The 67,350-nt window shown below is 47.2% G+C and overlaps 1 protein-coding gene across 1 annotated transcript; it reads right to left on the reverse strand.

Annotated features, from left to right (window-relative positions):
* Window positions 1-4,930: 4,930 nt before the first annotated feature.
* Window positions 4,931-23,930, reverse strand: LOC142312438 (uncharacterized). Its single transcript, XM_075351380.1, has 5 exons — window positions 23,756-23,930; window positions 23,551-23,674; window positions 23,370-23,467; window positions 23,082-23,172; window positions 4,931-7,274 (listed from the first exon to the last, which is right to left on the reverse strand). Exons 1-5 carry the CDS (start codon window positions 23,873-23,875, stop codon window positions 6,388-6,390), a joined length of 1,320 nt encoding a protein of 439 aa, XP_075207495.1. The 5' UTR covers window positions 23,876-23,930; the 3' UTR covers window positions 4,931-6,387.
* Window positions 23,931-67,350: the final 43,420 nt, after the last annotated feature.

Consider the following 67,350-nt stretch of genomic DNA (forward strand, 5'->3'; position numbering starts at 1 on the left):
ATGTGGTCGCTAAAAAAGCACCTTCACTGGGCAACATTCTTTCACCTAGTTTTTTTGTAAAAAATAAACCTGTTTCCACCTGGCTTGAACACAAGGGATTTTTTAGGTGCGGCACCTCACGCTGCCGCACATGTGAATTTGCCTTACCTTGTAGCTCATTTTCAAATACTGGTGAGACTGTCACATATTTCATTTCGAGGTACATTAATTGTAATACCACCAATGTGGTTTATTGCATTAAGTGCACCAGCTGCAACCTACTTTATATTGGTTGTACAGTGAGAAAACTCAAGGTGCGTTTTAATGAACATATCCGGGATATTTATAATTCTAAGGGCACCGTTATTCCAGCCAGAAATCTCTCATCGGCATCCAGACATTTTATTTCACATCACAATTGCAATACTGACTCCCTGCGTGTTTTTGGCTTAGAAAAAGTTAAAATCTCTCCTCGTGGTGGTGATATCCAACATCAGGTTCTCACACGTGAGGCTTTTTGGATATTTCATTTGGGAACTAGAATACCCAATGGTCTTAATCTGAGACGAGATGTCATTTTTCATTATTAAATCTTGGTAGATAATGTTCGCATGTACATTTCGGATGATAGAGGGTTTTTTTATGTGGAATTTTAATATCAAAAATCTTTTCTGTATATATGAAAAAAAAAAAAAAATCTGTTCACTTATTGTTGAATTTTTGTATTGTTGCTTTGTATGTTATCTACCCCATGCTGGCACATGTGCTTTCTGATTAAACACACTCCTCCCATTGGTAGGAGTGAGTTTAAATGCTTGTGAGCAAGACATGTTCACTCAGGCTTGACAAAGAACGCAGGCAGCGTTCGAAACGCGTAGCCTTACGCCGCATATGGGCTCCCTATTTTTGTCATCACATTAATTTTTACGTCCTTTAATAAAATTTTGCATCAGTTTTACTACTACTCCGGAAGCTGGATTTTTCCCCTCCAAATTGGATCACCAGCCAAGGTAAAGCGGACAGCTGTGGTCTGGTATTCTCAGGGTGGGAAGGTCCATAGTTATTGGGCCTTCACAGCCTAAAAATAGCAGGCCGCAGGCACCCCAGACGTGGCGCATCCACTAGATGCGCCAATCCTGGCGCTTCACCCCAGCTCATCCCGTGCCCTGGTGCAGTGGCAAACGGGGTAATAAATCGGGTTGATACTAGCTGTAAAGTCACCTGAGATCAAGCCCAGCAGTTTGTGATGTCATCGCGTCTATTAGATACCCAACATCATAAACTGTCAGTACTAACAAAAAAAAAAAAAAAATCGACAAAAGAAATTTATTTGAAAAAACAGTCCCCAAAACATTTCCTCTTTCACCAATTTATTGTAAGAAAAAAAATAAAGGGGTCCCACGACGACTCTGGACCGTCTAGAATATGGGGGGGGAGACACTCAGGGAACGTATCCCCCATTTTCTAGGAGTGCGGACCCTTCATGTGAGGAGTGTGGGTGCAATGAATCTGCACTCACTCTCCCCGGGTCCACAGCAGCAGAGTCCAGGTCGTAATGGTTGCTACCAAAGCTGCAATGCCCTGCTCATGAGGTAAGGGCATGCCTAATCAGGAGAACTACTGTAGAGGAAGCTCTGCTCACTGGTATATAGGTGCTCAGAGGTAATAATAGATAAAATTAGTGAGTAACCTCGGCACTCTAAATCTCCCAGACTAAGTCAGTAAGTCACAACGGATAGTAATGCAAAATCACTCTTTATTGGTCCATATTAAGAAAAAAAAATTTTTCATAAGCATATATGTTTTTTTCCAAAACAAGTTACAAATGACGTTTCGGCCTGAGCCTTCGTCAGATTGGATTTATCTGCATGTAATCATGAAAAATGACAATAATCAGTATCACATAAGAGTGAGAGAACAATAACATAAACTCGAACAATGTAGAGGTACAATTGGGATGTAGCAAAAAAATTGCAACACAGCAAGAAATGAAACACATGATACAAATGTCATAATACAGTACAAGGACAATATAGTAATGACAAATATGGGGTCAGAGTAGGCTTAGACAGCTCTGGTACGAAAGAGATGTCAATCATAAAGTAACATGTGCAGTAGGTGTAGAGCTACACTATGCATGGCAGAGCTAATGGGTAGACAGACCATAGAAAAAGAACGGAGAAAAAGTGGAGAAAAGGTGGAGAAAAGGTGGAGAAAAGGTGGAGAAGAAGTGTTTGTTCATGCCAGATGGGAGATAAATAATTTTTTACCGGCGCTGTCATTTACTGTAACGTGATCATCGGTATACGGTGTATACCTGTGATCACGTGAGCGGGGACCGGAAAAACCGTCCTGAATCATGATCTCCAGGGTCTCAGCTAGCCCTGAAACCCCGGAGATTTTCTGACGCTGGGGGGCGTTATTCACTTATTTCTGCCTGCTGTTTATAAACGGCAGATCAGAATAAGTTTACATTAACACGACCGATCCATTTTTGCGGTCTGCAAAAAACAGTCCGTTTTTTTTCACGGGTGCATCCGTGTGGCATCCATTACCGTTCCGTAGACGGTCCGTATGTCATCTGTTTGTCATCCGTGTGCCTTCCGTTTTTTTTGTGTACTGCAAAAAAACTGAAGGAGGGTAAATGCATAAATTTACCCAGGATCCATAGCTTCATCCTACATGAGGCGGTCACATGTTCACTCCAGTGCCATTTTCTACTGCTTTTCACAGCGTAGAGCGTTCTGGTGATTTTCTTGTGCTTGTGCACTTCATATCAGTCTTTTCTGTCATTATAATGGCAGAAAGACACATAATGTCCCACTCTCCTGCATTTTATAATTTTGCACCCTTTGGTGCCTTTCATATGGCACTAAGGGGTGCTTAGCTTTGTATTTAGCCAAAAAAAATGAAAAAAAAAATGACGTAGGGTTCCCCCTAGTTTTGTAGCCAGCTAGGGTAAAGCAGACGGCTGCAGCCTGCAGACCACAGCTGGCAACCTCACCTTGGCTGGTAATCCAAAACTGAGGGCACCCCACGCTGTTATTTTAAATTAAATAAATAATTTAAAAAAAAACCACGTAGGGGTCCCCCCAAAATTGGATCACCAGCCAAGGTAAAGCAGACAGCTGGGGTCTGATATTCTCAGACTAGGGAGGTCCATGGTTATTGGACTCTCCCCAGCCTAAAAATAGCAGGCCGCAGCCGCCCCAGAAGTGGCGCATCCATTAGATGCGCCAATCCTGGTGCTTCGCCCCAGCTCATCCCGCTCCCTGGTGCGGTGGCAAACGGGGTAATATATGGGGTTAATACCAGATGTGTAATGTCACCTGGCATCAAGCCCTGGGGTTGGTGAGGTCAGGCGTCTATCAGATACCCGACATCACCAACCCAGTCAGTAATAAAAAAAAATAGACGACAAACACATTTTTATTTGAAAAAACACTCCCCAATACATTCCCTCTTCAACCAATTTATTAGAAAGAAAAACAAATCCAGGTCTGGTGTAATCCAAGGGGTTGCCATGACGATCCACACTGTCCCAGTCAATGAAGAGCAGAATGTTCCCCATTGGCTGGGAGAGCAATGCAGTGTCCTTAGCTAACATCAATGGGTCAGCCCAGGTCACTGCAGGGGATGACAAGTGCTGCTGTCATTACCTGCGCTGATCTCCAGCACACTGACAGCACCTGTCACTGAGTTCAATGACCGCCGCCTTCACAGCCAAGTATCGCGAGAGGCACGTGACGTCACCGCTAGTCAGTCTCGGGTCGGAAGCGAGAGAAGGTGATGTGACAAGCGGCGGCCATGGAGGACAGTGACAGCGCTGAGGTCGGGATGGCGGGACTTCATCACCGCAGGTAAGCCGAGCGGGACCATGTGTGCAGAGTGTGTGTGTGTGTGTGTGTACATGTGTACATGCCGCGGGCAGGAGGGGGCGGAGTGAACTGAGTGGGGAAGTGTCGGCTTCCTGCACGTAACTAGGATAAACATCGGGTTACTAACCAAAGCGCTTTGGTTGGATACCCGATGTTTATCTTGGTTACCAGCTTGTGGCAGGCTGCCAGCGATGGCTCCTGCACACTGTAGCTGTAAAAAGCCCTGCTTTTTGCTGCTAGAACCGTTCTCGAACGTAGCTAGAACTATCGAGCTTTAGCAAAAAGCTCGAGTTCTAGTTCGATCTAGAACAGCCCCCAAAATCACTCGAGCCTCGAACTGGAGAACCACGAACCGCGCTCAACTCTAGTCGTGGGACCTGTAAGTATAATGACAATGTTTATTATTAACTATATTCTTTATTTTACAGCCCCCCCATCACATGACTGTAGTCCAAGATCAGTGATCGGACGCAAGACCATGTTATCTCGATCCCGATCTTTACAATATGATCGGGCGAGGCTCCCTGATCATCGGGGGGATCACCCATCACTATTTACAATATACAGTGCTGCTCACCATTATTGGCACCTTTTCATTTTTTTTATAGACTGTACAATATCTTCAGAAATAAATGGAAATGCACCAAAATTATATCCTCAGTATTTTTAATTAGTGGTCTAAAATACAACAATAAAACATTGTTTGTCAACTTACATGTTGCAATTTCAAAGACGAAACAGAATAAACAGCATGTGCAGCAATAAAGGCGCCTAATTAATACTTGGTTACACCCCTAATAAATACATGGTTGTACACCCTTTGGCATTGATGAGCCTCCAAACATTTCTTGTAGCCATCTACAGTGCCTTGCGAAAGTATTTGACCCCCTTGAATTTTTCAACCTTTTCCAAATTGTCACTCCAGGAAAGGAGACAAACTCTAGCGCCACCTATTGGAAATAGCAATCCTAAAAATCAAAAGTGGCCTTTTAACAAGCCTTTTCATATGACCTAGGATATATACCAGATCAGAATCCCAATTTGCAGATACGGTGTTTCGGGGTGATTGCCCCTCGTCTGTGCAAAGTGTGGGTAACTCACATTTCAGGCTTCAAACATAAAAGATAAACATTTTAATGTTATGGTGAAGAATCTTCAACAAGTAGGACACAATTGTGAAGTTGAACGAAAATTATTGCATATTTTAAACTTTTTAAAAAAATAAATAACGGAAAATTGGGGCGTGCAATATTATTCGTCCCGTTTAAGTTAATACTTTGTAGCGCCACCTTTTGCAGTGATTACAGCACAAGTCACTTGGGGTATGTGTCTATCAGTTTTGCACATCGAGAGACTGAAATTCTTGCCCATTCTTCCTTTGTAAACAGCTGGAGCTGAGTGAGGTTGGATGGAGAGCGTTTGTGAACAGCAGTTTTCAGCTCTTTCCACAGATTCTCGATTGGATTCAGGTCTGGACTGTGACTTGGCCATTCTAACACCTGGATACGTTTATTTGTGAACCATTCCATTGTAGATTTTGCTTTATGTTTGGGATCATTGTCTTGTTGGAAGACAAATCTCTGTCCCAGTCTCAGGTCTTTTGCAGACTCCAGGAGTTTTCTTCAAGAATATTCCTGTATTTGGCTCCATCCATCTTCCCATCAATTTTAACCATCTTCCCTGTCCCTGCTGAAGAAAAGCAGGCCCAAACCATGATGCTGCCACCACCATGTTTGACAGTGGCGATAGGGTGTTCAGGGTGATGAGTTGTGTTACTTTTACGCCAAACATATCGTTGGCATTGTGCCCAAATAGTTCGACTTTGGTTTTATCTGACCAGAGCACCTTCTTCCACATGTTTGATTTGTCTCCCAGGTACCTTGTGGCAAATTTTAAATTACACTTTTTATGGATATCTTTGAGAAATGACTTTGCCACTCTTCCATAAAGGCCAGATTTGTGCAGTGTACGACTGATTGTTGTCCTATGGACAGACTCTCCCACTTTAGCTCTAGATCTCTGCAGTTCATCCAGAGTGATCCTCTTGGGCCTCTTGGCTGCATCTCTGATCAGTCTTCTCCTTGTTTGAGATGAAAGCTTGAATGGACGGCCAGGTCTTGGTAGACTTGCAGTGGTATGATATTCCTTCCATTTCAATATGATCGCTTGCATAGTGCTCCTTGGTATGTTTAAAGTTTTGGAAATCTTTTTGTAACCAAATCCGGCTTTAAACTTCTTCACAACAGTATCACGGACCTACCTGTTGTGTTCTTTGGTCTTCATGATGCTCTCTGCGCTTTAAACAGAACACTGAGGCTATCACAGAGCAGGTGCATTTATACGGAGACTTGATTACACACACATTATATTTATCATCATCAGTCATTTAGGACAACATTGGATAATTAGTTGGCAATAAACTATAATTTTCAAGTAAAACATTTCTCACCTTCTAGGTATGATAATGGCTTCAACCCTTGTGAATTTTGTGATGTTTAAAATGATGCTATTTGTGTGTAAAACATTACCCTCATTCTGAGCACAAGGGTTTCTCCTCTGTGTGAATTCTCTGGTGAGTAACAAGATGTGATTTTTGGTTAAAATATTTTCCACATTCAGAACATGAATATGGCTTCTCCCCTGTGTGATTTCTCTGGAACATAGACTCTGAAGAAAATATTTTCTCCCCTGTGTGACTTCTTTTGTGTTTAGCAAAATTTGATTCATCTGCAAAACATTTCCCACTTTCTGAACATGTAAAAGGCTTCTCCCCTGTGTGAATTCTCTGGTGAGTAACAAGATGTGATTTTTTGTTAAAACATTTTCCACATTCAGAACATGAATATGGCTTCTCCCCTGTGTGAATTATCTGATGTGTAACACAAGCTAATTTACGTGCAAAACATATCCCACATTCTGAACATTTAAAAGGCTTCTCGCCTGTGTGAGTTCTCTGATGTGTAACAAGATATGATTTTTGGTTATAACATTTTCCACATTCAGAGCATGAATATGGCTTCTCCCCTGTGTGAATTCTCTGATGTGAAACAAGATGTGATTTACATGCAAAAGATATCCCACATTCTGAACATGTAAAAGGCTTCTCCCCTGTGTGAATTCTCTGGTGTCTAACAAGATTTGATTTTTGGTTAAAACATTTTCCACATTCAGAACATGAATATGGCTTCTCCCCTATGTCAGTTCTCTGGAACATAACAGACTCTGAAGAAAGTCTTTTTTCCCCTGTGTGAATTTTATGGATTTTTCCATATGCTGAAGTTGAGAACGGCTTCTCTGCTGTGAGAGCACTTTGATTTGATGAGGCATTCACTTCAGTTATATCTTGTGTGATATCAAAGTCATCTGATTTAAAAATTGAAGATGTCAGTTGTGCTTCTAATCTCCTGGTAGATTCATCTGCCAAGAATAAAAAATATTTTTAATAATATATACAAATTTAAGGATATCATTTATAAGATAGCTTGAAACGTTACAGACATCACTGCATACTTACCTTCCAGGCCGCCCTACAATGTCTTCCATGGCCTCTATCCCTGCTGCTGTCTCCCAGGACCTGCGCATGCCATGCAAATCTCCTTTGAGTGTGCTTAAGGCATCCGTGCACCTATTCTTAAAGGTCCAGCATACCCTAACCAGGAAGTGCCTCTCAACTTATGGCTAAGAGGCACTAGGTACTTAATGTATCCTCCCCCTATGGGAAGTGCCTAGGCAACATGGTCAATCCTTAGAGAAGTGTTGCTAGCTCTCAGTTCCTGTTCCATTTGCTGAGTCTTATGTTCTGTGTGTGCGAACATGTGTCTGTATCCTGGTATCCACAATGCCCGGGAAACCTGCTGCATTTATCTATCTATATCAGCTGTGTCTACCATATTTGCTTCACCTGTCGTATCAGCTATATCCACTGCACCTGCTTACGCACCCAACCGCATCAGTGACTGTTAGTAACCAATCCAGGATCCCAGGGGTCAGCTGTTGCAGTGACAGGGCACCCTGGAATAGCCCTTGGCATCTACCTTCCAGCACAAGCCTATCCTCACCATCAAAACCTCTAATGAAGCCGAGATATCTGCTTAGTTATGCTCCTCCTGGTTGAGATGGTGCTGCAGCCCAGTGGGCCCACTCCCGTTCGCGCCCACAAGCATAACAGTTTGCCCAGGCCATGGATCCCACTGGCTCCAGAACGTTTCATCTCGCAGCAAGATTGTCCGTCAATGGGAACAAGACTGGATCCTGAACTATTTGCAGTCAGTGGACACCTGCTTGAAAGCCTTCACCCCAATGCCTCCACTCGATCTTGTCCCAGTTGTAGTCTCCACCCCGACACCATATCCAGCTCCAATCTTTGGTCCTCATCTATGCTCCTCTGTGCTCTAACGGTGACCCCAAGCAATGAAGAAAGATTCATAAAATCAGTGCTCCATGCACTTTGAACTTTTATTAATTTTGGACAGGTCCAAAGTAGCCTTTATGATGTCAGATATGAACGGTGAGCCCCTTGCTTAGATCAATTAATTATAGTAGAGAATTCAGCCTGTCGTATTGGATGTACAAATCTTTCAGGGGGCATTCTGCAAGATAATTGAAGAACTGGGTAGAATCTGCACTCCATAGACTGCCACGAAATTCTCACCATAGGCCACTATGCCATTCATTTCCCCACTTCCAAACTAGGCTGGAATAATGAGGCACTGGTGGCTTCATTCTGAGAGGTTCTGTCCTGCAGAAACAAAGACGAACTGGCGGGCCATAATATACCATATTCCCTGGACGACTTGGTATCTCTGGCTGTCCGCATTTATCTCAGGTTCTAAGAACTGCAGTTCCTGCTGCTTTCTCTAACTGCATGAAGGTAGATAACGTGAACCTGGCAAAGCCTCGTCCAGTGAACCATCGCAACACAGTCACATACGTTTATGTCCTTTGAAGCCGGGAAACTTCCAAGCCTAGGGTCCGTAGGAGAGGCTATCCTAGATGAAAGCAAGTCCTCTCTGTATTTATCCATATCACGGGCGGCACGGTGGCTCAGTGGTTAGCACTGCAGTCTTGCAGCGCTGAGGTCCTGGGTTCAACTCTTACCAAGGACGCCATCTGCAAGGAGTTTGTATGTTCTCCCCGTGTTTGCGTGGGTTTCCTCCGGGTACTCTGGTTTCCTCCCACACTCCAAAGACATACAGATAGGGAATTTAGATTGTGAGCCCCAATGGGGACAGTGTCATCTGCAAGGAGTTTGTATGTTCTCGCCGTGTTTGCGTGGGTTTCCTCCGGGTACTCTGGTTTCCTCCCACACTCCAAAGACATACAGATAGGGAATTTAGATTGTGAGCCCCAATGGGGACAGTGTTCCCAATGTATGTAAAGCGCTATGGAATTAATAGCGCTATATAAATGAATAAATTATTATTATTATTATTAATTATTATCTGTGTCCGTATCCTGTGGCAGCACAGATTCACTGAGTTGGCCTATCTGGACTCTAGTTCTGCCGGAAACTTCATAAAACAGCCCATTGTGGATCAGTAACAGATTCCAATTCAATGACTTCAAGCTCCTATAGCAGTTTCATCCGTGGATGTAAAACTTGTGTAGGAGACTAACCTGTTCATCACTGAACAAGTTGAACTCTGGGTGGAAATGCTGCACTCAAGGAAGATCGCCTTCTATATTGGGTGCGACAACCCTGCAAATTTATAGAAGGCGATCTTCCTTGAGTGCAGCATTTCCACCCAGAGTTCAACTTGTTCAGTGATGAACAGGTTAGTCTCCTACACAAGTTTTACATCCACGGATGAAACTGCTATAGACAGACAAGACAGACTCGTTAATCTGAAGCCATGTCAGAGTCTGTCTTGGACTGGCGATCCGGAGATGTGCTCAGATGGAGTCAGCCCTGTTAAGAAAAATGTCTCATTTCAGTCCGTCATGCCCGATGACCAGTGATGCCCTCAAATCTTCTGGGTCTGCCATCCGCATGCTGCGTTTATGCTGATGTCTTTGACAAGAGGAGGATGAGACTCTTCCTCCACGCAGGCCATATGATTGCCTTATCAACATACTTTCTGGTTTCTCACCTCCCCTCGGCCAGGTCTACCCTCTGTCCCAGGCAAAAAGCCAAGCCTTTCCAGAGCAAATCAAGGAGAATCTGGCAAGGGCATTTTTCCAGAAGTCCTTATCAGATGGAACCGGGTTCTTCTTCTTTCAAAAAAAAAAAAAAAAAGATGGTTCCCTGCCCCCCCTGTGTAGATTATAAAGGTCTCAACCATATCAAGGTAAAGAATAAGTATCCTCTGCTGTTTATACTGGAGGTGTTCAACCATATCCAAGGTTCCAGAATCTTCTCCGAGCTCGACCTCCGTGGTGCATACAACCTTGTCCATATATGGTCGAGAGACAAAGGGAAGCCTGCCTTTAATAGCCATGGTGGCCACTGTGAGTTTTAGGTAATGCCATTCAGACTCCGCAATGCTGTGGCGGTTTTCCAGGAATTAGTGAACCATATCTTCTGAAATCTGCTCTACTCAAGCGCAGTGGTGTATCTGGATGACATTCTGGTATTCTCACCCAATCTGACAACGCACAGGAGTAATATTGGCCAGGTTCTACATAGATTGTAGGAGAATTGTTTATATGCCAAATTCGAGAAGTACCTTTTTAAATGCACTTCATTTCTTTTCCTGGGTTACATATTCTCAGACACCAGTTTTAATATGGATCTGGAGAAGGTGTCAGCAGTTCTGAAGTATGGCTTCGTCCTGACGGAGTGAACGTGATTCAGCATTTCCTGGGTTTCACAAATTATTACTGCCAATTCATTCCTCAATTCTTGCCCCAGATTCTCCCTATCACGGCCCTGACTCACAGGGGGAATCCTAAGATGTGTATTTCTGAAGGAGAGAGTGCATTTATCACCCTCAAGTAGACATTCTCATCAGCTCCGCCACTGCATAGAACAGAGATTAACAGACAGTTCTTCTTGGAAAAGGATACTTAGTCCTCCAGGGCCGGTGTGATCCCCACGCAGAAGTCGGCTTCTGGTAAGTGGGTAACCTGTCGTTTCTTCTTCAAGGGCTTCTCTGCTCCTGAGCGCAACTAGTCAATTGATAACCGAGAATTGTTGGTGATCAAGATAGCTCTAGAGGTGTGCCGATACTGTCATGGTGACACACCGGCTGCAGAAGGTTGTTGCATTTTCCTGCGCTAATTGCTCCTTGATATTTCATTCTTTCTTCCCTGATGTGAATTGAGTTTCAGGTATGTTCTCTGTCAGGGTTAAAGCTTTCCCCTCTAGGAACCTGCGAACACCTTGGCAATTCAGCTGCTAATCCTTATCCCGACGCCCTGTGTCCATATATACCTGCATTACACCTTGGTTTGTTGCCAGAGATAGAGTTCAAGCCGCTTTACACGCTACGACATCGCTAAAGCGATCTCGTTGAGGTCACAAATTTTGTGACCACATGCGGCAGCGTTAGCGATGTCGTTGCGTGTGACACCTATTAGTGATTTTGAATCGTTGCAAAAACGTTCAAAATCGCTAATCGGTGACATGCCCCCCCTAAGCTCAATTATCGTTGCTGCTGCAGTAACGATGTTGTTCGTCGTTCCTGCGGCAGCACACATCCCTATGTGTGACACCGCAGGAACGAGGAACCTCTCCTTACCTGCGTCCCGCCCGCAATGAGGAATGAAAGAGGTGGGAAGTATGTTACGTCCCGCTCATCTCCGCCCCTCCTCTACTATTGGACGGCTGATGTCGCAGCGTGTAAAGCACCCTTTAATCTCCACATTGTGTCTGATAGAGGTGTCCAAGTCACATCTCAGTTCTGACAAATTTCCTGTGGTACTTTGTTAATGAACACCACAGCGATTGGGTCAAGCTTCTACCATGGGCGGAGTGCTCCTATAATCATGTGAGTCATCCAGTAACTCTCCATTCCTCATTGTATATGGACAGCAGCCCAAGAACACTCTCCCTGTGGTTATCACCTCCAGCAATCCTGCCTCCGATGTTCTTGTCAAGGGGTTCTCCAAAGTCTAGGTGAAGACCAAGGCCTCCCTGGAGCAGTCCTCCAATAGAATGAAAAGTCATGCAGAAAAGAGATGCCTGGATCCTCCTTCGTTCTGTCCTAGAGTCAAGGTGTGGCTCTTTTCTAGATATGTCGGTTTCAAAATGCCTTCTTTCAAGTTGTCCCTTCTAGGTGCTTCAAAAGATCAACACTGTGTTCTATAAGCTGAAGATTTTAGCCTCCTTGCGGAATACCAACTCCTTTCATGTGTTCTTCCTCAAGCCTGTCGTCCTGAGCCTCTACTTCAGAAATCCTGGTACCCTGCCTTCACCGGTAAGTGTGAAAGGTGTCTTTGAGGCAAAAGGCATCCTTGCCATGAAAAAAGTGAAAGGTAAAACTTTCTTTTTGGTTGACTGAGTGGGGTTTGGTGGAGAACAGTAATGCCCATCTTCTGCTGAAAAAGATTCCTTTCAGGCCTGGAAAAGGAAGGGGGGACACAAGGCGGTGCACTGTAAGGCTGTTACCGGCGTCCCTGCATGGTTCTGTCCGCTTTCCCCGGCGGAGACGCTAGCACACTTACTTTCCTTGTTGCCCAGCGTTGGCTTCAATTTCCCCGGTCCCTGCCACCATTTCCCAGGGCCTGCACATGCCATGCAGGTCTCCTGGGAGCACGCTTAGGGCATTGGCACACCTATTATTAAAGGGCAAGTGTGCCCCAACCCGGAAGTGCCTCCTAGCCTATAGCTGAGAGGCACTAGGTATGTAAGGAATCCTCCCCTTAGCGGAGGTGTGGCGCCCCTGAGGCTTCAGCCACCACAGAGGTACTGCACCTCAGCCAGAGGTGTGGTATCCCATCCTGGGTAAGGAGGAGGTCAATGCAGGTTCATGCAAAAGCACAGCACACTCACTTAGCAACACATCACCAAACATGGTGAGGGCGTGATTATACCTGAACCAGACCGGGGGGTAAAGTCAGCTGAGTGGGAACAGAGGTGTCGTGTGGAGGAAGTTAGAACAGTCTAAAGATCAAGTCAGGTGAGGAGCAGTGGAGGAGCTAAGACCCATGGTCTGGAGCTGGTACCGGTCGGCCCGGGCTCAAACAGAAAGGTCCCAGAGACCACGAGAATTACTACACTACCCCGTGGCCTTGTTCTACACCTAATCAAGTGGAGGGACATGGTCGCAAATCAGGAACTGGTTCCTAGGCTAGCGGAGATTAAACCCATGGGCTCCCTTGTAAAACCAGTGACTGAGGTGACGTCAAGCACCAAAGCTACTACCGCACACGAATTCGCTGGAAGGTGACCCAAAAAGGACCAAAGAGATAGCGCTTCATGCCGCCCGACAGGGTTCACGAGCACTGGAACAGGGTTCAGTGAGAGAGTGCGCATGGCAGGAGGGAGAAGCCAGCGCAGAAGTCGGCCAGAGAAAGAATACATAAAGAAAGTTGCACCGGACACAACCTCCAAACTATCCGGGCGGCTACAGTGAGTAAACACCTATTGACTGCACCCCTGAGTCGCTCCATTATTCGCCTGCGCCCACCATAATAGACTACTACTACCACCCCCCTCTGTCCTTGGGCCCAGCTCTACCTGTGGAGAGTTACACCATCCAAGCTGTGTCACCATCAGCCCCAGAGGTTCCCTAATCCCGAAGCGGCGGCACCTATATTGCCGCATACCACAGGTGACGTCACAAATCAACCATCATCCCGTATATCTTTATTAAACAACACCGCCGGGGTCACAGAACCAGGCCACGCCACCGCGTTGCCTGATCAGCAGCAGAACCGCAGCCTGGTGACGAGTCACCCACGGCCCAGGTGGGCACGTCAGAGGTACTTGGGCAACGTGTTCTATCCTCAGAGACATATTGCTAGTTGTCAAGTCCTATTCCGTTTGCGGAGTCTTATGCTATGTGAGTGAACACGTGTCTGTATCCTAGTACTCGCTGTGCCTGGCAACCCTGCTACATCTATCTATATAAGCTATGCATATCGTACCTACTACATTCATCTATACCAGCTGTGCCTGCTGGAGCAGCATTAACTGTCAGTATCTCATCCCCAACCCCTGAGGCCAGCTGTTGCAGTACCGGGATTCCCTAGAGTAAAACCTGGCATCTACCTTCCAGCACAAGCCTATCCTCACCATGAAAAGCTCTAATGAAGCCAAGGTAGTCGCTGAGTCATGCCCCTCCTGGTTGAGACAGTGTTGCGGCCCAGTGGGCCTACTCCCGTTCGCACCAGCAAGCATAACAGTTTGCCCAGGCCATGGATCCCACTGGCTCCAGAACTCCTTAGCTCACGGGTATTGAGGAAGAGATTGTCCATCAATAGGAACAACAAGACCAGATCCTGATTTACTTGCAGTCAGTGGACACCTGCTTGCAAGCCTTCCATCCAGCACAAACCTATCCTCACCAACAGAAGCTCTAGTGAAGATGAGGTAGTCACTTAGTTACGCCCCTCCTGGTTGAGCCAGTGCTGCGGCCCAGTGGGTCCACTCATGCTTTCAAACGCGAGCATAACATAGCTAAAGAACTTACAAGGTATACAAATTGTTATTATTTACTCCAACAAAAAACGTTTACAATCTAAGAGTAGACCCCAAAGCAGGAACCAGTAGACCAGGATGTTCATTTTGCCTCCCGTGTATTGGAATAATAAGCCATCAAATAATATTTTGTAAGATAAAATTATACCAAACTACTTCTCTGTGAGTGGAAAAATGGAGGGTTTCCACAATGGTTGTAGCTGAAAGATTCTTGATAAAGAGATATGGCTTCATAATCCAATCCATCAAAATCCCAGAGCCAAATGTCCTCGATGCTTCTCAGCCTTGCAGTGTACCCAGACACTGTCACTATCCACGTTTATCATTGCCACAGGGAAAAACCCACATAAACATTTACGGTTTGCGTGTCTCATGGAGCACAAGCTGGCCACTAGGTGTTGGGCACTAAAATGGCAGATTTGCAATTTTCACTCTACAACAGGGGTGGAGAACCTTTTTACTGCCGGGGGCCATTTGGAATTTCCTACTAACCTTCGGGGCCATTTAATGAAAACAGCTGACATGTGTGCTGACCGCCGCCGCCTGCCCGCTTAACGGGACACGCTCCATGACGGATATATCCGTCCATGGTCGTGAAGGGGTTAATGCACCCCCATAATCCTCTGGCCACTGTGATTAAATACATATTCACTTCTCCTTGTTCCCCCGCTACTGCGGTCTCCTCAGCGTGTGTCCAATCTTCTGCCACTCTGCACATCTCAGCACAGTGTGCAGTAGTGATGTCATTGCGCTCTAGTGTGCTGACACATCAGAGCGCAGACACAGTGGGAGAATGCCATCTGTGATGCCAATACAATTGAAAGTGCTATCCTTGGCGGGGGGCCCGATACCAGCGTTTGCACCGGGCCCCACAGCAATTGTGTGGCCGCCGCTATTGGCTGAGATCCCTAAACCGCCTAAACACCTGCGACCGCAATCGTTCTGTCCCTGGGCTTTGGTTCTAACTACTGTACAGAAAAAATATGACTGTAGACAAGAACATATCTACTAAAATGATCGCCCTCCACCTCAGCAGCCTTCATCGTCAGTGATTTAGTAACTAGAGGTGACACATCTGGAGTAATTACAGTATGTGGCTCGGGGGCTCTCAGCAATCCAAACTATTGTAGGGGCCAATATCTTCTGTCAGATGAGTTTCTTGAAGAAATATTAGACATTTATTTTCTGCCTCTCGGACTCCACAATGGACGGCTCCAGTACAAGGTCTTATATAATGGAGATTTGTACAATTCAGAGAAAATATCTTTCAGGTTCTTGAAGGTAAAAATATCAGAACTTTATGTGTTACTTTCCTTTTTTTTCTAATTAAATCTTGGAAATCCTGTGGGTGGGCTGCCCGGCCTCCATGTACCTACTGTGGGGTAATTCTAACCTCCCTCATATGTTACAGTTACCCTGTGCCCAACTTTGGATAACAACGCCCCTATCAGCACATTCATCAGAAGGGAGAGAAGGAAGATCCATCAATAAGATGCCGAGATTCTAGGAAGATGGAGTCATTGCTCTAGTGGGAGAAACAATAAGAATCTTGTAGTTATGATACCTATTAATGGAGAGAGGTCTACTGAGGTCTCTTCATCAACTACAAGATTATTATTCTGTTTCTCCCAGTGAGAGAAATCAGTCTTTATTCACCTGACGAACACGGCACCAAACTAAGAATCTAGGAAGTCACCAGCATCATTAGGGTAAGTTCACACAGTGCGTTTTTCGTGGCGTTTTTGCGCGTTTTTCGGGTGCGTTTTTGCTCAGAAAACTGCATGACTTTGCTTCCCCAGCAAAGTCTATGAGTTTTCATTTTTGCTGTCTGCACACACCGGTTTTTTTTTAGCTGCGTTTTTGTGGTGCCCATAAAAAACGCAGCATGTCAATTATTTTTGTGTTTTTCACTGCGTTTTCCACCCATTGAGTTCAATGAGATGTTCATAAATTGCAAATATAGCTGCGTTTTAGTGCGTTTTTATTACTAAAAATGCAGCTATAAACGGAAGGGGTGAGTAGTAAAGTGACATGTACAGGAAGAGGATTCCTTCTGTCAGTAAACACAGAAGCGTGAATCCTCCCGGTACCGCCACCACTGCTTCCATTTCCCGCCCGGTGCCATGTCCGCTCCCGTGCAGGAGGTGGAAGCGGCTGCTAAATCAAAAGTGAACAGTAGAAAAATGTCATACTCACCTGTCTGCAGACTCCCGGTGCCATTTCCGCTCCCAGCTCCTCTCCCGGTCACGTCACCCCCGCTCCGGCTGTGTGCCGGCTCCCAGGCACGTCCGATAGCTGCATGACCTGGCCGTGAGGACCTGGCGGTGATCACCTGATGCGGTCACCTGACTCATCAGCTGATCGTAAGTCTCGTGGTGACGCCGGATTTTACCGCTGAGTGACTGATTCCCCGGCGCTTGCAGTCAGTTCATGACAGCTGCAGACAGGCCGGGGTGATCTCCGGAGTTCAGGTGAGAGCACCGGAGATTAGCCTGGGATGTCTGCAGCTGTCATGAACTGAATTGCAAGTGCCGGGGAATCAATCACTCGGCGCTCGCTGTAAAGTCCAGGCTGCACGCCAGAGCTCAGGTGAGAGCTCCGGAGTGCAGTGCAGGTACCTGAATCCAGGCCTGGCATTACTAGAGATTCCTCCGGTAGCCAGTCCGACGCTGCACAGACGTGTTTTTTTTTTTTGCACTGATGCATCAGCTGATTGTATAAAAGCCGTTTATACAATCAGCTGCTGTCTCATGTGATTCAGGCCCTTGAACCTGACACATCATCTGATCGCTGTAATGCCTGATTGGAGCCACAGACTCAAACTGGCTGTAAGGGGAGTCTAGAGAAAAGCCGCTCACAAAGCAAAACCCCAAGAACTCTGCAAATTTTTAACCCCTATACAGGGATTTGGAATTCCGCAGAGCTCCAGAGATCACTACCTGTGGTAGGCTGTAGTCCGTGGTCGTCAGGCAGGGTCAAAACCAGGAGATGCAAAACAGGAACCGAATCAGCAGGCAAGGGCGTAGTGAGGAGACAAAGCAGAGGTCAAATCCGGAACTGGCAGCAAGGTACAAAAACGACAGGCAGGAGGGTAGTCAAAAAACAAGCAAAGGTCAGTGCACAGGAATCAAAATACAAACAGCACATGAGCCAGGAGTACAGAACTATCTCTGGCAGTGGTCATGTGACAGGAGGGAGAATAGGAAGGGTGTGGTGTTTTCCCATTGGCTGCAGGTGAATGTTGGCAACTTCAGCTGGAAGACACACACGCCACCTACAGTCAGCCAGTGGTACTGCAGGTTCCAGGGAAACCCAGCCTAGTGGATGAGCGGAGCCTGTGCTCCGCAGAGCCACTGGCACCGACTCCTCTCCCATCACCAGCACTATTCATGGTGGGAACATGGCGTCGTCTGGCGATCGGAGCAGAAGTCGCAGGAGCGGGCTCTGGTGGGGACGTGACAATCGCTTTGCCTTCCAGCAAACCGATCAGATGACATTGGATCCGATTTGGACGGCGCGGGACCCTTGACCCAGGAATACTGTGGAGGGGGTTCTTTATTTCAATAAAGATGGAGTCACTAATTGTGTTGTGTTTTATTTCTAATAAAAATATTTTTCTGTGTGTTGTGTTTATTTTTTTATCTTTACTAGAAATTCATGGTGGCCATGTCTAATATTGGCGTGACACCATGAATTTCGGGCTTAGGGCCAGCTGATAATATACAGCTAGCCCTAACCCCAGTATTACCCAGCGAGCCATCCGGCATCAGGGCAGCTGGAAGAGTTGGAAACAGCGCCAGAAGATGGCGCTTCTATGAAAGCGCCATTTTCTGGGGTGGCTGCGGACTGCAATTCGCACCGGGGGTGCCCAGAAAGCTTGGGCACCCTGCATTGCGGATTCCAATCCCCAGCTGCCTAGTTGTACCTGGCTGGACACAAAAATTAGGCTAAGCCCACGTCATTTTTTTTTTTTTTTTATTATTTCATGAAATTCATGAAATAATTAAAAAAAAAAAAAGGGCTTCCCTATATTTTTGGTTCCCAGCCGGGTACAAATAGGCAGCTGGGGGTTGGGGGCAGCCCATACCTGCATGCTGTACACGGCTAGCATACAAAAATATGGCGAAGCCCACGTCATTTTTTTTGTTTGGGGGGGCAAAGAAATCCTGCATACAGTCCTGGAAGGAGGATTCTGAGCCTTGTAGTTCGACAGCTGCTGTCTGCTCTCCTGCATACACTATTGGATGGAGGATATTGAGCCTTGTAGTTCTGCAGCTGTCTGCTCTCCTGCATACACTAGTGGAGAATGAAGAACATATGGAAGAAGGAAATGACATCAGACCTTTTTTTTTTTTTCAAGAATCTTTAATGGCAATGTTGATAAAAAAAACGCAGAAAAACGCAGTGAGCAAAAACGCAGCCAGAAACGCACTAGAACGCGGTAGAAACGCATGCGTTTTTTTCATGCGTTTTTTAAAGACACTGCCTTTCTGTGCGTTTTTAGCGCTAAAAAACGCACAAGAACGCATGGTCAAAAAAACGCAGTGTGTGCACATAGCCATACCCTCCGCTTTCTCTTAGAGGTCCACCATACTGATTAGATTTTTCTTCCCATGATTTTCTAAGTTGTCTGCACATTCTACATACGCTGTCATTTGGCTTTACAGATTAGAGATCTGGGTAGCTAAGGGTCAACATCTTCTAATTTCTGGGGATAGGGTGGATCCTTCCTGTACAGTCTGGCTGACACAGATCTCACTCCAACAGAAGCGCGTCCAATGCCCAAAATAATGGGACCAGGGTCGAACTGGCCCACTAGGAGGTCGGGAGAACCCCCGGTGGGCCCCTGCTATTGATGGCCACGCTCCGCCCCCCTACCCACCCTGGGCCCCTATAGATATGTGTGAGAGGCCCCCCCAGCCGGTAATTTCACTAATCATATCGGCACATTGCCGATATTAGTGACATTCCCATTCCCTCTGCAGCGACAAGCAGGGAGAGCGATCTCCCTGCTCTGCCTGCTGTCACTGTTAGTGCCGCTTTGACTCCTCTGCGCAGCGATACTGCAGTAGGAGGCAGTCACAAAGTGATGACTGCTTCCTTCCTGTCCCAGTGCAGGCAGCATCGCGCTGCGGAGGACGGATCCGGCGTCGCCCCCAGGCCAGGCTGCAGGAGCAGCAGCATGTGAGTATAGAAGGTGGGGGCCGGGGGGGTGAGCAGGGGCCCCGGGGGGGGCAGGGGGCCGTTTACCTCACCAGTGACCTGCCTGGGGCCAGCCCCAGGCCAGGGGTCCCCAGACAGTGCTCCAACCGCCACCACCATCCCATCTGTCCAGCTGCTGGGGGCCTGTAGTGCAGCTGCCCCCCCCCAGTATGGTGCCCTCAGGCAGCTCCCAGGCCACAGGGCATCACAGGCCCCCAGCCTTTGAATCGTAAACTTCAGTGATTGTACAAGTTCTGTACGATCACTGACGTTTCCGCAGTTGCAGGACCTTTAGTGACATCACATGTGTCATGTGACTCACAAAAGGTCCTAGCGGTGGACTGCGGGAGTCCCCAGGCCTGCACAGATGAGGTGTGGAGGACTTGGAGATAGCGCCGGTATACAAATGTATGCGTGTCTTTCAGGCGCGCATACATCTGTACAGGAGGCAGAGCAGCGCTGCTCAGCCCCACACCACGACGTCATCACCGGGGCCGGGGCTGCAGAGGAGGAGGACGCCACAGGACTGAGGCAGAGGAGCGCACCTCACTCCTGCACCGACATGACATCATCACCGGGGCCGCAGCTGCAGGGATGAAGAGGAGGACGCGCAGGCACAGCTAAGCGCTCCAGAGGAGCCGAAGATGTACATGAGGGGCTGCGGGTGGGGGAGGAGCAGTGTTATTTTACAAGGGGCATTAAGAAGCGGTGGGGGACTTTATGGAGCATATTATGAGTCAGTTTGGGACATAATAGTGCAGTGGGGGACATAATAGGGCAGTGGGGGACATAATAGGGCAGTGGGGGACATTATAAGGCAGTGGGGGACATTATAGTGCAGAGGGGACACTATAGGGCAGTGGGGGACACTATAGGGCAGTAGGGAACATAATAGGGCAGTGTGGGACATTATAGGGCAGTGTGGGACATTATAGGTCAGTGGGGGACGTTATGAAAGAAATTGGGACATTATAGGGCAATGGGGGACATTATGAGGCATCAAAGATTGTGGAAGGCAGCATATTATAATGAGGAGGGGGGGAATTTATACAGGGATATAGTTGGGGGGAGATATTATAGAAAGGACAAATTTTGGGGGGACATTTTGGAAAGGGGCACTTTGTGGGGTTATTTTGGAGAGGAGCAGTGTGTGGGGATATTTTGTGCAGGAAGCAATTAAGAACCCCTTCTCATTCCACCTGTTTCCCCAGACATTATTAAATAAAAGTGGCCAGGATGAGGGACATAATTACTATATGGGGCAAGGATGAGGGAAGTACATTATTAGTTTATGGTGGCACGTGGGGCATAATTACTGTAGGGGCAAATTAGGGGACATTATTACTGATGAAATAAAAGTTAATTTTGAGGATACTGTCTCCAATGGGCGAACAAGAGTCTGACGTGGTGTAGAAATTGGGGAAATAGTGAGGAATGTGCTCTGGGAGTGATCGGCTATAGGTGACTGTTATTTTCTGCAGAGTCGTGTCATGGCAGGAAGAAGTGATGACGGTCAGCGCCGGATGAAGAGAAAAAGCGAAGATGAATAACTTCAACTAGAGACGTCACTGGTAACTCAGTGTGTTACATGTACACACACACTACACTGTACACTGTATACAGAGCTCCTGTATATAATGTCACTGGTGATCACTGTATTACCTATACACTATATACAGAGCTCCTGTGTATAATGGCACTGATGATAATATTAGTGTTATTAGCATTGTAGTTTTTATTCATGATCGTTATTGTAGTATTATATGTCCTTGTGGTAGTAATATGTCGTCTAGTCATGTACTGATATTTGTCTTGTGTGTGGTATTATTTGTTCATTATGTAATGTGGTAATAGTGTCACGGTATTTCTCCCTTGTATGTGGTTGTATTCGGTCACTATGTGGTCCGATTATGTTGTGGCGGTATTACTTTCTTGCATGTAGTTATAGTCGGTCCTTATTTAGTGTGGTTATAGTGTTGCGGTATTTCTCCCTTGTATGTGGTGATATTCGGTTACTATGTGGTCTAATTATGATGTGGTGGCATTACTCTCTAGTATGTGGTTGCTTTTGATCACTATGTGTTGGTAGTATGTTATCTGGTCATAGTGTCACGGTATTTCTCCATTGTATGTGGTATTATTCGGTCACTTTTTGGTCTGGTCATGGTGTGGTGGTATTTCTCCCTTGTATGTGGCTGTATTTGGTCACTGTTTGGTGGTAATATGTAGTCTGGTCACGGTGTGGTGGTATTTCTCCCTTGTATGTGGCTGTATTTGGTCACTGTTTGGTGGTAATATGTGGTCTGGTCACGTTGTGGTGGTATTTCTCCCTTGTATGTGGCTGTATTTGGTCACTGTTTGGTGGTAATATGTGGTCTGGTCATGGTGTGACGGTATTTCTCCCTTGTATGTGATATTATTGGTCTTGGTATAGTGGATTGTGTTGTGTATGGAGGTCACTTTTTCTCTCTATAAGGGGGAGATTATTTCCAGTAGAAAATAAATACTTCAACATTTAACCCCTCCCTGTCCTGTGACTATTACACTGCAGTAAATATGCACTTACAGAGATTCTCCAGTGAAAACAAGTAATCACCTTTACTAAGGCCACGTGCACACACTATTCAGTGAGTTTTTTACCTCCATATTGGAAGCCTAAACCAGGAGCAGTAAAATCAGAGGAAACGTAGACTAGGAACACGGGCACCACTTCTGTATTTATCCCCCACTCCAGTATTTGGCTACAAATACTGATGTAAGATACTGACCAAATACTGAACGTGGCCTAAGGATAAGTGATAACTTATTCATCAGTGGGGTCCGATTGCTGGGACCTGCACCAATCGTTCAACTTTTATCCCCCATTACACTGGAGCTCGTGTCCGAATCAACCACTAACCCATTCATTCCTCAGTGGTTGTGAGCACTGTGCTTGTTTTTATCTGGCTGCTCCACAGAGGATGAATGGAGTTGCGGTCACACACCCCACCTGCTGCTGCAAAAAGTTCCCAATCTTCCGATCGGTGCGGTTTCCACTGGTCTGTCCATCGATCAATAAGTTATCACCAACCAAACCTGTGGATCGGTGATAACTTGTTTTCACCAAAGACCCCATTACTGCAAACTACTATAATTGTACATCCCAGTTATGGTGCACAATATAGATGTGCAGGAGGCGCCTGTGTATACAGTCAAAACAACGAAATAATGGGGTGTTTATATTTAGCTGTAGGGAGGGCCCCTGGAGTCAATTCCCCTGGTGGGCCCCAGACACCCCAGTTTGACCCTGATGGGGACAGTTTTGGGTGGAAGAGCATGTGGTGGTCTAGCAGCAGAATGGTGAGCATTTCCTATGGCCGGACTACAACCCTGATAAAGCAGCCAAAGCCGGAGACTGAGAAGAATCTGTGACTTCTCTGCATTTAGTGGTCACTACTCACCTGGGCGGTCATCTGTAGGAATCTCCTCTTTACTCCGCTCATCACCCCTCACATATGTCTCTGTAGTATTAATATGGGGCAGATCTTCCCCCTGAAACAAATAATGTAAAAGTCACAGACAGATGGAGAAGTCCCATCTATGATTAGCTCTAATCCTGCCATCTCCACCGCTCTCATTACACAAGTATAACACATATAATGCTGGAGGATAAAACAAGACTGAGCACAAGACCTTCACAGCCGTCTACACATCATAGGGAGATTTCATGGCACCTTCTCTCCATCTACCTGATGATCCTGAGGAACATCGGGATCTCCTTGGTTACAGTCCTGTGGGAGAAGAGGACGGGGACATCTCTCTGGTGTTGTTCTCTTACTGGATAGAACTGGAGGAGACACATACAGGGACTGAATTCATTCCTTACATACAGATAATTATAGGCCGTGTGTATTTAGTCCTGTCTATTACCTGGTGATGTGAGGGGCTGGGGATCCTCCATCATGACGTCCTTGTACAGATCTTTGTGTCCTTCTAAATACTCCCACTCCTCCATCGAGAAATAGACGGTGACGTCCTGACATCTTATAGGCACCTGACACATACAATGATACCGTCACCCCCGATCCCTTCATAGCGTTCCTGTATAATGTCCCAGCATTCCCAGCAGTGTCACCTCTCCAGTCAGCAGCTCAGTCATCTTGTAGGTGAGTTCTAGGATCTTCTGGTCATTGATGTCCTCATGTATCCTGGGGTGAGGTGGAGCCCCGTGATTGGGCTCAGGGGTCTTCCCCATCCCTCAGACACAGGGGCCTGACAGCGCTCACTAGAGGTCTTCTTCACTACTGTGTAATCCTGGTTATGGAGAGACACAGTAATAAATCTCACTCCAGACATTTCCAGAGTCCTCACCTCTCCAGTTCTGTCCATCTGTTATTCCCATAGATAAGAATGATGTAATGTGACGTCATCAGAATCTCTCACCTCTCCAGTAAGCCGGAAGAGGATCTCTAGGGTGAGGTGTAATATCCTCTCCGCCATCTTGTCCCTGTCCATATCCATCCTTCACGGGGCAATCAGGAGAATTCTCTTCTATAGAAGATCTCCACTGAGAGGATCCGATATTGTAGGGACCTGAATGGGGAGAAGATGATATGTAAAATTAATGTAGATAATAATGAAGGTGAGATATAATTTGGATAGGAAAAAAATTCAACATGAAATGTGCTATATAAGTAGTAAAACCGACCGATAAAAGTAGCACATCATTTTTATAAAAAAACACAATCCTTCATATGGCAATGTGAACGGAAAAAACAAAAAGGTAATTGCTCCCGGAATAAGAGTAGGAAAATACAAAAGTGCAAAAACAAAACATTTCCCAGTTTTTCGGTTAAGAACAGGGCAATGGAATTAGGATTCGATGTATTCTTGTGTCTAACGGAAGAAGAGGGGCCACACATGGCGTACGGATCTGTGCACTCGCTGACGCACAATTTACCACCCATTTCTTGTATGAAGGCAGCAAAATAGTGAAAATTATCCCAATTACAAAATGTGCCCACATTATATTTCACTCCTAAACTAAAAAATTATGTAAATAACAAAGTTTAGGTATTCTAAACTGGCTACGGAGCTCGTAGACTTTAACCCCTTAACGACTGCAGTAAAATTATGTCCTAGCGGTCATAGTGTTTATTCCCTCTCGCTGCTGCCGGCAGCCGGCGGAGATAGGCGCACACCTCAGCTGATTTGTACAGCTGAGATGTGTGCCTAGCAGGTACGAGCAGATCCGCGATCTCCCCGTGCCTGTTAACCCCTTAAATTGCGCTGTCAAAATATGACAGTGCCAGTATAATCGCAATTGCCATAAAACTTTACTCATAGGCCTCCACCGGAAGTCACGTGACATGATCACGTGGATCCGATGGTTGTCATGGTGGTACATATAATGACTCCTGTAGCCCACATGATTTAGGTCCTGTAACAAGCAGCCAGGTACTGCAGGTTACAGGAGATGAGTATTTTTCCTGATCTGACCAGTGCTGCTCTGATCGGGAGAAATGAATGAGCGATCTGACTGCTGATCCTTATAGCCCCCTAGGGGAACTAGTAAAATAAAAAAGAAAAGTAAAAAAAGTTTTCAAAAATTAAAAAAAAAAAACAAATCAAAGTTCAAATCACGCTCCTTTCACCCCATTGACAATGAAAGGGTTAAAAAAAATAAAAATATACACACATTTGGTATCGCCGCGTTCAAAAATACCTGATCTATCAAAATATAAAACCAATTAATCTGATTGCTAAACGACATAGGGGCAAAAAAAATGCTAAACGCCAAAATTACGTTTTTTGGTCGTAGTAAATCTTGCGCAAAATGCGATAACAGGGATCAAACTGTAGTATCTGCGCAAAAACGGTACCATTAAAAACTTGAGTTTGAGACACAAAAAATAAGCCGTCACTGGGCCATAGATCATGTGAACGCTACAAGTTACGGAAAATGGCGCAAAATGTACGCCACTTTTTTGGACAAACGTTTGATTTTTCTAACCCCTTAGAGAAAAGTAAACCTATTCATGTTTGAGGTTTACGAATATGTACCGACCTCAGGCATCGCACCGACACATCAGATTTACTATATAGTGAACACAGAATAAAATATCTCAAAAACAATTGTGCAATCACACTTTTTTTGCAATTTTTCTGCATTTGGAATTTTTTTTTGCTGTTTCCCAGTACACTATATGGTAAAACTCATGGTTTCATTTAAAAGTACAACTTGTTCCACAAAAAAACAAGCCCTTATATTGCAAAATTGACATAAAAGTAAAAAAGTTATGGATATCAGAAGAAGAGGAGAGAAAAAAAAACAATAAAACCCCCCGAATAATAGGCCGGTGGTGAAGGGGTTAAATATCGGAACCATTTGACTCCTACTCTGCAGTGATGTTCTACAATGTCATTACATAGCAGTGCATCTATACACAAACATGTAGCAACGGAGAGGAAATCCGTCCATCTCTACATAAGCCAGAGACAGTTTATTACTGCCTCTGCCTTCTCTGTCACTGTATACACAGCTCTGCGGTGCAATGCAGCTGGAACGGTGAGGGACCTGACAGTGACACAGATCTCTGTGTGAGAGCCCATCCACCATCGGTACTTGCCAACTGTAATTGTTTGGGCTCTGCTAAGTGCGGTTTTTGTTTTGGGGGGGGTCGGTCTGCTTTCTTTTGGGGGTGTCTGCTTTCTTTGATGACGAGTCCTGCTGTATTCTTTAACTTTTTTAGATGCTTGGACACTTCCCTATGGAAACTAGGGCTTATTTTTAGAATAGGGCTTATATTTTTAGTCTAGTCAAAAAAGCCCTAAAAATCCTACTAGGGCTTATTTTCCAGGTAGGTCTTATTTTCAAGGTGGAAAGAGACGACTGTGCTTCCTCCCCCATACGCAGAGGCCATGTGGTCACTGCTAAAAAGTAAATTAAACATACTTAAATACGGAACTGCCCCCCCCCCCCACCCCCCCCTGCCTCCCTCTCCTTGGAATATGTCAAATATAGGAAAATGCCACTGTGAATCCAAATCTCTGTTATTAGCTCCGACCAGGTAAAAATCAGCCATATATACAAAATAATAAGTGTTACAAAATATACAAAATAGCTAAGAAATATTTACATGAGGTCATAAACATATAATATGACAGTGTCCGGCTTTCAGTGATAGGGATGGCCCTGATGAGTTTTTAGTCATTGCTCAGTATACAGTGATCAGTGGTTGTATACGTACTCTCAGCACTGACTGACAGCAGGTTCTAATGCTGAGCGTCTGTCAGTCAGTGCGGGGGGCAGGGTATATATGTGGTAATAACAGACATTTCCCTTATTTTCCCACCAGTATCACTCGACATCAGCAATAAAAACTCAATGCTGAAGTTGGTTTCTTATTTGAATTTTTTTTCTGTTTTTCTTTTTACAGATTTAACAACAAACGTAAAATAAAGCGGAAAAAAATGATTTATCTCCCACCTGGTATAATTAATCATGTCAGATGGGAGATAAGTCGCCTCCCTGGTGCCCGATGTGGCCAAAGTGCCCCCCTAGTCCCACTCAACCTCATGATCTAAAATGGCCGCCGCGCACGCTGCGCTCATCCTCCTCCTCTGAGTTCTGTCGCATCTGACATGTCAGATGTGACATCAAAGTTCTCCCCAGGTCCAGCCAGGTCACCCCCTGTCAATCCCCGGTCTCTCGTTACCTCCTTCAGCGACGATCCCTTCTCCTCCTTCTAAAAAGATGTGCAGAATGGCTCTCAGCCGGCTCCCTGCTAGTAGTGACACTGAGCTTACTGCAGCTCACACTGTCATGCTGCGGACCCAGGGAGTGTGAGTGCAGCATCACTGCACCCACACTCCTCTCAAGGGAGATATGTTCTCTGAGGGTGCACCCTATATTCTGGATTTTCGTCATTGGATTTCCAAAATGGGGAGAGTTTTTTCAAATACATTTTTTTTTGTCTTTTTTTTATAACTGACTAGGTTAGTGATGGCGGGTATCTGATAGACGCCATGATATCATTAACCTCAACCCCATCAACACCATTTATTACCCCCTTTGCCACTGCTTCAGGGCAACGAGAAGAGTCAGGGCAAATTACCAGGATTAGTGCATCTAATGGTTGCGCCACTTCTGGGGTGACTGCGGCCTGCTATTTTTAGGTTGGGAAGGGCCAAATAACCATGGTCCTTCCCACCCTGAGAATACCAAGACCACAGCTGTCCACTTTACCTTGGCTGGAAATCCAATTTGGGGGAAACCCCACTTTTTTTTTTTTTTTTTAATTATTGATAAATAATTTAAGAAAAACAGCATGGGTAGACCTCCAGTTTGGATTACCAGCCAAGGTTAAGTTGCCAGCTGTGGTCTGCAGCTGTCTGTCTTTTTGGGGCTAAATATAAGGCAAAACACCCTTTAGTGCCACATGAATGTTACTAAAGGGTGTCAGCTTAGAATATGCAGGGGGTAGGACATTATATATGCGTTTGACGTCTATTTAGCTAGCCATCTATCCATTCATCCAACCAATCCTAGCTTCTTAGGCTGTGTGCCCACGATCAGGATTTATAGCGGTTTGGTCGCAGAGTGTTTTGACTGCGATGTTGTGCAGTACAAGCACAGTAGCGGGATGTTTAGAAATCTCCTGCCCACTGTGCTTCTTTTCTCTGCAGCATAAACTGACCAGCGGCGCGGCTTCCTGAGACGCAGGATTTCAGTTTATGCTGTGAAGATGAGAGTGTTCTTTGCAGGGTTCCAGAATAAAGTCCGCAGCGGCTTGAACCCAAAACTTGGGCACGGGCAACTGCATTCTCCTGTGGACAACACTGACATCTGCGCAGTAAGGCTGACACTGCATCCTCACCGGATCGTGGGCACATAGCCTAAAAGTGAGAAATTTGGCACTAAAGCAACATTTTTGTAGGTTCAAAATGCTCACTATATCCCTGAATCCACCTGCAGAGCCGCACACTAGATATATAATACCCTGCACCTACCTCCTCCTGCAGAGCCGCACACTAGATATATAATACCCTGCACCTACCTCCACCTGCAGAGCCGCACACTAGATATATAATACCCTGCACCTACCTCCTCCTGCAGAGCCGCACACTAGATATATAATACCCTGCACCTACCTCCACCTGCAGAGCCGCACACTAGATATATAATACCCTGCACCTACCTCCACCTGCAGAGCCGCACACTAGATATATAATACCCTGCACCTACCTCCCCCTGCAGAGCCGCACACTAGATATATAATACCCTGCACCTACCTCCACCTGCAGAGCCGCACACTAGATATATAATACCCTGCACCTACCTCCACCTGCAGAGCCGCACACTAGATATATAATACCCTGCACCTACCTCCACCTGCAGAGCCGCACACTAGATATATAATACCCTGCACCTACCTCCTCCTGCAGAGCCGCACACTAGATATATAATACCCTGCACCTACCTCCACCTGCAGAGCCGCACACTAGATATATAATACCCTGCACCTACCTCCACCTGCAGAGCCGCACACTAGATATATAATACCCTGCACCTACCTCCACCTGCAGAGCCGCACACTAGATATATAATACCCTGCACCTACCTCCACCTGCAGAGCCGCACACTAGATATATAATACCCTGCACCTACCTCCACCTGCAGAGCCGCACACTAGATATATAATACCCTGCACCTACCTCCACCTGCAGAGCCGCACACTAGATATATAATACCCTGCACCTACCTCCTCCTGCAGAGCCGCACACTAGATATATAATACCCTGCACCTACCTCCACCTGCAGAGCCGCACACTAGATATATAATACCCTGCACCTACCTCCACCTGCAGAGCCGCACACTAGATATATAATACCCTGCACCTACCTCCTCCTGCAGAGCCGCACACTAGATATATAATACCCTGCACCTACCTCCACCTGCAGAGCCGCACACTAGATATATAATACCCTGCACCTACCTCCACCTGCAGAGCCGCACACTAGATATATAATACCCTGCACCTACCTCCACCTGCAGAGCCGCACACTAGATATATAATACCCTGCACCTACCTCCACCTGCAGAGCCGCACACTAGATATATAATACCCTGCACCTACCTCCACCTGCAGAGCCGCACACTAGATATATAATACCCTGCACCTACCTCCACCTGCAGAGCCGCACACTAGATATATAATACCCTGCACCTACCTCCACCTGCAGAGCCGCACACTAGATATATAATACCCTGCACCTACCTCCACCTGCAGAGCCGCACACTAGATATATAATACCCTGCACCTACCTCCACCTGCAGAGCCGCACACTAGATATATAATACCCTGCACCTACCTCCACCTGCAGAGCCGCACACTAGATATATAATACCCTGCACCTACCTCCACCTGCAGAGCCGCACACTAGATATATAATACCCTGCACCTACCTCCACCTGCAGAGCCGCACACTAGATATATAATACCCTGCACCTACCTCCACCTGCAGAGCCGCACACTAGATATATAATACCCTGCACCTACCTCCACCTGCAGAGCCGCACACTAGATATATAATACCCTGCACCTACCTCCACCTGCAGAGCCGCACACTAGATATATAATACCCTGCACCTACCTCCTCCTGCAGAGCCGCACACTAGATATATAATACCCTGCACCTACCTCCACCTGCAGAGCCGCACACTAGATATATAATACCCTGCACCTACCTCCACCTGCAGAGCCGCACACTAGATATATAATACCCTGCACCTACCTCCACCTGCAGAGCCGCACACTAGATATATAATAACCTGCACCTACCTCCACCTGCAGAGCCGCACACTAGATATATAATACCCTGCACCTACCTCCACCTGCAGAGCCGCACACTAGATATATAATACCCTGCACCTACCTCCACCTGCAGAGCCGCACACTAGATATATAATACCCTGCACCTACCTCCACCTGCAGAGCCGCACACTAGATATATAATACCCTGCACCTACCTCCACCTGCAGAGCCGCACACTAGATATATAATACCCTGCACCTACCTCCACCTGCAGAGCCGCACACTAGATATATAATACCCTGCACCTACCTCCACCTGCAGAGCCGCACACTAGATATATAATACCCTGCACCTACCTCCACCTGCAGAGCCGCACACTAGATATATAATACCCTGCACCTACCTCCTCCTGCAGAGCCGCACACTAGATATATAATACCCTGCACCTGCCTCCTCCTGCAGAGCCGCACACTAGATATATAATACCCTGCACCTGCCTCCACCTGCAGAGCCGCACACTAGATATATAATACCCTGCACCTACCTCCACCTGCAGAGCCGCACACTAGATATATAATACCCTGCACCTACCTCCACCTGCAGAGCCGCACACTAGATATATAATACCCTGCACCTACCTCCACCTGCAGAGCCGCACACTAGATATATAATACCCTGCACCTACCTCCTCCTGCAGAGCCGCACACTAGATATATAATACCCTGCACCTACCTCCACCTGCAGAGCCGCACACTAGATATATAATACCCTGCACCTACCTCCACCTGCAGAGCCGCACACTAGATATATAATACCCTGCACCTACCTCCACCTGCAGAGCCGCACACTAGATATATAATACCCTGCACCTACCTCCACCTGCAGAGCCGCACACTAGATATATAATACCCTGCACCTACCTCCACCTGCAGAGCCGCACACTAGATATATAATACCCTGCACCTACCTCCACCTGCAGAGCCGCACACTAGATATATAATACCCTGCACCTACCTCCACCTGCAGAGCCGCACACTAGATATATAATACCCTGCACCTACCTCCACCTGCAGAGCCGCACACTAGATATATAATACCCTGCACCTACCTCCACCTGCAGAGCCGCACACTAGATATATAATACCCTGCACCTACCTCCACCTGCAGAGCCGCACACTAGATATATAATACCCTGCACCTACCTCCACCTGCAGAGCCGCACACTAGATATATAATACCCTGCACCTACCTCCACCTGCAGAGCCGCACACTAGATATATAATACCCTGCACCTACCTCCACCTGCAGAGCCGCACACTAGATATATAATACCCTGCACCTACCTCCACCTGCAGAGCCGCACACTAGATATATAATACCCTGCACCTACCTCCTCCTGCAGAGCCGCACACTAGATATATGGCTGCTCTGTGCTTACAGGACCTGTGATGATGTCACATGGAGGGGAGGAGTCAGGGTCACATGGTCAGCTCCTCAGTGTATGCAGTAGTGATGGGAAATCTAGTTCATTTTGGTGATTAGTTCACCATGAACTAGTTCACTGAAAAGATTAGTTCAAAAGATTAGCTCATTTAGTTCATTTAGTTCAGTATTTCTCTCCTGTGAGGAGCTGACAGGAAATGCATCATGTGACCTGTGAACTAAATGAACTATATGAGCTGCTGAACTAAATGTTCTATTGAGAATGAATCAGGACGGCCTAGTTCAGTCTGATGCATCTCACTGAGCCCAGCAGCGCCCCCTGTGGTAGTGTAGAGTACTGACCCATAATGAATGTGTATGAGGGAGCCCAGCAGCGCCCCCTGTGGTAGTGTAGAGTACTGACCCATAATGAATGTGTATGAGGGAGCCCAGCAGCGCCCCCTGTGGTAGTGTAGAGTACTGACCCATAATGAATGTGTATGAGGGAGCTGAGGAGCAGTTCAGCAGCCACCATTTTCAGAACACAACATGAGCCAGTGGTAAAGATTTTAGCAAGACTGATCTAGGCTACAGGAGGCTGCTCCTCTACAGGAGGCTGATCCTCTACAAGAGGCTGATCTTATCACACAGACAGGTGAGGGGCATGAAACACACAGAAACACTCTCTCATACACACATATGAGCTGTGTCTGTCTAATTTCAGTTTTTATTGTTATTATTATTACTATTATATTTGTATTTGATGTGTGGTCTAGTGTTTTACTACCTTCTTTTCCAGCATCAGGAGCTATAAAGAGCCAGTGTGAGAGCAGGAGCCTCCTGGAGCTGTAGAGGATCACTGTCTCCTCACACTGCTGTTTAGTTCAAAAGATTAGCTCATTTAGTTCAGTATCTCTCTGGAGGAGCTGACAGGAAATGCATCATGTGACCTGTGAACTAAATGAACTATATGAGCTGCTGAACTAAATGTTGTATTGAGAATGAATCAGAGCAGCCTAGTTCAGTCTGATGCATCGCACCGAGCCCAGAAACACACACAGAAACACGCTCTCTCATACACACATATGAGCAGTGTCTTGTCTACTCTGCAATTTCAGTTTTTATTATTACTATTTGTATTTGATGTGTGGTATAGTGTTACTACCTCCTTTTCCAGCATCAGGGGCTATAAAGAGCCAGTGTGAGAGCAGGAGCCTCCTGGAGCTGTAGAGGATCACTCTCTGTCACTTGCTGTTTAGTTTATAATGAAGTAATCTCTGTCAGGATGGTGACTAGATGAACTAGTTCACTCTGAGGAGTAGTTCATTTTGAACTACTCACTCACGAACTACCCATCACTAGTATGCAGGGCTCTGCTGTGCTGGGTGTCATGGTGCTGGGTGAGGGGAGGTTATGTCAGGGGGTCACAGTGAGGTAATGGAGGCTGTATGTAGACAGGACACATCCTGGAAGCCGTGGACGGACATGGAGCAGATATCCTGGAAATCCAGGGATGAGCAGTGAAGTCTGAGGGGGCAGTGGCCACAGCTGTTTCTAGATTGTTCCAGAACTATTTACCCCGGCCACAGTAAGCGACGAAGCTGAAGTTGGTTTCTTTTTCGTCAGTTTCTTATTCGGCAATTTAGTATTTTCAGTTTTTTACACATTTAATAACACAAATAACACATCACAATAATACAATACAATGCACTGATCTGCCCTAATATAAATACACTCAAAATCAGCTGCGAAAATTATAAAACTGGCAAAAAAAATGGGCATCAAAGTATGTTAGTGAAAGGGTAAAATGGCTTTGGGCCACTGATCTAACACCATAATTGCATATCTAGTGACGCCCCTAATCAAACTCAAGTGACTTCAGCCTGGCCCAAAGGAGTTCTGGGCATCAGAACTGGCATCAAAGTGGGCACACAGCCAATTTTCACAGATTTGAATAAGTAACTGGTGTTTTGGAGGGGTTAAACGGCTTTGGGCCACTTATATCTTGCCATAAGTGCATATCTAGTGATTCCACACATCAAATTCATGTTACTCCAGCCTGGCCCAAATGGGCTCTGGGCAGGGCCGGCTCCAGGTTTTTGTGGGCCCTGGGTGAAAGTGTCTCAGTAGGCCCCATCCACATAGAGACATGCACAGATACAGGCATACGTACACATGTATATTTAGACTATGTGCGCACTGGGAAATGGAATTTTCTTGAGAAAATTCCGCATGCTCTCAAAGATTACCGCACCCGCAGTAAAAAAACGCGGCAAACCGCACCCGAAAACCGCATGCGGTTTGCTGCGGTTTGCTGCGGTTTGACCGCGGTTTGGTTCGCGGTATTGTCGCGTGCGGCTTGGGATGTGCTTTATTGCATTCAATGCAATAAAGCACATTGAAAAAAAAAAAAAAAAAAAGTCATTTAATTCTGAGATAGCAGATAGACAGAAGAATAGATAGAGGGATAGATAGATAGACAGACAGATAGAGGGATAGATAGAGGACAGATCGCTGCATTTCCCACGGTCGGCAGTGAGTTCACATTACCGGCCATGGGAAATGACCGGTAATTACCTCTGCTGTCTGCTGCATTCAGCCTGTGTCTGTGACAGTCGCGGCTGGATGTAAGCAGCGCCGGAGCTGTGGATTATGCTGGAGCTGTGGATTACGCCGGAGCTTTGGTGCGGAAGGGGTTAATAAAATGGTGAACAAGGCTTGTTTGTTTTATTTAAAATAAAGGATTTTTCGGTGAGTGTGTTTTTTCACTTTACTTACGGGTTGATCATGTCAGCTGTCACATAGACGCTGCCATGATCAAGCCTGGAGTTAATGGCAGTGGTCCCCCACCATCATTAACCCCTTGTATTACCTTGCCACCACTGCTACACGGCGGCAGGAAGAGCCGAGGACACGCCGGTGCTGCCGCATAATGCATGCGACAGTCCCGGGGCAGCTGCGGCTGATATTCTCGGCTGCGGGAGGGGGAGTGAGACGGGGGACATTAACCCTGCCCCTCTCCCTCCCCAGCCTGAGAATACCGGGCCGCCGCTGTGTGCTTACCTCGGCTGGACGGTAAATATGCAGCGGAGCCCACGTTCTTTGTTTTCTATATTTCCGTTTTCTTTCTATGTGTGTTCTATGTGTCTGTGTCTGTGTGTGTCTGTGTGTGTGTGTGTGTGTGTGTGTGTGGTGTGTGTGATGTGTGTGTGTTTACTCTCTGCACGGCTTCCTCTTCCTGTAATGACATCACTTCCCTGCAAAACCGCAGACAGGCGATGTACATTACCGGAGGTAAACCGCGAAATACTGCAGGGAATAACGCAGGAAAACGCAGTGAACCGCACAGAATTTGCTGCCTGCGTTATTCCCTGCGGGATTTCACGATTAACATTGGAGTCAATGGAGTGAAATCCCGCAGCGATGTGCGGAAAAGAAGTGACATGCACTTGTTTTTGCTGCGGGAATCCCGCAGCAAAACATGCAGCTGTCAAATTCCGCCCAGTGCGCACAGGATTTTTTTTCTCCATAGGATTTGCTGGTGATTCACTGCAGAGCTGTTATGAACATTTTCTGCAGCGAAACATGCAGCAAATCCGCGGAAAATCCGCGGCAAAATCCGGTAAGTGCGCACATAGCCTTAAAGAGAAATTCACAAAAACACATATAAATAGACATAAATATAGACACAGTCATATACACTGACATACGAGCAAAGCTTGCTGTAAATTTGTAACTCGGTTTAAGAGAAAGCTTTGCTGTACGAGCAAAATACTCACCGCACACACTTCCGGTCCCGTACATGCACCGCGCTCTGACTCGCTCATGCAGTCCACACAAACACAAACACGCAAGCACACACAAACACGCGCACACACACACAAACACACACATTATGCTCACCTTATCTTCCGTTCCCTCGCCAGCCTCCTGGAACTTGCATGTAATGGGGAATCATCACGACCGATGCCGGACCTTCCGCTCCCAGCACGCTGACATCAAAGGCAGGAGCCACTTGCCTCTGATTGGTCAGAGCGCTGCCTTAGAGTAGCGGCTGACAGCAGAAGGTCCTCTGTCGTCGCGATGCTTGCCGATACACATGCTGTTGCGTCAAACTACAAGACCCAGGAGGCCGGCGATGGAACGGAAGGTACACATATTATGCTCACCTTACCTTCCGTTCCATCGCCGACCTCATTATTTTTGTAGTTCGCCAATACAGGATGAGTATCCGGTAACCATCAGCGACAAGGGAGGAACTTCCACTGCCAGCCGCTACTCAAAGGCATAATATGTGTGTGTGTGTGTGTGTGTGTGTGTGTGTGTGTGTGTGTGTGTGTGTGTACTGCATGAGCGGGTCAGAGCGTGGTGCATGTACGGGACCGGAAGTGTGTGCGGTGAGTATTTTGCTCGTACTTTCTTGCTTTCTCTTAAACCGAGTTACAAATTTACAGCAAGCTTTGCTCGTATGTCAGTGTATATGACTGTGTCTATATTTATGTCTATTTATATGTGTTTTTGTGAATTTCTCTTTAAATATACATGGAGCGGAAGGTCCGGCATCGGTCGCCTTGGTTACCCGATACACATCCCGTACCGGCGAACTACAAGATCCAGCAGGCCAGCGATGGAACGGAAGGTAAGATGAGCATAATATGTGTGTGCGTGCGTGCTTGTGTGTGTTTGTGCGTGTTTGTACGTGGGTGGAATGACACAATAGGGGACCAGGATGGGACATTTAACAAGTTGTGGAACGAATTGTTTGCATTGCAATGATTTCCTATGGAAATCTTACTTTGCTGAATGAGTAACTTGGCTAACAAGCACACTCCCAGAACGGATTGTTTTCGTTGACCAAGGTTCCACTGTATTTCTAATATTGGGAAGCCGGCAACAGCCTCATTCACATCCCCCACTTGTCTCCATCCAGCTCCTCCTGGGCATGTGTCTGTGCCACGCTGATTGGTGGCAGTCACTAACAGACATGGCCGCACATAAAGCACACTGACACTGCTGTATATACATCACAAGAGAGGCTGGGGACATACACATTACTAGGGGGCATACATATTACTGAGTAAAGGGGTATACAGCAATGGAGGGGCATACAGCTCATGAGTAGGGCATACAGCTCTACAGGGGGGCATTGGCTCTGAGGTGGGGGGGACAAACAGCTCTGAGGTTGGGGGTGACATGCAGCTCTGGGGGTATACAGCTCTGGGGTGGGGGGTGACATACAACTCTGGGTGTATACAGCACTGGGGTTGGGGTTCATACAGCTCTGAGGGGGTATACAGCACCGTGGTGGAGGGGACATACAACTCTGGGGGTATAGTAGTATGCGCCCCCAAAGTCCTCCATATGGTATTATGAAGCCCCAATTGTCCTCCATATAATATTATGCAGCCCCCATATTGTACTATGCAGCCCCCATATGGCACTATGCAGCGCCCATATGGCACTATGCAGCGCCCATATGGCGCTATGCAGCGCCCATATGGCACTATCCAGCCCCCATATGGCACTATCCAGCCCCCATATGGCACTATCCAGCCCCCATATGGCACTATACAGCCCCCATATGGCACTATGCAACCCCCATATGGCACTATGCAACCCCCATATCGCACTATGCAACCCCCATATGGCACTATGCAACACCGATATCGCACTATGCAACCCCCATATAACATTAAGCAGCCCCCATATAGCACAATGCAGACTCATATAGCATTAGGGACCCTCATGTAGTATACAGCCCGCATATAGCACAATGCAGACCCAGATAGCATTAGGCACTGAGACGAGGTTTTTCTACCATATCACACAATCAACAGAGCGAGTAATGGCTGTATAATCCAAAGAGCATTTATTTCAAGCAAATCAAATGGTCTATAACAATCCACAAAACAGAGGGTAAAATTAGTAAAGAAAACACGAATATAGTCCAGTAAATATAATCCAGTAATGGATAAATGTCCAGGTCTCTCTGAGGAGCCGCACCTTCAGCCCTGAGGTTCAATCTTCGTCCTTCTCTCTTCAATTTCTCAAACAGACTGACTCATCCCCCCCCCAGGTAAGCAGAGAGTTTACAGTAGGTGGATTCCAGGCCCCCTCCCACAGACTTAAGCTGGGTTCACACTAAACGACAGCGACAACGACGTCGCTGTTACATCACCATTTTCTATGACGTAGCAGCGACCTTGTAAGTTGCTGTTATGATCGCTGCTTAGCTGTCAAACACAGCAGCCGAAGCAGCGATCATAACGACACGCGTCGCTGTGCTGCAACATGTGCAGAGAGCAGGGAGCCGCGCACACTGAGCGCTGGCTCCCTGCTCTCCTAGCTACAGTACACATCGGGTTAATTACACGATGTGTACTGCAGCTACATGTGCAGAGAGCAGGAGCCGGAACTGGCAGCATGAGAGCGGCGGAGGCTGGTAACGAAGGTAAATATCGGGTAACCACCTTGGTTACCCGATGTTTACCTTGGTTACAGCTTACCGTAGCTGCCAGATGCCGGCTCCTGCTCCCTGCTCGCTTCATTTCGTCGCTCTCTCGCTGTCACACACAGCGATCTGTGCGTCACAGCGGGAGAGCGACGACCAAAAAATGAAGCTGGACATTCAGCAACGAGCGGCGACCTCACAGCAGGGGCCAGCTTGTTGCTGGATGTCACACACAGCGACGGGACGTCGCTGCAACGTCACAGAAAATGGTGACGTAGCAGCGACGTCGTTGTCGTTGTGTGTGACACCACCTTTAAGGCCCCGTCACACTAAGCAACATCGCTAGCAACATCGCTGGTAACGAACAACTTTTGTGACGTTGCTAGCGATGTTGCTGTGTGTGACATCCAGCAACAACCTGGCCCCTGCTGTGAGGTCGTTGGTTGTTGCTGAATGTCCTGGGCCATTTTTTAGTTGTTGCTGTCCTGCTGTGAAGCACAGATCGCTGTGTGTGACAGCGAGACAGCAACAACTAATGTGCAGTGAGCAGGGAGCCAGCTTCTGCTGAGGCTGGTAACTAATGTAAACATCGGGTAACCAAGAAGCCCTGTCCTTGGTTACCCGATATTTACCTTTGATACCAGCCTCCCCCGCTCTCACTGCCTGTGCTGCCGGCTCCAGCTCTGTGCACATGTAGCTGCAGCACACATCAGGTAATTAACCCGATGTGTGCTGTAACTAGGAGAGCAAGGAGCCAGCGCTAAGCAGTGTGCGCTGCTCCCTGCTCTGTGCACATTTAGCTGCAGCACACATCAGGCAATTAACCCGATGTGTGCTGTAACTAGGAGAGCAAGGAGCCAGCGCTAAGCATTGTGCGCTGCTCCCTGCTCTGTGCACATTTAGCTGCAGCACACATCGGGTTAATTAACCTGATGTGTGCTGTAACTAGGAGACTGGGGGCTGGTCACTGGTTGCTGGTGAGCTCACCAGCAACTCGTGTAGCCACGCTCCAGCGATCCCTGCCAGGTCAGGTTGCTGGTGGGATCGCTGGAGCGTCGCAGTGTGACAGCTCACCAGCAACCTCCTAGTAACTTACCAGCGATCCCTATCGTTGTTGGGATCGCTGGTAAGTTGCTTAGTGTGACTGGACCTTTAGGGACAGGAACACTACAGGGGGTGATTACCTACAGACAATACAATGTACACACAAGCAATACAAATAATGGACAATGAACCAAGCGTAAAATGCAAACCTACAAAGCTTGAGTGCAACACACATCCGTTTAAAACGTGCGTGTTTGGTCCGTTTCCGTACATACCGGAGATACGACCAAAGGTGCACATATGTTTTTTTATGCTTAAAGGCACACGTGCGTGTTATTTGATCTTCCATGTGTTCGTGTGCGTCCCATGTTTTTTGCTCCGTTTGGCAAGGAAGCATGTTCGTTTTTGGGACGGAGCACGCACACACGGACATAATGTTAGCCTATGGGAGTCCAAATAAAACGTTCCTTGCACGGATGTGTGGTTATGTTGTCCGTGAGAAATGTCCGTGTGTGATGCAAAATGTCGTTACTATATGTCGGAAGACAGAGTAGCGGGATGAGAATGAACTCGGGTGAACTTCACCCGACTTGTCATGCCGCGGCTCTGTCTGTGTGCTGTGTACTGATTAGCGGTCACCTGTGAAGGATTCACTGGTGACCGCTAATCCCCCGAGTGACTGAAGTGTCCCCCCCTCTCTCATACTCACCGATCCCCGGCGCTGCACGGAGTTCACACTGCTCCAGCGGCTTTTTCTAATTTGAAAAAGCCGGCCGCTCATTAAACAATCTCGTATTCCCTGCTTTCCCCACCCACCGGCGCCTATGATTGGTTGCAGTGAGACACGCCCCCACGCTGAGTGACAGCTGTCTCACTGCACCCAATCACAGCAGCCGGTGGGCGTGTCACTATGGAGTATAGAAATAAATAAATAATTAAAAAAAACGGCGTGCGGTCCCCCCAATTTTAATACCAGCCAGATAAAGCCATACGGCTGAAGGCTGGTATTCTCAGGATGGGGAGCTCCACGTTATGGGGAGCCCCCCAGCCTAACAATATCATCCAGCAGCCTCCCAGAATGGCCGCATACATTAGATGCGACTGTTCTGGGACAGTATCCGGCTCTTCCCGATTTGCCCTGGTGCGTTGGCAAATCGGGGTAATAAGGAGTTAATGGCAGCCCATAGCTGCCACTAAATCCTAGATTAATCATGTCAGGCGTCTCCCCGAGATACCTTCCATGATTGATCTGTAAATTGCGGTAAATAAACACACACACCTGAAAAATCCTTTATTAGAAATAAAAAACACAAACATATACCCTGGTTCACCAATTTAATCAGCCCGACAAAGCCCTCCATGTCCGGCGTAATCCAGGATGGTCCCGTGTCGCTTCCAGCTCTGCTGCATGAAGGTGACCAGAGCAGCAGAAGACACCGCCGCTCCTGTCAGCTCCACGCAGCAAATGAAGAGAGCCGCGTGATCAGCTGAGCTGTCACTGAGGTTACCCGCGGCCACCGCTGGATCCAGTGACAGCGGGTAACCTCAGTGACAGCTCAGCTGATCGCGCTATTCCCTTCATTAGCTGCGTGAAGCTGACAGGAGCGGCGGTGTCTTCTGCCGCTCCTGTCACCTTCATGCAGCAGAGCTGGAAGCGACGCTGGACCATCCTGGATTACGCCGGACATGGAGGGCTTTTTCGGGCTGATTAAATTGGTGAACCAGGAAATGTGTTAGTGTTTTTTATTTCTAATAAAGGATTTTTCAGGTGTGTGTTTATTTACCGTAACTTACAGATTAATCATGGAAGGTATCTCGGGGAGACACCCGACATGATTAATCTAGGATTTAGTGACAGCTATGGGCTGCCATTAACTCCTTATTACCCCAATTTGCCAACGCACCAGGGCAAATCGGGAAGAGCCGGGTACAGTCCCAGAACTGTCGCATCTAATGTATGCGGCAATTCTGGGCGTCTGCTGGCTGATATTGTTAGGCTGGGGGGCTCCCCATAACGTGGGGCTCCCCATCCTGAGAATACCAGCCTGCAGCCGTATGGCTTTATCTGGCTGGTATTAAAATAGGGGGGGACTGCACGCCGTTTTTTTTTAATTATTTATTTATTTTACAGCACAGTATAGACACGCCCATCGGCTGCTGTGATTGGGTGCAGTGAGACACCTGTCACTCAGCGTGTGGGCGTGTCTCACTGCAACCAATCATATTTGCCGGTGGGCGGGGAAAGCAGGGAATAAGAGATTGATTAATGAGCGGCCAGCTTTTTCAAAAGAGGAAAAGCCGCCGGAGTTGAGAGAACAGCCGTGCAGCGCCGCGCCGGTGATCGGGGAACGGTGAGTATGCGAGAGGGGTACTCCATTCAGTCACTCTGGTGATTAGCGGTCACCGGTGAGTCCTTCACGGGTGACCGCTAATCAGGACGCGACACAGACAGAGCCGCGGTATGAGGATGAAGTCGGGTGACGTTCACCCGAGTTCATTCTCAGCGCGCGACTCTGCTGTCAGCCGGCATATATCAACGACATTTAACATCACACACGGACATTTCACACGGACAACACACACATGTCAGTTAAGTTTCACACGCACACACGGCCATTCCACACGCACACGTGGTTACCATACGCCGGACACAGCCACCACACGTGCGTTATTTACGGACCAAAAAACGGATTACGGACATGTAAAACGGCCCGTATTACACGTGCGTGGTTATCAAGGACGTGTGTTTTAGGCCTGATACACAGTACACGATAGCCCACCATCACAACCTCTCCCTCCTTCTGAATAAGTAAGTATGCCATGAGGTCTACACAGACCTCTGGCCATCTCACTTAAGTCCATGTCGCTCAGCTGTGGATAGTCTATGGTTCTTCTTGCCGGGACAATCCATCAGCATTTTGGTGTTGGCTTTCACACTTGTATTGGATGGAGAAGCTGTAGATAGTCCCTAGTACAGCGGTAGGGTTGCAAGAGCAAACTTACCTTTGTGTCCTCCTTCACTTAAACTGTGTTTCCGACACCCACAAATCGGCATTGTAGATCCCACATCATTGCTCAGGAGAATATCTGCAGGCAGGCTGCTCATCACCCCAACCACACATTGCTTGACCCCAAAGCCAAAGTCTAGATCTAAAGTCGCCTTTGGGATATTCCTCCTTTGTCCTCCAGCCAATTCAATAACAATTCCTGGTCCATGATGTATCGCCTCTGGCCGAACCACTCAGGGATCAGCTATTGTGAGAAATGCCCCAGAGTCACAAAATCCAATAACTCTCTGTCCATTTAGCACGACCTCTTGTAAGTGTTTACTTTGATGATAAGAGGAACTCAGGGCTGTGGCTCGCACCCCATAAACCCCTAGTGGTCGACCACGAGTGTCTGAGTCATTAGGCAAGTCAACTTGAAGGGGTGAGAACTCTTCCCCCATTGTGTTTGGCTGTAGAGAATGAACAGGTCGATTTGATGCAAGGTCATTGGCCCTCAATCAACCAGCAGGGCAACTGTTTTGCAAATGCCCAGGCTGCCCACATCGATATCATCTGCGCTGTGTCATACACCTTCCAATGTGCATTCTGGAGAAGGCAGTAGGAGAACCTGGTGACAAAGGCCGGAGTCCATACACTCCAACAGGGGCATCTATGGTGTAGGGGTCAGCAGTACATTCTGATGGAGGTGGTCGTAACTCTTCCTCAGGTAAGATGGAGTGCACAAAATGTACCGGACGAGATGGAGGTGCATGGGGGTCCCTCCGAGTCTTTGCGGGACAACTGTATTGCAGGTGCCCAAGATGCCCGCACTCATAACATCTCCTCTCTGTAATTCCCCCCAGGGTGTGGTCGCCGGTCGAAGCTGTGAGGATTGTGAGAGGTGGTTGTCATCGGCCTGTGGCTGCGTGGAGGGGCAGATATAACTGGAGAGGGCAGGGGAGCAGGAGCAGGCTGTGGCTTATTGTCCAGAAGCCCCCTCCATTGCGGTCGCATAGTAAGGGCCTCATCAGCCAGGGCTGCAGCTCTATCAAAGGTGCACGGCGTGCGCTCTCTGACCCATTCCCGTATTTCTGAGGGACATTTGTAAAGAAATTGTTCTATAAGAAATACCTGTATAACGTCTTCCACAGTGAAAGCGTCTTCCGCTTTCAGCCATCTTCGACATGCCTGGGACATCTTATGGGCATACATCCTAAACGATCCCCCCGTGGTGCATGGGAGGTCTCAGAACTGTGCCCTATTTGAGTCTGGGGTGATGGCATGTGTAACAGCGTGTCCCTCCCCCGCCTCTGCTCATGATGTAATAGTCTGTCCCTCCTTGACTGTCCTGTATGTGTTACGCCCACCGAGGAGCGGTGAGCGTCCGGAGGTGGACCCACTGGACCGTGCACCGGACTCCCCCGAGGAGATGACCAGCAGCGAACCCCTATACAGGGACTGTGCGGTGCCTCCTCAAAGGGCCTAGATGCACGGCAGCCATGAACCAGTAGTAGGAGTCTCTGAAAGGCCAGGCGTAGCACAGGTGTGACGTTCGCAGCAGGCAGAACACGGTTATGGCACCGGAGATGTTCACAGCAGGTGGTGTCCACAGTAGGTACGGCACCGGTGACGTCCACGGCAGGTATGGCGCGGTGAAGTCCACTGTAGGTATGGCCGGTGACGTCCACAGCAGGAATGGTACAGATGGCACTACGGCGAGACAGAGGATCAGAAACACGTAGATGATGCACGGATTCAAACGATAGTACTCAAGGGACATTAGCAATGCACTAATAGGAGCATTGCTCAGGCGCCTACTGCCAGGGGAGGCGAACTTAAATACCCATATGGTAACAGGTGACCTCTGAGGTCACTTCCAGATAATGGAGCGCTACCACTTTAAGAAAGGGGGCGTGGCCTCGCGCACAGCCTAGAATCACTCACTGCAGATCTTTGTGTGGCCGGGAGACAGGAAGAGGCTGCAGCAGCCCCTGGAGCAGGACGCCCGACCCGGGAGTGAGCAAGACGCACAGCAGGAGCCGAACCAGGAGCAGAGCCTGCAGAACCAGCAGAGCCATGGGACCGGTAAGAGGAAGGACGTCGTTGCCGGAGACTGGGACCGGGAGTGCACGTGGGGGCCATGCTGGGGCTGGGCAGATGTGAGGGAGAGCGCCCCCCTCGGGATCTGGCGGGACCAGGTGCTACAGTATGTACTACTTCTGGTGGGAGATTGTTCTTCTCAGCATGGGACTCATCCAATCCACAACTTGGTAGACAGAATAGAGCCATGACATCTAGAATCCTTTCATGTATCAAATGTCCAGGGGGAGGTGGGCCCTTCTGCCCACCTAAGGGGCTGATCCCAGGAGAAGAGAACAATGAGTCTCATGTTAGTCAGTTAATTAGATCTCGGCTGGAGAAAGACTAGGATCTATAGCTGAGGCTAGAGCTTAGAGCCTGTGTATGGACTGTTACAGATTGGAGATCAGTGCACACATGGGATTGTGTTTTGTTGTTCACCCTGTTGGATTCAAGGAACTCATATAAGGACCATAGCCATATTTTCCCTGGCGTCGGAATACTGGGAGGCGCCATAGGATTTGTTGTTTTGTTGTGGACTCCTTGCAGAGTTTAAGGATTTATATTCATGTTTGGTGCTTTATGTTTGTGGTTCCAATAAAGCCCTTTAGATTGTTCCTTGGCCTGGCGTCCCTTACTGCTCTGTCACATACCGCATCACAAACTGGTTGGCAGCAGAGGGATCAGAGCAGAAGTAATGGAGGACAATGGCCCATCCACATTTGGAACCAGAACCTCAGAGTACAAGAACTGAACTGTGGGGAGCCTACAAACAAAGGCCCATGAATTAGGAGTCGGCTACAAAGGACTCTCCGAGGAGCAACTAACTGAGGCTTTGGAAGATGCTTGCCTGCAAGATGGCACTGAGGAAGGATTTCCACAGCAAGGGGAGGAAAGACGGGAGCTGGAGGTAAATACCCAAAAAAGTCAGTGGGTTGTGTGGTATGAGGAGGAGATGGCACTGCTTGGAGATGAGGCCACCATAGAAGATAAGAGGGAGGCTATTCGCGGAGGTAAGGAGAGAGCATTGCTGGAGGGGAGGCTCGCTGTGGAAGCAGCTAAAAGCTCCAGACAGACTGTAATCACAGCATCCACCATGAGGGAAGTCCCAAGAGTGCCCCACAAGGACTTTAAGCTATTTAATGAAGCTGCAGGTGACATTGAGGGCTTCTTCAGGACTTCGAGTGTGACGCCCCTGGACTATCAGGTCCCCGGTCGCATGGGATCATGGCAAGGGGCACAGAACTGTCGAGGAGGACAGCTGGCGGCCTTGCACCATCACCGGGCTGGGGCCAAAGCACGACGGGGTACGTGGACCCTAGGTCAGGGAGTAGCTCCAAGCAACCTGACAATTCACCCGGGGAGAACGGAACCTTCAAAATCCGTTCCTAACCGCTCCAGTATCGGGGTACTAGCGCAACGAGGGGGATAGGACTTTCCACTAAAAATGGTTCAGAAAATCCCATGCGTGAACCCTGAGAGCAAGCTCCCACACTTAGCCATAGTGGGAAGCAGGACCTGGCAAGTTTCACACTACCGTGACCACCAGAGAAGTAAACTTAGTGCCAGGAGGCAGGTCACGGACCACCAAGCAACACCATCGGGGACGTAACCCAAACTAGCTCCCCTCAGTGGCAGCGGTGTCCAGAACTTTGGTTTACCCAGTTGTCGGTGTCAGCTTAATGGACTGAGTGAGTACGCAAGTGACCCCTGCATCCCACGGCCTTCCCCTCTTACCGAGTCCCGGGGTATCCGCCCTATCCATGGAGGGTCCCAACACCTGGCTGCCCCTGTCATCACCCCGGGTACTCCCCAACGGCAGCGGTGGTATCCACCTCTAGTTACCGCATACCATGGGTGGCGTCAAGAACTCTATAACTATCCCCTGTAAATATCCCCCTTCATTTGAGTGGCCGCACGACCCCCGGGTACAGAGATCCTCGAGCCACCGAGCACCCAAATCCGAGCAGCCCGACTCACGAACATCAATGCCGATTAATGGAAGTCCCGGAAAGGGAGCGAGTCAGACACCTGGTTGGGCTCTTAGAGGGTGGAGCTGCTGAAGCTTATAGAACTATAGACCCTCGGTGGAACTGCAATTATGGGACCATTAAAGAAACCATATTGGAACATTATGCTGTGACCCCAGATACATACAGGGCTCAGTTCCGTACTTTAGCCAGTGATGGGGAAAGGTCTTTCAAACTGTATGCCCACAGGCTCAAACAAGCTTGTCATCGCAGGCTGGAAAGAGAGGGGGCCTTAAGGTGGTGTCACACATAGCGACACAGCAGCGATCACGACTAGTAATCTGACCTTATCAGGATCACTGCTGTGACGTTACATGGTCGCTGGTGAGCTGTAAAACAGGCAGATCTCATCAGCGACCAGTGACCAGCCCCCAGCCAGCAGCGACGCGTGGAAGCGTAACTAAGGTAAATATCAGGTAACCAAGGAAAGCACTTCTTTTGGTTACCCAATATTTACCTTAGTTACTAGCGTCCGCCGCTCTCACGCTGACAGTGCCGGCTCCCTGTTCCCTGCACTCCTAGCCAGAGTACACATCAGGTTAATTACCCGATGTGTACTCCAGCTACGTGTGCAGGGAACAGGGAGCCGGCGCTGGCAGCGTGAGAGCATATCCATTTGGCAGGACCTCGGGCCTTCACCTAATGATACGGAGAGATGCTTTGCATTCTCCACGTTATCACAAATTTGAAAATAAGACTTTCCTATCTATTATATTGATGCAGTTCATAAAACCTCAATTCAAATTTTCTATAAGGGGAAACAAAGGATTTGAATTTATCTGCCCTTTTCTGCATTCAAGCTGAGATTGGCCTCACATCTGCTAGATAATTCTCTTTAGTTACCTGTTTCCAAAGGAAGGGGTCAGCTTCATAAGAGTCTTGTTGAGTCTTTATGGATTTTATCATTTCTATATGACACATGGCTACATATTATTTTTCCAAAATCGAGCTTTTAACCTATTGAAAGCCAAGGTCATTTTTTTGACACTTTCCTCGACTTGGTGCTTGAAGCTTTCATTAAAATCAAAAATATTACACTGCCAACTATCCAAAATAACAAATAAAAAAGAAAAGGCTGCCCTAAAATCATTATGCAATGATTCAGATATAGTAACTCCATCAGCCGACAAGGGGGATGGAATAGTCATCCAAAGCAATGATGTTTATATAAAAAAGCTCAGAATATTCTCTCCAACCCCATACACTAAGGGATTACAACTATGGGACCTTTTTCTACATTTAAAACAAAACATACTCTCCTCATAACAAAAGTTTTGGAGAAAGGAATCTTACAGAGAAGCAACCACCATCCAACATATTGTATAACGATTTAGCACAGACATCAGCTGGATTGATTGCAATCTACGGTAAGTAGTATTATTTTCCAAAATGTCAGATTCTCATTAGAGGCTCCAATAGCACTATACATCCCGCCTTGTCTGACTTACGTATAACCAAATAGTTGTTATTTTTAGTTCACAATCGGCATTATATTGATTTTTTGTTAAATTATATACTTTTTTATTTTTATTGGAGGAGACATAACGGTGCAGAGCCAACTGGTCCCTTTCTATCATATTCTGGAACATGTGTAATGATGGTACGTGAGATTTTACTGCATAATAATGAGTGTTTGAGACTTTGTTTTACATCATGATCCCCCAAGAATTCTTCCAAATCACGATCCTCATCCATTTAGTTTAGCATTACAATGGCCTTCTGTTCAGAGAAGCAGAATCCTTCCAATTCATTAAAGGTTGTAAATATATTAGTAGAGTAATTCTGACCTGAAAGATTTCTATCCTTATCAAAAAAAAAATGCCAGGAACAAAATTTTATCCCCTGGTCAGGACTTTGATCTGCTCAACCAATAAGACTGACCAAAATATTATGCCACGCCAGAGCGTACAGAAACTCAGCATGCAGCGTAACACAAGGGTAACAATGGAAATGGTAGAAAGGAAGGCCCTAACATAGGGAGAGTGGAGAGGGGACACCTCCTTCAACTCACTTGAGTCTGTACCCTATGGTCCCTAACGTCTTTATACGGATCCTTCCCTCTCATCGTCATAACATACCTCGGCACTCATTCGTCCTGGCTAGTGAGCAGGCTGGGGAGAGCAGTAGTCTCACTACTTCAATAATACAACACAAGGTAAAGGAGACAGAAGGAAAATAGACACAAAAAGGAAAAACACTTCAAGTTTTCCAATGCAGCTAAACATCACAGCTGCAATAGTCACAACTCCTCAGCTTCTTCCAGAGACAGGCTCCTTCCAAAGAGGTCAGCATAAAATGTTTGCTCAGTGTTGGACAGAAATAAACTCCATTTTAGTATAGGTTATTACTTATGTTGTGCTCTGATCTGGAGGAACAGGAATTGTGAGCACTTTGGGAATTTCACAGAATTGATTGATAAAGGTATAACTAGATTGTGCCCATTATTAGAGGAATGTGATATGTGCATTGTGTAATGTTCAGCAGAGATTTGGGTAACAGAAGAATGACTTTCACTATCTGCAATTATTATTTTACTTGATAAAGGATAAAAATAAATGGTAATCACTGATAAAGGGGAGAATAGATCAATAGAAAATTAATCAATAGATGTAAGGGGAAGGGAAATTCAGAGTTGTCACAATTTCATGGATCATTGTTGGATATTTGTCTGACAACATCCACTTGTTACACGCCTGTCCCGTGTCTGGGATCTGCCCCTTCCCCCGCTCTGCTAAACTTTCCTGTGCTCCACGTTGGGCTTTGTAAGTAGCCGGACACGCTCCATGTGCTGAGCTTAACTGGCCTATATAAGGCGACCAAGATACTCACCTGTGTCCTGGTATTAAGACTATTAGTTTGTGTGTGCAGCGACCTGTCTGCAGCCTCCAGAACATCTCCAGACTATCTGTGGCCTCCAGCACCTCAGCTACCAATCTGCCTGTGGCTTCCAGTATGTCTGCACCTGTCTGAGGTCTCCAGGACGTCTGCGGCTTCCAATACCTCAGTTACCTGCTCCACACACACATGGAGCTGATCATGTGACCCCTGGCTCCTCCCCTCCATGTGACATCATCACAGGTCCTGTAAGCACAGAGCAGCCATATATCTAGTGTGCGGCTCTGCAGGTGGAGGTAGGTGCAGGGTATTATATATCTAGTGTGCGGCTCTGCAGGTGGAGGTAGGTGCAGGGTATTATATATCTAGTGTGCGGCTCTGCAGGTGGAGGTAGGTGCAGGGTATTATATATCTAGTGTGCGGCTCTGCAGGTGGAGGTAGGTGCAGGGTATTATATATCTAGTGTGCGGCTCTGCAGGTGGAGGTAGGTGCAGGGTATTATATATCTAGTGTGCGGCTCTGCAGGAGGAGGTAGGTGCAGGGTATTATATATCTAGTGTGCGGCTCTGCAGGAGGAGGTAGGTGCAGGGTATTATATATCTAGTGTGCGGCTCTGCAGGTGGACGTAGGTGCAGGGTATTATATATCTAGTGTGCGGCTCTGCAGGTGGAGGTAGGTGCAGGGTATTATATATCTAGTGTGCGGCTCTGCAGGTGGAGGTAGGTGCAGGGTATTATATATCTAGTGTGCGGCTCTGCAGGTGGAGGTAGGTGCAGGGTATTATATATCTAGTGTGCGGCTCTGCAGGTGGACGTAGGTGCAGGGTATTATATATCTAGTGTGCGGCTCTGCAGGTGGAGGTAGGTGCAGGGTATTATATATCTAGTGTGCGGCTCTGCAGGTGGAGGTAGGTGCAGGGTATTATATATCTAGTGCGCGGCTCTGCAGGTGGAGGTAGGTGCAGGGTATTATATATCTAGTGTGCGGCTCTGCAGGTGGAGGTAGGTGCAGGGTATTATATATCTAGTGCGCGGCTCTGCAGGTGGAGGTAGGTGCAGGGTATTATATATCTAGTGTGCGGCTCTGCAGGTGGACGTAGGTGCAGGGTATTATATATCTAGTGTGCGGCTCTGCAGGTGGACGTAGGTGCAGGGTATTATATATCTAGTGTGCGGCTCTGCAGGTGGAGGTAGGTGCAGGGTATTATATATCTAGTGTGCGGCTCTGCAGGTGGAGGTAGGTGCAGGGTATTATATATCTAGTGTGCGGCTCTGCAGGTGGTGGTAGGTGCAGGGTATTATATATCTAGTGTGCGGCTCTGCAGGTGGAGGTAGGTGCAGGGTATTATATATCTAGTGTGCGGCTCTGCAGGTGGAGGTAGGTGCAGGGTATTATATATCTAGTGTGCGGCTCTGCAGGAGGAGGTAGGTGCAGGGTATTATATATCTAGTGTGCGGCTCTGCAGGTGGAGGTAGGTGCAGGGTATTATATATCTAGTGTGCGGCTCTGCAGGTGGAGGTAGGTGCAGGGTATTATATATCTAGTGTGCGGCTCTGCAGGAGGAGGTAGGTGCAGGGTATTATATATCTAGTGTGCGGCTCTGCAGGTGGAGGTAGGTGCAGGGTATTATATATCTAGTGTGCGGCTCTGCAGGTGGAGGTAGGTGCAGGGTATTATATATCTAGTGTGCGGCTCTGCAGGTGGAGGTAGGTGCAGGGTATTATATATCTAGTGTGCGGCTCTGCAGGTGGAGGTAGGTGCAGGTTATTATATATCTAGTGTGCGGCTCTGCAGGTGGAGGTGGGTGCAGGGTATTATATATCTAGTGTGCGGCTCTGCAGGTGGAGGTGGGTGCAGGGTATTATATATCTAGTGTGCGGCTCTGCAGGTGGAGGTGGGTGCAGGGTATTATATATCTAGTGTGCGGCTCTGCAGGTGGAGGTGGGTGCAGGGTATTATATATCTAGTGTGCGGCTCTGCAGGTGGAGGTGGGTGCAGGGTATTATATATCTAGTGTGCGGCTCTGCAGGAGGAGGTGGGTGCAGGGTATTATATATCTAGTGTGCGGCTCTGCAGGTGGAGGTAGGTGCAGGGTATTATATATCTAGTGTGCGGCTCTGCAGGTGGAGGTAGGTGCAGGGTATTATATATCTAGTGTGCGGCTCTGCAGGAGGAGGTAGGTGCAGGGTATTATATATCTAGTGCGCGGCTCTGCAGGTGGAGGTAGGTGCAGGGTATTATATATCTAGTGTGCGGCTCTGCAGGTGGACGTAGGTGCAGGGTATTATATATCTAGTGTGCGGCTCTGCAGGTGGAGGTAGGTGCAGGGTATTATATATCTAGTGTGCGGCTCTGCAGGTGGAGGTAGGTGCAGGGTATTATATATCTAGTGTGCGGCTCTGCAGGTGGAGGTAGGTGCAGGGTATTATATATCTAGTGTGCGGCTCTGCAGGTGGAGGTAGGTGCAGGTTATTATATATCTGGTGTGCGGCTCTGCAGGTGGAGGTAGGTGCAGGGTATTATATATCTAGTGTGCGGCTCTGCAGGAGGAGGTAGGTGCAGGGTATTATATATCTAGTGCGCGGCTCTGCAGGTGGAGGTAGGTGCAGGGTATTATATATCTAGTGCGCGGCTCTGCAGGTGGAGGTAGGTGCAGGGTATTATATATCTAGTGCGCGGCTCTGCAGGTGGAGGTAGGTGCAGGGTATTATATATCTAGTGCGCGGCTCTGCAGGTGGAGGTAGGTGCAGGGTATTATATATCTAGTGCGCGGCTCTGCAGGTGGAGGTAGGTGCAGGGTATTATATATCTAGTGCACGGCTCTGCAGGTGGAGGTAGGTGCAGGTTATTATATATCTAGTGTGCGGCTCTGCAGGTGGAGGTAGGTGCAGGGTATTATATATCTAGTCTGCGGCTCTGCAGGTGGAGGTAGGTGCAGGGTATTATATATCTAGTGTGCGGCTCTGCAGGTGGAGGTAGGTGCAGGGTATTATATATCTAGTGTGCGGCTCTGCAGGTGGAGGTAGGTGCAGGGTATTATATATCTAGTGTGCGGCTCTGCAGGAGGAGGTAGGTGCAGGGTATTATATATCTAGTGTGCGGCTCTGCAGGTGGAGGTAGGTGCAGGGTATTATATATCTAGTGTGCGGCTCTGCAGGTGGAGGTAGGTGCAGGGTATTATATATCTAGTGTGCGGCTCTGCAGGTGGAGGTAGGTGCAGGGTATTATATATCTAGTGTGCGGCTCTGCAGGTGGAGGTAGGTGCAGGTTATTATATATCTAGTGTGCGGCTCTGCAGGTGGAGGTAGGTGCAGGGTATTATATATCTAGTGTGCGGCTCTGCAGGTGGAGGTAGGTGCAGGGTATTATATATCTAGTGTGCGGCTCTGCAGGAGGAGGTAGGTGCAGGGTATTATATATCTAGTGTGCGGCTCTGCAGGTGGAGGTAGGTGCAGGGTATTATATATCTAGTGTGCGGCTCTGCAGGTGGAGGTAGGTGCAGGGTATTATATATCTAGTGTGCGGCTCTGCAGGTGGAGGTAGGTGCAGGGTATTATATATCTAGTGTGCGGCTCTGCAGGTGGAGGTAGGTGCAGGTTATTATATATCTAGTGTGCGGCTCTGCAGGTGGAGGTAGGTGCAGGGTATTATATATCTAGTGTGCGGCTCTGCAGGTGGAGGTAGGTGCAGGGTATTATATATCTAGTGTGCGGCTCTGCAGGTGGAGGTAGGTGCAGGGTATTATATATCTAGTGTGCGGCTCTGCAGGTGGAGGTAGGTGCAGGGTATTATATATCTAGTGTGCGGCTCTGCAGGTGGAGGTAGGTGCAGGGTATTATATATCTAGTGTGCGGCTCTGCAGGTGGAGGTAGGTGCAGGGTATTATATATCTAGTGTGCGGCTCTGCAGGTGGAGGTAGGTGCAGGGTCTCTATTAGGGTATGTGCGCACGTTGCGTCTTGTCCCTGCAGAAATTTCTGCAGTGATTTGACAGTACATGTGCGCGTCAAATCGCTGCAGAAACATACCTCCCAACCGTCCCGGATACAGCGGGACTATCACGCTTTGCATTGTTTGTCCCGTTGCCACGGGAGGGACGGCCGTATCCCGGGCTCCGCCCACCCACTCTCTCCCCGCCTCACTGCTTTTCCCTCCTACCATCCTAACATGTGACGTGGCATAACAGAGAGGAGCGCGCTGCCCGAAACTAGTCTCTGTCTGCTCTGTGCTGCTGCTGAGGTATGTAAACGGAATCTCCCCAGCGCTGATTCCCCTCCCTCCCCCCCCCCCTGGCCGGAGCCTCTCTGTGCGGTCGCCCGGCCGCCCCTCTCTGCGGGCAGACGGCCGCCTCTCTGTGCGTGCGGCCGGCCGCCTCTCTTGTTCGGGCGGCCCGCGCCTCTCTGTGCGGGCGCCCCCCGCCGCCTGTCTGTGCGGGCGCCCCCCGCCGCCTGTCTGTGCGGGCGGCCCGCCGCCTGTCTGTGAAGGCGGGCGGCCGGCCGCCTGTCTGTGAAGGCAACCGGCTGCCTCACTGTGCGGGCGACCGGCCGCCTCACTGTGGCTGTCTGCGTCTCCGTGCTGGAGGCCCGCTGGCTGCCTGCGTCTCCGTTCTGGAGGCCCGCCGGCTGCCTGCGTCTCCGTGCTGGAAGCCCGCCGGCTGCCTGCGTCTCCATGCTTGGGGCCTGCCGGCTACCTGCCAGCTGCCTGCCTCTCCGTGCTGGAGGCCCGCCGGCTGCCTGCGTGTCCATGCTGAAGGCCCGCCGGCTGCCTGCGTGTCCATGCTGGAGGCCCGCCGGCTGCCTGCGTGTCCATGCTGGAGGCCCGCCGGCTACCTGCGTGTCCATGCTGGAGGCCCGCCGGCTGCCTGCGTGTCCATGCTGGAGACCCGCCGGCTGCCTGCGTGTCCATGCTGGAGGCCCGCCGGCTGCCTGCGTGTCCATGCTGGAGGCCCGCCAGCTGCCTGCGTGTCCATGCTGAATGGGTGTGGATGGGGAGTGGATATGGGCGTGACTGTGAAATGGGTGTGGTTAGGGGGCGTGGCCTAAAAATTTGCAAACTTTGTCCCTCTTTTCCTTCTTTAAAAGTTGGGAGGTACGGCAGAAACACTGCATAATGAATGCAGTGAAAAAGCCAATTTCATGCGCTCTGGATGCAGCCCCCACCATAGACAGAGCGGGTAAACAAAGAGAACAAGCGAGTTTTTAAAGCCACATATGTTTACAGTGAAAAACACTACAGCAATGTTCTGACAATGGCTGCGACATAAACCAGCAATGCAAGGTATGAAATTCGCTGGTAATCACCAGCGAATTTCATGCCTTTTAAGGCTCATATGTTGTAGCTAATCAGGACCCTGTTTAGCAAATATGGGCTTGACTCCTGACTTGTAGGAGTGACTTTATATGAGGATGTTTTTGGACCCCCTTATGTAGATTAATCTTGCCATACCTTGCATTGCTGGTTTATGTCGCAGCCATTGTCAGAACATTGCTGTAGTGTTTTTCACTGTAAACATATGTGGCTTTTATGCTATTTAAGCCTTACACATGGTAAACACATTATCCTTTTGCCACATATAGGACAGTGTCATTGCTTCATATAGATCATCTAAATGTACATATGCAATTGACTGTTCTAAATGACTGTGATCTATTTTTGACATAGATACACTTCCTGGTGTGGTCCAGGTTTTATATATTTTTATCAATGCTTACAAGTTGTGTCACCATCATCCTGAATAAATATGTACACTTTGCACTTTAAAAACTCGCTTGTTCTCTTTGTTTATGCGTAATCATGAGTTTGTGCTACCCGTGTGGCCCTCAGACACTTAGGACCCTCGGGATTTCTTTGAGCATGGTTTTCTGGGTTTTTGTCCATAGACAGAGCGGGACCTGCATCCAAAGCGCACAGAATAAGTGACATGTTGCTTTTTAGAACGCAGCAATTTGGCAGCATGCAAATCTCTGCATTCTAAAACGCAATGTGCGCATGGATTATGCACAATCTTCATAGATTGTGCAGGGGACGCAGGACGCATGCAGTTACGCTGCAGTGCAATACGCAGCGTAACTGCATGCAAATACACAACGTGGACACAGAGACTTATTTTTTCTCTTTCATTTTCCTGTTCCTGTCGTCGTCTTTATTGTTTCTTTGCTTTTATGACGAGGCTGAAGTCGGTTTCTTATTCGGGTTTTTCCTGTTTTTTTTTTTTCAGGTTTTTATCAACAAAAATCCCAACAATAAAATCCAGTGCAGTGCGGAGCCCGGATGTGAATAACTTACAGGGAAGGGAATAAAGCCTGCTTTACACGGTACGACCGATTGTGCGATTTCACAATCGATCGTACCCGCCCCCGTCCTTTTTGCGTCACGGGCATATCGCTGCCCGTGTCGCACAAAGTTAGTAAACCCCGTCACACATACTTACCTCTCGTGCGACCTCGCTATGGGCGGCGAACGTCCACTTCCTGGAGTGGGAGGGACGTTCGGCGTCACAGCGACGTCACACGGGCGCCGGCCAATAGAAGCGGAGGGGCGGAGATGAGCGGGACGTAAACATCCCGCCCACCTCCTTCCTTCCACATAGAGACGGCGGCGGCCGCGGGAGGCAGGTGAGCTGATCATCGTTCCCGTGGTGTCACACGGAGCGACGTGTGCTACCACGGAAACGATGGTCAACTAAAGTAAACGATATTATGGAACCTAACGAGCAGTACCCGACTCACGATTTGTGAGCGATACTGCGTCGCTAGGAGGTGTCACACAGGCCGGCATCGCCAGCGATGCCGGATGTGCGTCACAAAATCCGTGACCCCGACGATCTATCGCACGATAGATTGCCTGGTGTAAAGCAGGCTTAAGTATTGGATCCCTCGCTGATTGTGTAAGTTTCCCACTATCAAAGACATGAACAGTCGATAATTTTAAGGGTCACTTAATTTTATCAGTGAGAGAGAGAAAATCCAAAATAAAATCCAGAAAATCACATTGTATAAATTATATACATTTATTTGCATTTTGCAGAGAGAAATAATTATTTGATCCCTCTGGGAAACAAGGCTTAATACTTGGTGGCCGTCCCCTTGTTGGCAGCGCAGCAGTCAGTCACTTTTTCTAGTTGATGATGAGGTTTAATGTCAGGAGGAATTTTGCTCCACTCCTCTTTGCAGGTCATCTCTAAATCATTAAGATTTTGAGGCTGTCACTTGGCATCTCAGAGCTTCAGCTCCTCCATAAGTTTTCTATGGGATTAAGGTCTAGAGACTGGCTTGGCCACTCCATGACCTTAATGTGCTTCTTTTTATGCTTGGATTTTCCATTTAAAAACAAAATCACCTAATGGTTTGAATCTGAGGCGCGATGTTATATTTCATTATTAGAATTTGTTTATGGTTTGTTTGTTTTTTTGGTTATAGATTTGTATGTATTTTTATATACATATTTGTATATACATACAATTTTTTACTTATATGTTGATTGTATGCTTTCCTTTTTCTTTTTTTCCCTTTTGTTTGTATTGATAACATGTGTATTGTGTGTTTTTACTGATTAAGTCCACTCCATACCTGATTGGCTGGAGTGGACTTATATGCCTTATGGGTAAATGTTCCCATTGGGGTTGACAAAGAACACAGACCATTTCGTCTTGCTGTTTCCCATGTCTTTCTGGCTTCATTTCATTATATTTTGCTATATGTCCATTTTTCTTCTGGATTTTAAATGAATGCAAAGTTTTTTAAGGACAATTTGGAAGCTGGATCTCTTCTTCTTAGCCCCCAAAGGAAGCGTACACCCTCAAAAGATAGCAGAAAACCCCCCCAGACTAGACCCCAAATAATTATAATTGGCACATACCGATGGTGGATGGGCTCTCACACAGAGATCTGTGTCGCTGTCAGGTTCCTCACCGTTCCAGCTGCATTGCACCGCAGAGCTGTGTATACAGTGACAGAGAAGGCAGAGGAAGTAATAAACCGTCTCTGCCTTATGTAGAGATGGACGGATTTCCTCTCCGTTGCTACATGTTTGCATATAGTTGCACTGCTATGTAATGACATTGTAGAACATCACTGCAGAGTAGTCAGATGGGCCGTATGTGTAAAGTCTACGAGCTCCGAAACCAGTTAGGAATATCTAAACTTTTTTATTTACATCATTTTTCTAGTTTAGGAGTCAAATATAATGTGGCACATTTTGTAGTTGGGTTAAAGGGAACCTGTCACCGAAAATATGCGTTCTGACCTATCAGCAGACGCATGTGTGCCCTAATTACACCTCCCTACCCATCCCTGTGTTATAAAATTGTATAATATGAAAGTAATAAAAAACGTTTTATTACCTTTATATTTCCTATGTAAATAGCAGGGAATATGGTCACAGGGGCGGCGCCTAGCCCTGCACACTTTCCGTGGTATCACGCCCCTGTGGGCGTGATACCATGGAGTCACATGAGTGAAGTCACCTTCGCTCATTCTATCCTAGGCACGTTTACACTTACTATTGCGGCAGGCTTCTCTTCCGGGTTCTCCTTGTCAGTTTCAGATGCGCGCTGCACATGCGCAGTGCGCGTCTTTAGCCGGCGCGTGAACACTCGGAAACGAAGCCTGCCACAATGCACGCAGGATAGAATGAGCGACGGTGATGTCGCTCATGTGACTCCATGATATCACACCCACAGGGGCGTGACACCACGGAAAGTATGCAGGGCAAGGCGCCGCCCCTGTGACCATATTCCCTGCTATTTACATAGGAAATAAAAAAGTAATAAAACGTTTTTTTATTACTTTCATATTATACAATTTTATAACAGAGGGATGGGTAGGGAGGTGTAATTAGGGCACACATGCGTCTGCTGATAGGTCAGAACGCATATTTTAGGTGACAGGTTCCCTTTAATTTTCACTATTTTGCTGCCTTTATACAAGAAATGGGTGGTAAATTCTGCGCGTCACCAAATGTACAGATCCGTACACCATACATGGAGGTTTGTGTCTCTTGTATAAGAGGGACCTTACTACGGTCACACTTGTCTCCGGGATCTGATTTCCATAGAAGCGCTCTCACTGTGCCACATCACTACACTGTGTGCAGAATTATTAGCCAAGTTGTATTTTAGAGGATTTTTTTTATTATTGATCAACAACTATGTTCTCAATCAACCCAAAAGACTCATAAATATCAGCGCTTAATATTTTTGGAAGTTGGAGCGGGATTTTTTTAGATTTGGCTATCTTAGGAGGATATCTGTCTGTGCGGGTTACTATTACTGTGCAGAATTATTAAACAACTTAATAAAAAAACAAATATATTCCCATCTCACTTGTTTATTTTCACCAGGTAAACCAATATAACTGCACAAAATTTAGAAATAAACATTTCTGACATGCAAAAACAAAACAAAAAAAAATTAGTGACCAATATAGCCCCCTTTCTTTATGATGACATTCAACAGCCGACCATCCATAGATTCTGTCATTGCTTGATCTGTTTACGATCAACAATGCGTTCAGCAGCCACCACAGCCTCCAGACACTGTTCCGAGAGGTGTACTTTTTTCCCTCCCTGTAGATCTTATATTTTATGTGGGACCACAGGTTCTCTATGAGGTTCAGATCAGGAGAACAAGGGGGCCATGTCATTATTTTTTCATCTTTTAGACCTTTACTGCCCAGCCACGCTGTGGAGTAGTTGGATGCATGTGATGGAGCTTGGTCCTGCATGAAAATCATGTTTTTCTTGAACAAATACCTACTTCTTCCTGTACCACTGCTTGAAGAAGTTTTCTTCCAGAAACTGGCAGTAGGTCTGGGAGTTAAACTTCACTGCATCCTCAACCCAAAAAAATCCCACAAGTTCATCATTGATGATACCAGCCCATACCAGTGCCCACCTCCACCTTGCTGGCATCTAAGTCGGAGTGGAGCTCTCTGCCCTTTACTGATCCAGCCTCTGGCCCATCCATCTGGCCAATCAAGAGTCACTCTCATTTTATCAGTCCATAAAACCTTTCAAAAATCAGTCTTAAGATATGTCTTGGCCCAGTCTTGACGTTTTATCTTATGTTTCTTGTTCAGAGGTGGTGGTTTTTCAGCCTTCCTTACCTTGGCCATGTCCCTAAGTATAGCACCCCTTGTGCTTTTTGATACTCCAGTAACGTTGCAGCTCTGCAATATGGCCAAACTGGTGGCAAATGGCATTTTGGCAGCTTCATGCTTGATTTTCCTCAATTCACGGGCAGTTATTTTGCGCTTTGTTTGCCCAACACGCTTCTTGCAACCATGTTGGCTATTTGCCATGAAATGCTTGATTGTTTGGTGATCACGCTTCAAAATTTTGGCAATTTCAAGACTGCTGCATAGCTCTGCAAGACATCTCACAATTTTGGACTTTTCAGAGCCTGTCAAATCTCTCTTCTGACCCATTTTGCCAAAGGAAAGGTAGTTGCCTAATAATTAAGCACACCTTATATACAGTGCTGGCCAAAAGTATTGGCACCCCTGCAAATTCTATCAGATAATACTCCGTTTATTCTTGAAAATGATTTCAATCACAAATTCTTTGGTATATTATCTTCATTTAATTTGTCTTCAATGAAAAAACATAAAAAAATTGTCATAAAGCCAAATTGGATATATTTCCACACCAAACATAAAAAAGAGGGTGGACAAAAGTATGGGCACTGTTTGAAAAATCATGTGATGCTTCTCTAATTTGTGTAATAACAGCACCTGTAACTTACCTGTGGCACCTAACAGGTGTTGGCAATAACTAAATCACACTTGCAGCCAGTTGACATGGATTAAAGTTGACTGAACCTCTGTCCTGTGTCCTTGTGTGTACCACATTGAGCATGGAGAAAAGAAAGAAGACCAAAGAACTGTCTGAAGATTTGAGAATCCAAATTGTGAGGAAGCATGAGCAATCTCAAGGCTACAAGTCCATCCTCAAAGACCTGAAAGTTCCTGTGTCTACGGTGCGCAGTGTCATCAAGAAGTGTAAAGCCCATGGCACTGTGGTAACCTCCCTAGATGTGGAAGGAAAAGAAAAATTGATGAGAGATTTCAACGCAAGATTGTGCGGATGTTGGATAAAGAACCTCGACTAACATCCAAACAAGTTCAAGCTGCCCTGCAGTCCGAGGGTGCAACAGTGTCAACCCGTACTATCCGTCGGCGTCTGAATGAAAAGGGACTGTATGGTAGGATACCCAGGAAAACCCCACTTCTTACCCCGAGACATAAAAAAGCCAGGCTGGAGTTTGCCAAAACTTACCTGAGAAAGCCTAAAATGTTTTGGAAGAATGTTCTCTGGTCAGATGAGACAAAAGTAGAGCTTTTTGGGAAAAGTCATGAACATAGAGTTTACAGGAAAAAAAAGAGGCATTCAAAGAAAAGAACACGGTCCCTACAGTCAAACATGGCAGAGGTTCCCTGATGTTTTGGGGTTGCTTTGCTGTCTCTGGCACTGGACTGCTTGACCGTGTGCATGGTATTATGAAGTCTGAAGACTACCAACAAATTTTGCAGCATAATGTAGGGCCCAGTGTGAGAAAGCTGGGTCTTCCTCAGAGGTCATGGGTCTTCCAGCAGGGCAATGACCCAAAACACACTTCAAAAAGCACTAGAAAATGGTTTGAGAGAAAGCACTGGAGACTACTAAAGTGGCCAGCAATGAGTCCAGACCTGAATCCCATAGAACACCTGTGGAGAGATCTCAAAATGGCAGTTTGGAGAAGGCACCCTTCAAATCTCCGGGACCTGGAGCAGTTTGCCAAAGAGGAATGGTCTAAACTTCCAGCAGAGCATTGTAAGAAACTCATTGATGGTTACTGGAAGCGGTTGTTCGCAGTTATTTTGGCTAAACTTTGTGCAACCAAGTATTAGGCTAAGGGTGCCAATACCTTTGTCTGGCCCATTTTTGGAGTTTTGTGTGAAATGATCAATGATTTGATTTTTGTTTCATTCTCTTTTGTGTTTTTTTTCATTGCAAGCAAAATAAATGAAGATAATAATACCAAAGAATTTGTGATTGCAATCATTTTCAAGAAGAAACTGAGTATTATCTGACAGAATTGCAGGGGTGCCAATACTTTTGGCCAGCACTGTAGGGTGTTGATGTCATTACACCGCACCCCTCCTCATTACAGAGATGCACATCACCTGATTTACTTAATTGGTATTTGGCTCTCAGCCTATACAGCTTGGAGCAGGACGACATGTATAAAAAGTATCATGTGATCAAAATACTAATTTGCCTAATAATTCTGCACACGGTGTAGAGTCTTGCCATGGGGAAATAGATTCGCAGGACCCCGATGCAGAGGCCAGGCCAGTAATCCACGGGGGCTGAACAGGAGCCATGTGAACATTTTCTTTTATTCTTAAACTAAACAACTGAAGGAAATGGCACAGGCCCCATATGAATTAACGCTCGGCCCCTCTGCTTCTGTTAGGAACAAGAATACATTGAATCCTAATTCCATTCCCTGTTCTTAACTGTAAAACTGGGAAATGTTTAATTTTTGCTCTCTTGTATTCTTCTTCTCTTATTCCCGGAGCAAGTGTTCTTTTATCTTTCAATCCACATTGCTGTATGAAAAAAAATTTTTTGAAGATGACTCATAATTTTTCATTTTACTATAAAATGTACTGGAAATGAAGTAAAATTTCAAAGTGCGGTGAAATGGTGAAAAAAAAACAACAATTCCACCATTTTTAGTGTTGTTTTTACTATGTTCATTGTGTGCTGACAGTGACCGGTTAGCGTTATTCTCCAGGTCAGTGTGATTACGGCAATATCAGACTTGTATATTTTATTATTTAGCCGAGGCTAGAGATGAGTGGACCCGTGGACGTTCGGCTTCTGCTGGTCCAGCTGAACATTTGTAAAGATCGGTTTTGGACTTGGACTTGACCTGAACTTTATTTGGAGTCATTAATTGGGCAGTTCACGTCTCCAACAACATGCAGCCATAAACAGATCACTTCCGGGGTAGAGTGCTTTTTTTCCATCTTTTTTGTCTTTGTGCACACTACATCCGATCTCGCTGTTGTTACCCTCCACTGTGAGCCGATCAAACGCTGCAAGCGGCTCACACCGGGCTGAGTACCGAGCGTACCCGAGCACAGCGATACTCGCGAGAGTGGTTTACATACGTAAAACGCCCGAACTCTGAATGTGACTTTTGTTTTCTGGGGTTTTGAATTTGTACCGAAAACTGAACTTCAGTTTGCTCATCTCTAGTGGTGAATGAAAATCAGACTTTTGTAAACTTGTAACTTGATTTTTGCTTGATGAGCTGACATTTTCATTGATCCCATTCTAGGTGCAATATGGGTAACTGATCACTTTTCATTGTATTTATATTGCTACAAAATAATGTGCTATTTTTATCGGTCGGTTTTACTACTTACATAGCACAATTCATGATGACATTTTTTTTCCCTACCCAAGCGATATCTCACCTCCTTTATTATCTGCAGTATTTTACATATCGGCTCATCTCCTTCCCATTCAGGTCCCTACAATATCGGATCCTCTCAGTGGAGATCTTCTATATAAGAGAATTCTGCTGATTGACCCATCAAGGATGGATATGGACAGGGACAAGATGGCGGAGAGGATATTACACCTCACCCTAGAGATCCTCTTCCGGCTTACTGGAGAGGTGAGAGATTCTGATGACGTCACATTACATCATTCTTATCTATGGGAATAACAGATGGACAGAACTGGAGAGGTGAGGACTCTGGAAATGTCTGGAGTGATATTTATTACTGTGTCTCTCCATAACCAGGATTACACAGTAGTGAAGAAGACCTCTAGTGAGCGCTGTCAGGCCCCTGTGTCTGAGGGATGGGGAAGACCCCTGAGCCCAATAACGGGGCCTCCACCTCACCCCCCCATAAATGAGTACATCAATGACCAGAAGATCCTAGAACTCACCTACAAGATGATTGAGCTGCTGACTGGAGAGGTGACACTGCTGGGAATGCTGGGACATTATACAGTAACGCTATGAAGGGATCGGGGGTGACGGTATCATTATATGTGTCAGGTTCCTATAAGGTGTCAGGACGTCACCGTCTATTTCTCCATAGAGGAGTGGGAGTATTTAGAAGGACACAAAGATCTGTACAAGGACGTCATGATGGAGGTTCCCCAGCCCCTCACATCACCAGGTAATAGACAGGACTAAATGCACACGGCCTATAATTATCTGTATGTAAGGAATGAATTCAGTCCCTGTATGTGTCTCCTCCAGTTCTATCCAGTAAGAGGACAACACCAGAGAGATGTCCCCGTCCTCTTCTCCCACAGGACTGTAAACAAGAAGACCCCGATGTTCCTCAGGATGTGTTTCCTCCAGCTCTATCCAGTAAGAGATATCTACTCATGTACTTTCTGCACTAATTTTGTGATTACATTTTTAGACTTTCTGCTCTGGGTTTTTTCAGCTGTATTTTCTTTGCTTCTGCTTCTTCTGCTGTTTGTTTCTAGTGTCTTCTCTATGTTGTTATGATGGCAACTCAAAGACCTGCAGAGGGTTCATGAATACCCTGTTTCCCTAAAAATAAGCGCTAGTTACAGTCAGGGCCAGCGTTGGGAGGAGTAAAACTGTCAGTCGGCAGCCGAGTTTGAGGAGTGGGAGGGGGTGCTGTCGTGCTGTCGAGCAGCCAGGAGATCCTGTGCACGGTTTACTACATACGGTACTGTATGCTGGAGAGAGAGGCAGAACTACAAGGCTCAGCATACTCCATCCACTAGTGTATGCAGCAGAGGCAGGGGGAGCAGAACTACAAGGCTCAGCATACACCATCCACTAGTAATGATGAAGAAAGATATTCTAGCAACTTGAGTCCAAATAGGAAATTCTTTAAAACGTTGATTCTTTATTATTTACATATTAAAAAGTCCATGTTGGGGTGATATGTAAATAATAAAGAATCAACATTTTAAAGAATTTCCTGTTTGGACTCAAGTTGCTGGAATATCTTCCTTCATCATTACCAAAGAATTGCCGACTTTTTCCTTGCACGGTCCACAGGTCTCGGTCTCCTATCAAGCAGGTGAGCTGGGTAAAACCTTCATTCCTTTTTCCATCCACTAGTGTATGCAGGAGAGAGAGGCAGGGGGAGCAGAACTACAAGGCTCAGCATACTCCATCCACTAGTAGAGAATATAGAAGAAAAAATTCCAGCAACTTGATCCAAGCAGGAAAATTTCTTTAAAATCCAAATTCTTTAGTTAAATACATCTTTAAAAAGTCCATGATATGCAGGAGTTTTTTGCCCAAAAACGTAAAATGTAAAAAAAAAAATGAAGTGGGCTTCGCCATATTTTTGTATGCTAGCCAGGTACAGCAGGCAGGTATGGGCTGACCCCAACCCCCAGCTGCCTATTTGTACCCGGCTGAGAACCAAAAATATAGGGAAGCCCTTTTTTTAATTATTTCATAAATTTCATGAACTAATGTAAGAAAAAAAAAATGACGTGGGCTTCACACAATTTTTGCGTCCAGCCAGGTACAACTAGGCAGCTGGGGATTGGAATACGCAGCGCAGAGTGCCCAAGCTTTCTGGGCACCCCTGCTGCAAATTGCAATCTGCAGCCTCCCCAGAAAATGGCACTTTCATAGAAGCGCCATATTCTGGTGCTGTATCCAACTCTTCCAGCAGCCCTGGAGCTGGGTGGCTCGCTGGGTAATAAGGAGTTAGGGCCAGCTGTGTATTATCAACTGGCCCTAAGCCCGAAATTCATGGTGTCACGCCAATATTAGACATGGCCACCATGAATTTCTTGTAAAGATAAAAAAAACAAAACAAGACAGAGAAATTCTTTTTATTAGAAATAAAACACAACACAATTAGTGACTCCATCTTTATTGAAAAAAAGAACCCCCCTCCGCAGTAATCCTGGGTCAAGGGTCCCGCACCGTCCAATCCAGATCCAATATCATCTGATCGGTTTGCTGGAAGGCAAAGCGATCAGATGATGTGTCAGGATCAAGGACGTGAATCACATCACACATCAGCTGATTGTATAAAAGCCGTTTATACAATCAGCTGATGCATCAGTGCAAAAAAAAAAAAACTACTCACCTGTCTGCAAAATCCCCGGACACGACTGATCGCTCCAGGAGCCGCCGGTAATCAGCTGCTGCAGTCACCTCAGAGCATCACCTGATCGCTTAAACCAGCTGGGCTGTAAAAAGCCGGCCCCACCTCTGAACTTGGACTGTCAGCTGATGCTGTAGCGTGACTGCACCAGTTGATTACTAGCAGGTCCTGAAGCCGATCACACGTGTCCCGGGAGGCTGCAGACCGGTAAGTGTGAGTTTTTTTTTTCTAGTGTTCCCGCTTAGCAGCTGGGAGCGGACATGGCGCCGCTGGTAGCAGGTGGAAGCAGGGGGGGGGAGAGGGTTGTTGGCGAGCACTGGGGGCCGGGGGGTTGGCGAGCACTGGGGGCCGGGGGGGTGAGTACTGGGGGCCAAGGGGTTGGCGAGCACTGGGAGCCGGGGGGGGGAGGGTTGAGCACTGGGGGACCCGATCACCGGCAGCAGGGGCAGCACAGTGATTACAGGGCAGGTGGGAGGGAGTGGAGGTCGGGGTGGGCGGTTGAATCGGACGACGGGGGGCAACGGAGGTCGGGGGAGGAGTGAAAGACAGAAGAGGGGAGCAAATACCTTACCGGATGGCGGCAGATCGGGGTGACCGGCCGTGACCTCGATATTGTGCGTCCATGAACATCTTGAAGAGGGCGGGCACCCACCGCCCCTCCACATCTGATTGGAGGGATAGCGTCACATGGATGCTAGCTCCAATCAGATCGGAGGGGGGGGGGGACACAGAGGTCACCCTGCTCTAGCCAATGGCTGATGATATAGCAAATTCACAAATTAGCCATGTGGACAGAGCCAGAGGTGCTTATCCTCAGCGCTCTTCAGATTTTCCGGTACACCGTACCGGCGCGTACAACCTAAAAAAAAAAGCACTGCTCTTAGGGACCCCATCAGTTGTATTCTGAGGTTGATTGTTTAAAGACCTTTGATGAAGTCATGTGACATGATGTAAGCAAAGGTCTCTTAATTGCAGGAGTCTAATAGAATTGAACAGAACACAGGCTTGCATACAGGACTGGCATTAGGGGAAAGGGAGAGCAAACTGGACAATTTCACAGGGCTCCCATTCTCCTAGCGGCCCCAGTGTTTATATGCCAATTATAGGACTGCTTAAGAACCTTTTTGACATCACGTCATGCAGGAGAATAAAGCTGAAGAGGAGACAGGCTGGTGTGTGTGTGTGTGTGTGTGTGTGTGTGTGTGTAGATAGCTAGATAATATAAAAAAACAGTTACAGCCGCACACGGAAATACCAAATTTTTAAACTACCAAAAAAATATCTAATAACATTATTGCTGTAGAGAATGTGAACTACTGGCAAACTACCCTGGAAGGATTGGAGACACCTAAAGAAGGAGATTTGACACCTTGACCTTGATTCTTCAAAGCAATTGTACCTCCCCGCGGGCTCGGCTGCGACCGCCGAGCCGCTCGGATCTGTGCTCGTTCTACGGGTGGTGGCTCGAGCCTCTCACGGACCCGGGGGTCACGTCGCTCTGCAAGGGGGTTGGCGCTACACACAGGGACTTCCACGACCGGGGGCCGCGGTAGCTTGATTTGGGATGATAGTTCGAGACGCCACCCACGGGTTGTGGTGATTGTAGACACCACCGCTGCGGTGTAGGTATGGGGGCTCCCGGGAGCGGTGTAGTGGCGCAGCTAGGTGTTGACCCCTCCATGGGTAGGGGATGTTGGTCCCGGGGGAGGCCCGGTTGGTGTGGGCCGGGGTGCAGGGTGAAGTGTTGCGGTGCAGCGCGGTGCGGTGCCTGATGGCACTAGTGTACTCACTCTGACACAAGACACTGGAGTCGCTGGTAAACCAAACGGAGTGATGAACGGGGCCCGCAGCCGGCTGCAGCTTTTCCAGATCAGGTTGGTGGTTTCCGCCTTTCTCCTGCACCTCTGTGTGTGGTTGGTGACTCCTGTGCCTAAACACCAGTAG

The sequence above is a fragment of the Anomaloglossus baeobatrachus genome, chromosome 5, assembly GCF_048569485.1.
Source record: "Anomaloglossus baeobatrachus isolate aAnoBae1 chromosome 5, aAnoBae1.hap1, whole genome shotgun sequence".
In the NCBI taxonomy this organism is placed as follows: domain Eukaryota; kingdom Metazoa; phylum Chordata; class Amphibia; order Anura; family Aromobatidae; genus Anomaloglossus; species Anomaloglossus baeobatrachus.

Excerpts from the sequence above, each read along its gene's own strand:
- LOC142312438 (XM_075351380.1), bottom strand. The coding sequence starts at position 23,875 with ATGGGGAAGACCCCTGAGCCCAATCACGGGGCTCCACCTCACCCCAGG. Across the intron at positions 23,675-23,755 it reads CTGAGCTGCTGACTGGAGAG|GTGCCTATAAGATGTCAGGA; the intron begins GTGACACTGCTG and ends TGTATGTGTCAG. Across the intron at positions 23,468-23,550 it reads CCAGCCCCTCACATCACCAG|TTCTATCCAGTAAGAGAACA; the intron begins GTAATAGACAGG and ends TGTCTCCTCCAG.